This window comes from Mixophyes fleayi, chromosome 3 (genome assembly GCF_038048845.1).
Source record: "Mixophyes fleayi isolate aMixFle1 chromosome 3, aMixFle1.hap1, whole genome shotgun sequence".
Lineage (NCBI taxonomy): Eukaryota > Metazoa > Chordata > Amphibia > Anura > Limnodynastidae > Mixophyes > Mixophyes fleayi.
Window position 1 is genome coordinate 11,362,423 of NC_134404.1, and position 72,089 is coordinate 11,434,511.

The following is a 72,089-nucleotide window of genomic DNA, read 5'->3' on the forward strand; positions in this document are numbered from 1 at the left end:
TCCTCAGACAAAGAAGGACATGAATGGCTTGCCAGTTTGGAATCCTCAAAGGTAGAGTCTACAGGCACTAGCACAGATGCAGTGCCATTAGAATTCTTATGACCATGAGTCAAAAGATCCATAATGATGCCAGGCAGAAGACAGGAGTGAAGTCAAAGCAAGGAGTACACAGAAGAACCAACAGCAGTTAAGAAAACAGATGAGCTGGCCCAGTTTGCAGGGAGAGACAGTCTTATAAACGCAAGCCACATGTGAATGGGATCCAAAGGTAATGAGCTAAACTCCTGTAGGAAGGAGAATAGTCCAGGTGCAACAGCAGCCCTTTTGGTGGTACAATAGTACTGTAGGCTAGATACATGTAATGAAAGAGTCTAGACATAATCCCTTGCAGGCAAGAGCTGCAGAAGGCAATGCAGCTTCCCCACAGAAGATGCTACAGTGCAGCCAGAGGCTAACAATGCGTAGTCAGTCAGACAATCAAGTGATAAGGCGTAGTTTGCAAGACAGTTATACATTTGTTCAAAGATATGGTTGACTCTGTGGCTTTTGTGCATTCTTTCATGGAAGGAGATATAATGAGAGGCCTTTTTCCTTAAGAACAGGGTAGTTCATTCAAACAGGTCAGGATGATTTTTAGCGATGATGTTAAGAAATATACATACCAGTTGATAATTTGGCCAAGATATATTGACAATATCTTGATTTTTGGTAGGGCGATAAAAAATGATATGAGGAATTTATTAGTATTCTAAAAAAAATAACTTAAGACTGACCTACGAAATGAACTAAGAAAGTATAGATTTCCTGGATATAACCATAAAAAAATATGATGGTGGAAAGACTCAGACAGACCTGTTTAAGTAAAGGACAGCAACAAATAGTGTGCTACAAGTTACTAATGTCCATTTTACAAAAGTTATCAAGAATATCCTAAAGTGGGGAGTTTTTGAGAATCAGGCTCAACTGTTCTGACTGTTTGAAAGAGGGGATAGCTAAAGGTCGATTAAGAGAGCATTGAATCAAGTCAAAACAAAGGATTGAAATGACCTAATACGCTCAAATAGCAACTTACCAAATATCAACAAAATTAGATATATATGTGATTTCTGTCATGAGGGGAGAGATATAAAATTAATTCTACAGAAACACTGGCCTATCTTACTATCAGATGAAGGACTGGCCAAAAGTTTGGGGCGATAAGTCATTTTTCAGCTGGAGATAAACATAAAAATTCCCTCAAAAACTCACCCATAAATTCCCCCCCAAATATTCACCCATGGGTCAAATTAAAATTAAAAAACAAGTCAACAACAAGTATAATGAGTTTAAATTACCAATAGTATATTATACCAAACTGATAGATAAATATACTGCAGCATATAACTTAGTATTAAATTATAATACTTTATCATACTTTTAACTTCTACAATGGTATTAGTTTATCTGAATACACATGATTTTGAGCACAGACAATTTTTAATCACATCAATATTACCACTCAAAAAATATGATGATTTTAGGGGATACTTATCATTTAACAATAAGTAGGATTGAGGTATATAAATGTCACATCACAAATCATGTTTTGTGATGCAACAATCATATTTTTGGACACATATTCATTCACTATATAAATATATATATATATATATGTTTATATATCTTATAAATTACAGAAATTATCACAATAAGATGATACTTTGTTAATAAATTTATTTTTTTTGTTTTTGATCTTCTATATTTACTATTATTATTATTTTTCACTATAATTATATTGTATACAAATTTGAAGATAAATTATTTGGCATTTACACTAATAACACTTAGATTGTAATATAGATACATGTATGGTATACAGCCATGGCCAAAAGTTTTGAGAATGACACAAGTATTGGTTGTAAAAAAGTTTGCTGCTTCAGTGTTTTTAGACCTTTTTGTCAAATGTTGCTATGGTATACTGAAGTAAAATTGCAAGCATTTCATATCAAAGACTTTTATTGACGATTATATTAATTTTATGCAAAGAGTCAATATTTGCAGTGTTGACCCTTCTTTTTGAAGACCTCTGTAATTCGCCCTGGCATGCTGTCAATCAGCTTCTGGGCCACATACTGATGGCCGCCCATTCTTATCTAATCAATGCTTGGAGTTTGTCAGAATCTGTGGGTTTTTGTTTGTCTACTCACCTTTTGGGGATTGAACACAAGTTCTAAATGGGATTAAAATCTGGGGAGTTTCCCTGGCCATGGACTCAAAATTTTGATGTTTTGATCCCCGAGCCACTTAGTTATCACTTTTGCCTTATGGCAAGGTGCTCCATCATGCTGGAAAAGGCATTGATAGTCACAAAACTGTTCTTGGATGGTTGGGAGAAGTTTTGGTACCATTCTTTATTCATGGCTGTTTTCTTAGGCAAAATTTTGCTACTACAATAAAGATTTCAAGCGGTTTTCCACTATGGTAAATATATAAGAATTAATACATTTTGCACATATAACAGAAATATGCAAAAACGCCATTGTTAATAATTTAATTAGGTATATCACACTTTCCTAATAACTTGACCACAGGCATACATTTGTGTGCATATGAAAATGAAACAATTATAGAGCTTTATGTCTCTCACTTCTCTGAGTTAATAACAAACCTCTATCAAGGCAACGAGTGATACTTTCCTTATTTTGTTATATATACAGACAAAAAGATAGAGGTTTAAGGCGACTAACATTCAATTTTGTTTCCTCAAGCTGTGAATAATAAATCACATTTTAATTTCTAATGAGCTAATGGGAGCACTTCTTATATATGTGTGAACAAGATATATGAATTAGAGATATGAGATATGTCCTTTTCAAATAATAGATAACTGGGAAATTATACAAAGAACTCTTGTATTTTTGGATAGAATTATAGTTCAACTGTTTCAAATTCGGCATAATTTGTAATGATTATCTATTACCAACAGGAGAGATTGAATTACATTTTCTTAGTAAAATCACTATATATAAATTAAAGACATGATATGTATTAATAAGGAGTATCAGTGGAGTAATAACAAACTGGGAAGTTACATAAAAACTCCTGTATTAATAGGTTGCGGTATAATTTAAACTTATTCAAATAGTTAAATTTGTAATAACTATATCTTATCAACAGGAGCTTTCAAATGAAACATTTTCTACTACAAACTCCAGTATTACTGGAGTAATAATATATATATATATATATATATATATATATATATATATATATACTATATATTATACTCCATAACGGTCTTCATTAATAAAAATGGAAATTCTATAAAACTCAAGGGAAAAGTAAAATTGAATAAAAACAAAAGACCAAAAAATTTGTAGTATATACAACTTTTTTGAGAATCAATAGGATCATTATATTTCACACACCTACAATTAAAACATGTGAACCTGAATATTCTGCACTATTGAAGGAACGTATAGAAAGAAAGATAGACCTTAGCCTGTCAGACAACATATGTCGGCCCCACCCAAAGTTCTTGACCTCTTTTAACTAGTTGAGCACAAAACTTTTCTTTCTTTTCACACAAATTCTCATCTTTATTTTAAATATTTTGCTGTCATAGATCTAAGAAAAGTAGAGACATATATATATATATATATATATATATATATATATATATATATATATATGTATATATATTTTTAATAAAGGTTCATTAATACAATTGTGTTTTTAAATATTTAGTGGACTGGAGTGCCTTCTTCTATTCAACTCCATTCCAATCACCACAGTTTTAACCCCTATGCCGTTGAGCCTATTTTTGGACTTTTTGGGTTGGTCACATTCCAACATCATTAGCAGTAATTTATAAATAAAATACCATTAGTTTGCTTATATCGCCTGTCTTTTTTATTAAAATTGCAAGAAAGTGAATAAAAAAGCAAATGTGTATATTTTTTCAATAAATATCACCAATAAATACTTTGTGGTTCTTGTTTTGACATTATTCAAACTTTCCAACACAGCAAAAAGCAGGATTGTACACATAGGTTTCCATAATAAAATCTGCACTTAAAAATTATAAAGCATTTTTATTTTAGTTTTTGCTAGTATGCACTGTCTGGAATGAAATGCATAAAATGTGTAGGAACAATAAGGGGTTTCCCACCAAGGCATACCATTTGTGGCAAGTGCTATGTTGGACGTACTACACGCCCTCTTAAAGTACGCATGTCCAAGCATTTATATAACATAAAGAAATGTGTTCTAACTCTCCCAGGATCGAAACACTTTGAAGAGATTCACATGCTCAGAAAAATGTCTTATATATTTTTTAGGGAAACCAAAGATCAAATCTACGTGAAAAGATAAGGACATCACTACCATATTGCCAAAAGCAGAGACAAGTTGGATCTACAAATTAAATACCCTCACTCCAAATGGGCTAAATGCTGGGTTTCAACTACACTGGTTTTTATGATTAGCTTGGAAACTTTGAGCAATGTTTCTGCGTATTATGTATTTTATTAATTGATATCATTATGATAAGTATATATAGTGCTACTGTGAAAATAAGATATTAGTCTATTATTGAACTTCTTTATTACTGTATTAAGTAAAGTTCAAATAAAGGATCTGTGATTCATATTAGATTGAGATTGGGATTATCCCACTGATATTTAATCAGAGATGTATTTGCTCACACCAACGGTGTATTTTCTATTTTAATATACAAAACAATTTCTGACAAAAAAGATATAATGGTCTGGAGGGATCTTGCTTTCTATAAAGTAGGTTATACTGGGAGAGTGATTTCCCCAATGGGATAAGAACCAACATTTGAATGTAGGATTCATATTAGTGAAACCTCATTGAGTTTAGATATGTGATTGGGACCTGTAAAGTCATACTTTATAGGACAATTTGTTTTATTCCCTGTATAATTTCCATAATATTTTGAAAAAGCTAATATGTAAATTGAAAGATCAACCATCACAATCTATTCAATACTATTATACTTATAATTTCATAGAATATATGTTTCTCCCTTTCTGACTAGTTTATAATTTTTAGACAACTTGCAAGTTCATGCCCTATATGTGTAGAAGGGTTGGATATAATAATAATTTTCCACTACTCTTTGGAGTGGATTTGTTTCACATACAGTACAGAGGTCCATTTTTGGCTCACTCTGATGGAACAGTATGGATTATGTGATCAGGATCCTGTGTCTCAGTATATTTATTAAAGTTTAAGATTATGGGCCTGATTCATTAAGGAATGAGAATGTTTTCTCCTGGACAAAACCATGTTACGATGCAAGGGTGCAAATTAGTTTATTTTTTTGCACATAAGATAAATACTGGTTGTTTTTTCATGAAGCACACAAATACTTGATAGCTTTATTTGTACACTGAAGTTGATCTAGAACATGCTTTAACTCAACTAAAAATCTGCCATCACATTTTAAATTTACATCTCCCTCCAATACAACATGGCTTTGCCAAGGTGCAAAGTTACTCTTTTTTTTTTTTTGCCTTACTTTCCTTAATGAATCAGGGCCAACATGTTTACATGTTCATTGATCTAAAAGAGGACAATATGTGAATGTATAAAAAGGATTACAGTAAGAAATCGATATTCTAAAAATATGTGTTATAATTCAACATTTATCAATCTATACCAATTAAGGATGATATGACAAAACGGGGTCCCACTGGAGTGAGGACTTTTTATTCATCACAGTCTAGGTATATACACCAGAGCATCAGTGTATTATGTGTATTGTTATATCTTTATAATTATTATTATCTTTGACTTATAAGGTGCCACAAAGGGTCCGAAGCGCCGTACATTACATATACAGAAAACAGAGCCAAGACACAACATGATACAAAAATGTATACAAACACAGGTGATACGGTAAAGCAAATCAGATTATATCTGGGACAGATAGTGAAAGGGATGGTAGAAATCAGCGAGAAGAAGGCCAAAGCTTAAGAAGACAGGGAAAACAGGGCTAGCGAAGCAGCCAAGAGGTACAGACAGTGAAGGAAACAGTAGAAGGAGCACACAAGGAAAGAGGGCCCTGCTCATGAGAGCTTACATCCTAAAGGGAAGGGGGAGACACAAATAGGGTGGTACTAACTGGGGGAGAGAGCCAGGACAAGGAAGTTAGGAAGAGGACTGATAGACTTGAATAAAGAAATGAGTCTTAAGGGCACGCTTGAAGCCTTTGAGAGTAGATGCTAACCTGATGGAACGTGGAAGATCGTTCCACAGCAGGGGAGCAGCCCGGGCAAAGTCCTGAAGACGCGAGTGAGAGGAGGTGATCAGTGAAGTAGTGAGGCGGCGATCACAGGCAGAGCGGAGGGGGCGGTAGGTAGAGTGTAGGTAGAGAGGAGATTGGAGATGTAGGGAGGGGACGATTGACTAAGAGCTTTAAAGGTGAGGGTGAGGAGTTTAAATTTAATTATGTAGGGTATGGGGAGCCAATGTAGTGACTGTTGGAGGTAGACTGCAGATACAGAGTGGCAGGAGAGAAAAATGAGGCAGGCAGCAGCATTGAGGATAGACTTAACAGGGTCAAGGCGAGAATCAGGTAGGCCAGAGAGAAGGAGGTTACAGTAGTCAAGGCGAGAGATAACAAGCGAGTGAACAAGGGTTTTCGTGGCTTCCGTGGTGAGAAAGGGACGTATCTTAGATATATTCCGAAGGTGGAAGTAGCAAGATTTTGAGAGGGACAGAATGTGAGACTTGAATGAGAGGGAGTAATCAAGGATGACCCCAAGGCATCGGACTTGGGGGAAAGAAACGAGGGTAGTGTTATTAACAGAAATAGAGATGGGGGAGGTGGGATAGTCCTGGCAGGGGGAAGACTATAAGCTCGGTCTTGGAAATATTGAGTTTAAGGAAGCATTGGGACATCCAAGATGGCTGAGAGACAGGAGGAGACATGAGACAGAAGGGAAGGGGAGAGGCCAGGGGATGAAAGATACATTTGGGTATCATCAGCATAGAGGTGGTACTGGAGGCCAAAGGAGCAGATGAGGACACCAAGGGAGGAGGTGCAGAGGGAGAAAAGCAAGGGGCCAAGAACGGAGCCTTGAGGAACGCCAACAGGTAGGGGAAGTGGAGCTGATGTAGAATCATGAGTAGAGACTGAGAAGGAGCGGTTCGTGAAGTAAGAGGAAAACCAGGAGAGGACAGTATTACATAGGCCTATAGATTTGAGAGTTTGCAAAAGGAGGCAGCAGAGAGGTCAAGAAGGATAAGAAGGGAGTAGTGTCTATTGGATTTAGCGAAGAGAAGGTCATTATTGACCAAGGTAAGGGCGGTTTCAGTGGAGTGGAGGGGGCGAAAACCAGATTGGAGCGGGTCAAGGAGTGAGTGAGAGGAGAGAAAGGAAGTGAGACGGTTGTAGACAACTATATATCATCTTGTTATTAGGTACATTTTATCCCTGGTATTACCTGCAATATTGTATGTATTAGAAATATAAAGACTGCAACCATATTGTGCGGAAAAAAACAGGACAGCAGAAGCCATTTTGCTTGTGTTAGCTAAGGTAATGACAATTTGCATCAAACGTCCATTGTTTTGAGGTGTGGCATAGAGGTGTGCCACCTTCAACTCATTTCTTTGCCCACCAGCAACTCCTCCCCCTTCATCTATCACAGCCCATGATCTTGCTATCTATTTCAAAGACAAAATTGACATTTGACATTTGACAATATATTCCTCATGCCGAATTCCACTCACTTCACTCATTCGACTCATCTTACCTACACTCCCCAATCCACCTTTAATTAATTTTCTCCAGTAACTGAAGATGAAGTCTCTGCACTCATCTTATCATCTCACCCAACAACCTGCCCTCTTGACCCTATTCCCTCCCAACATCTCTGCTCCCTCTCCTCCACTGCATGCCCACCTCTAACTCACCTCTTTAACCTGTCTCTCTCCACTGGCACATTTCCATCCTTCTTTAAACATGCGTCCATCTCACCTATTCTAAAGAAACCATCTCTTGATCCAGCCTCTCTCTCTCCAACTACCGCCCTATTTCTCTCCTCCCCTTTCCCTCAAAACTACTTGAGCGATTAGTGTACAAACTTTCTCTCCTCTTATTCAATTCTCAATTCACTGCAATCAGGCTTCCGCAACCAACATTCCACTGAAACTGCTCTGACAAAAGTGATTGATGATCTACTTACTGCAAAGTCTAATTGTCATTTCTCCATTCTCATTCCCCTAGACCTTTCTGCAGCATTTGATACTGTTGATCACTCTCTACTAATACACACCCTTCACTCCATTGGCCTTCGTGACACAGTTCTTTCCTAGTTCATTTCCTACCTATAGAACCGCTCCTTTTGTGTTTCTGATACATCCTCCCCTCCACTCTCAGTATCTGTTGGTGTCCCGCAAGGCTCTTTTCGTTGCCCTTTACTTTTTTCATTGTACACCACCTCTCTTGGGACACTAATTCGCTCATTCAGCCTCCAAAAACCACCTTTATGCTGATGACAACCAAATTTATATCTCTTCCCCTGACCTCCCTCCTATCTCATGTAACCAACTGCCTTTCTGCTATCTCCACATGGATGTCCCAATGCTACCTAAAGCTCAATATGTCCAAAACAGAATTTATTATCTTCACTCCTGCCAGAGTCACCATCTGCACTCAAATCTCCCTCACTGTCAATAACACCATAATTTCCTCAGTCTCCCAAGCCCGCTGCCTTGGTGTCACACTTGACTCCGCCCTCTGCTTTTTTCCTCACATCCAGACTTTCTCCCAGTCCTGTTGACTCCTCCTTAAAAACATTGCAAGAATACGCACTTTTCTTACTCAAAATGTTACCAAAACTCTTATCCATTCTTTCATCATCTCCTATCTTGACTATTGCAACCTCCTGCTATCTGGCATTCCTGACACCCATATATTCACACTTCAGTCCATCCTAAATGCTGCTGCAAGACTGATCTTCCTCTATCCCTGCTCCACATCTGCTGTACCACTTTGCAAATCCCTACACTGGCTCCCTGTATTATTCATAATCAAATTCAAATTACTCACCCTTACCTACATAGCCCTCAACAACACTACCCCTACATACATCTCAAATATCACTTCAAAATACTCTCTCTCCCTCTTAGAACTACCTCTGACCTGCACCTTGTCTCATCACTGGTATCCACCTCTCACTCCAGCCTACAAGACTTCACTTGTGCTGCTTCCCACTTATGTAGTTCCTTACCACACTCAATCAGACTTTCCCACAGCCTTCAAATCTTTAGACGCTCTTTGAAAACCCATCTTTTTTTTAGAGATGACCTTATCCCAGATAACACTATTTACACTAATTCACCTTCAAAACTGTCCCAATCTCGACTCTGAGCCACATTTGCTCCTTTTGTTTCATCTGTGCCCTCTTCCACTTATAAAGTAAACTATCTCATGATCAAGGTCCTTCACACCTTTTGTTTTTATGTCTGTATTTATTTTGTCTACCTTGTTTGTCTCCGTTTTATGTATGTACTGTTTTCCCTACTGCGGAGCATTATGGCGCCTTACAAATCTATGATAATAATAAAAATAGATCTGGGCTGTTAGCAATCAGAGTTATTACTCTTAATATAGCTATCTGGCAGCCCAAGTTAGTTATCTAGATCAACAGGTAATCTAAGAGGAAATTAGGTTAGAACTTCCAGATTATGTGCAATGGGTCTTCATAGCATTTTACTGGCTGAAATACCTTTGGAAATTTATTGATATGTATTAATATAAATTTTATTGTACCAAATGTATCACAGGCTCAGATCTTGTAACACTGCAGGCACAATGTGTCAAATGTTTTAATATTTCACGCAAGAGGCGGGTGGACAAAGAAAAACCCCTCAAATTCTGACAAACTCCAAGCATTGATTAGGCAAGAATGGTTGGCCATCAGTCAGTATGTGGCCCAGAAATTGATTGACAGCTGCCAGGGCGACTTGCAGAGCTCTTCAAAAAGAAGGGTCATCACTGTAAATATTGACTCTTTGCATAAACTTATTGTAATTGTCATTAAAAGTCTTTGACACTTCTGAAATGCTTGTAATATTACTTCAGTATACCATAGCATCTGATAAAAAGGTCTAAAAACACTGAAGCAGCAAACTTTGCGAAAATCTATATTTGTGTCATTCTCAAAACTTTTGGCCATGACTGTAGGCAACCATATTCCATATAGAAGCACTCCCAAGATATATTATATCCTTTTCTTAGACATTTTGGAAATCTAAGAAATGAGGATACCCCTGAGATTACTAAAGCCAGAATGGGGGAGAATGTGGGCATAACAACCCACCTCCCCATCTGTCTGTACTTCGTAATTGTTTCTGTAGTAGTAGGGTGTTATTGTCTGATGATCACATGTGTTTTGTAGACAAATTAGTTAAAAACATTCTCAGTTTAAGAAGCACATATCAAAGTTGTTAAATACTGTCTGGTCACTAATGAGTGAATACTGTTCTGTTGTGTCTAGTGGTCACTTGGGAAATTTCTATGAATTTTAGGTACAGGGGAGAAACAATTCCCAGCAGAGAAAAAAATAAATGCATGTAACTAAAATAATTCTGACTCTCACAATAATGATTCTCTTAAGAGGATTTTTTCCCTCTGATATCACATATAAAAGTGTTTCACGAATTACAAAGTTGGAGAGAATGGGCCGAGAGAGAACATGCTTAAGGTATTGTCTATTTAAATATACTTTTATAGATATTATTTAATGCATAAACAAACATTTTACAACAACTGTTATGTATTGGCAAAGGATGTAGCACAAGAATATTTATTGGACAGATGAGAAAATGCCAGATACAGTGATACAGGTACAGCTTGTGCTGTTTATGGTTAGATAGTTGTTATTAGCCAGCATATAAAACAGACATAAGGTTAAATTGAAACTTTCTTCATAATATTTTCATAATCCGTATGTTTTGAATTTCATGTAATGCGTAAGGAACCCTGTGAGATATTACAGATTAAGGTTCTGTACACATGGCTACTGTGCTAAGTACCTATTATCAATATACAGAGCAGACAACATTGAATTTGACATAAAGTAAGTGAGATACCTCTGAGGAAGTGTGTAGAGGTCCAATCACTTACATTGTTTTTGGACTATCAGTGTTATAGTGCATTAAAGAGCAGGATTTAAGAACGCATTCTCATTTCATTGAATTTTTATTTCAATAATTCAAATTTCATGTCACTAGTTGTGACACAGAAAACAAACTTTGTAAAATGAAGCAGGTGGCAGGTAAAGCAGAATCTGATTGGTAATTTTGGACATCCACCTTATTTACAAAGTTTGATTTCTGTGTCACAACCAGTGAATACTGAATGGCACTAAGTAGCAGCTACCAATAAATAAATAAATATATATATATATATATATATATATATATATATATATATATATATATATATATATATATTAAATTAAATGCTGTGCACTGATTTCATAAATAGGACATTACCAAGGACAGTTGGTTGTAGTTTTTCAGGTAGTTATGTGTTGTGATATAAGTTTCTGCTTTGTTTGTTTTATTCAAACTTTTATTTGAGACTTTTTATGAGGTCCGATAGTTTGAAATAGATTTTGACTACAATAGCTCCCCACCCTACATTGCTAACCTTATCTCAATATATACCCCTGCTTGACCCCTCTGCCTCTGACCTGTGCACCTCCTCCCCACTTATCACATCCATCTCCAGAGCTGCTCCCACCACTAGAACTCTATCCCACGCTCTACAAGACTGTCTCCAAATATTAAATCCTTCTAACAATCCTTCAAAACCCATCTCTTCTTGCTCACATACCATCCCCCTTTCATAGACCCCCCACTTTGCCACCTGTTCCCCCTCTCGCACATCTGCACTGTCAATTCCTTCTGTCACTCCACTTCCTCTAGAACAGGGGTAGGCAACCTGCGGCTCTCCAGATGTTGTGAAACTACAAGTCCCAGCATGCTTTGCCAGTAGATAACCAGCAGATAGGTGGAAAGGCATGCTGGGATTTGTAGTTTCACAACACCTGGAGAGCCGCAGGTTGCCTACCCCTGCTCTAGAATGTAAGCGCTCACAGACATGGTCCTCTCTACCCTTTGTTTCCTGTCTGTCAGTCCTGTTTGTGTGTCCTTGTTACATTGTACAATGCATATATAGTATGCTGTATTGTGATTTTTACAATGTTAGTTATGTGTATTGTTGTATTTGTTTTATTCTAATTTGTGTCTAGGTATTATTTATTTTATGTATGTATGTATATTTTTTTATTTTGTATTATTATACCCTTACTGTAAGATGCTGAGGAATCTGTGTCACCTTATAAATAAACGATGATAAACTGCATATCAGGGTCTTGCTGCTTATCAATCCAGTAGCACAAACTAAACCATTGTATAATCCGACAGTTGTTCTGATATATCACTTGTTCTTCCTGACTATATACCAGCCAGCAGTTTAGTCCAATCTTAGGTACTTAGTAGCCTTATTAAGGATGGATGATTACAAAAACTAAGCCACTTTCTTAATTTTTAAGATACCATGGGGGGTATTCAATTGTTAGTGGTAATGCTGAAAAACGAGCGCTCAAAAAATATTACCGTTTATACGGTAATATTGCGCTCGAAAAGCGTTAATACGGTAGTTTACTCTGGGAATTTCAGCTCGCCGCTCAGGGAGCGGCGAGCTGAAATTCCGCGAGTAATTACCGTATTAAAGGTAAGATTTTTTGAGCGCTCGTTTGTTAGCGTTACCGCTAACAATTGAATACCCCGCCATGAGTTAATTTGACAATCACTGTGATTGGCATTCCTTTTGTGGTTGGGGGGATTATTTCTCACTGGGAAAGATTTTAATTTATTTTCTGTTTATTATAGATCTGCAAATATTACAATTTTTGTAACCTGTAACAATCTACACATAACATGACCACTGTGCCTTGATGTAGTTCAGGAATCACATGAAACTACAGGTTTTATTGACCTCTCAATGGGAAGCTTTCTCCGTCCTCATTCTTCGAACAGTATCCATAATCAAACTCTAATTTTCTCTGTTTCTAGATAAATAGCCCATATGTACTTTTTTTGACATATATTTGCAGTCTGTTTTGGCTGCTGCAAAATCCCAACATTCATAGGAACTCAAAATTTGCAGGATCATTTTACTCCTCTTTAGACAAGCTTCAGATTCATTTGTTTTGGGGAAGTAACGCAGCTAAGCACCATCACATAGAGCATTGCTCGTGCTCATGCTTGTCATGTTTTATGGGTTGCTGAATAGAACATTTTATTATAAACATGGATAAATTTGATTGTGGGACCACTGCTATTCATCACTGTTATAAATTTTGTAACTCTGTTTCCCCTACTCTCCATCCTGGCGGGTCCCCCCAATAATTGTAACACTCCACAAGCAGGAGATCCTCTCTCCAGTATAGGGAATGTGCTTTTCAAATTCCTGGCAGATGTGTTATATACCTTTCCTTGTAAGCTTCTCATTGGGAGAGATATCATGGAATCATTCATTTTGGTATTGTAGGAACAATTTGTGCTATAAGCAAGTGGTTTCCTCTTTGTAGAATGATCAGACTCCTGAATCATTTTGAATTGCTAACACAATTGTAAGTGTGTATATGTGCAGAGACAACGAAGGTGTTTTGTGACATGCACAGGACTGAACACATTGCTTTTGCAGTCAAGTAATGAGACAGGTGACCCAATTTAGTCCACTCCTAGTATTTCCTCCCTAGTCTAGAAGTGAGCTAAGAGGTGTGGAGGGGCAGACAAATTCAAAGAGGACACTGTGCAGGTTTAAATGTCCCCTCAAAAGTCCAGTCTGATACCACTTTATAACCACCTATTTGTTTATATAAACTTTCTGTTTTACTGCTAAAATTCTGATTAGTGTAGCCTCATTTATTAAACTATATTAAACGAATTAGGAATGAGAGGAGGTATTGTGGCTGCTTTATTATTTTATTTTATGTGTTTTAAACTTTCATTTACATTGGGCAAAGAGGGCAGAGAAATGCTCTTCTCCAAAGGGCATCTAGAAAGCACAATATGTATCTGATTACCAGTCTTGGATGTGAGATCAGTGCAGGCAGCAGAAATCTGCACAGTCCCTTCCAAATTGTCCACAAGCCTTGAGAGAAGCCTTGGTACTTGCAGGTGCCCGATGCTTGCAAAAAACTGTACTTCAAACATAAAATATCTATGGTAAATAATACAATCAATGAATTTAATAAGTCAATCGGTAAATTCTATAAATCACCAGTTTCTGAGTAATAGAAAAGCAGAGCTGTGAACTTTTATCACTATTATTAATGGGGTACAATGATATCACGTCCTGTGTTCCCAACCAAAGATCATCTCAAATATAATAAAGAAATTAATAACTGTTATGGTATCTTTAATGTAGGTTATATAAATGTTGACCATCAGTTGTCTCAAGCTATTAAATACTTCTGCTTTGCAACCATTGGTCTTCATGGGGGTTCTTCAAATGATTATGTATTTTGGGGAAAAAATATTGCAATTCTAGGCATTCAATTTATATGAATGTGTTGCTACTATCCCTTACTTCTTTTATAATTTGTATATACCGTATGTATAATATTATGTATAATATAATATGAAAAATGCACCCAGGAATAGGATCAGAATTTAGGTTTGTGTAAGTTATATTATCATATAGAATCCAAAACTTTCCAATGATAATGTTCAGTATCTGTAATGATGATGTTTCCTCCTTTGTCTGTGAGACAGATGTAAATGTTATTACCAGAGGTTGGATACCATTGGTCTCATTACAATGTTTATCAAGCTCTAGTCAGGGGAGCTCTGCAGCAGAAGAAGAGGGCTGAGCAGGGTAGGAACTAACACTTGATCGGCTCACACCATAGAATGACTTCTGCCAGGAACACCTAGCTGCTGCTGAGCGTCCAATCACAATGTGATAAATTCCGTCATAGCAGTGTTGGAATAATACAAATTGTCATTTTTCCAAGGAAATTGATACAAACAATTCTGTTGACTGGTAAAAGCTTTGCATAAATGTATTCTTGAGGATGGGGAAACATTTAATCAATTACTCAATAAACTAATTTCAGCATTGGTCAAATTAAAACTAAATTTAAAAAATAACAATAGCCTGTTTTACAAACAGACTTAACCTATAAAATGTAATCTTTTTGAATTGATGTTTGGCACAGATGTATTTTTCAATAATTTATTTGTGATTTCCTTCATATTTCTGTATCTTTCTCCTCAGGATTATCTTCTATTTCACCTGTCTTCTGATAAAATTGGGAGTTTAAGTTTACCTTGAAATATTTCTCTATGTTTCTGAAATTTCACCACATTTCCAAATAAAAAGAGTTGATTAGCTGAAAGTCCTGTTTTCTGAAAAGACATATTTTGAAATTTTAGGAAATGTAGAATAGCCAAAAGAGTACTTTCTCCTAGCATGATATTTATAATTTCCAACCAGGTTCATATTTGGAGTTTATATGTGATACCCCAACCAAACCCTGGGTACCTTCTGGGGTGTATATATATATATGGAAACATAAAGAAATATATGTGTATACACATAGTTATATTTATCTCGCTGCATAGTTGCTGTAATTACCTGTATCATCTTCTGTAATCGCTTATGGAAACTGACTGTGTGTAGGGGTGCCTTTGCCGTTGCCTTCATACACTATTAAGTAACTTGTGTTGCTTTAAAATATACCTCTGATCCCTGCTGAAAGGTGCCCTTATAAGGAGCTTCAGTGGAAGACATCCAGAGAGGTCTGTAAAAACAATATCCTCATAGATTTCAGCCCTTCTTTACACACACAGCTGACAGCTTTAGTGTAACACTGATTCACTTACTCAGAAATGGGCAGATTAATCCCAATGACAAGGATTAGTAGGGGCATACAGTAGTAAGGGCATACATTGCCTGCATATAGTTACAATTGTCCCCAGTAGCCATGAAAGACTTCAATACAGTGAAACCTGTTCATCTGTAACTTATACTCAGCAATTATTTTACTGCAGAAAAAAACCATCTATTTATATGGACTGTGAATGGAGACATAAAGAGCAAGATATTCCATGATATTAACAACAGATTTGCATAAAGCAACGTCAGTGAATTTAATCAGTCAGAGACTTGTCCCTAAATAACTAATTCCAATCTTTTCAGGACAAGAGAAATCCAGGCATACAAATAAAACTGTTAACCGCTATATATAATTCATGCTAAATAAGGACTAAACTGTTCAAATCCTCTATGTAGTCAAATTAAAACTGTCAGAATTTAGGAATTACAGATATTGTAGCAGAATCCCCATGGTCACCTGTAGTAAAGTGATCCCTTCTCCAAGCCTATAAATAATAAATTGCATGATTCTCACTGACTTAAATATAGAAAGCTACCTCAGGAAACAGAGAAAGCTTTACAATATTAGAAACACCTAGTCTGTGTGATGGATATATCAGGAGCCAGTTCTAAAGTGTAGAGAAATTAAACTTACCTCAAAGTGCTTAGTTTAACTTACCCGCCATCAGCCACAATGCTAGGTAACTTGAAAATTAGGGAAACTCGTCACATGCACCACATCTACAGCAAAGTACTGAACTATATAAAGGGAAGTAATTGTCTAGGGGGTTAGTTAGCACTGGGGTCATGAGTTTGATTCCCAACCATGGCCTTATCTGTGTGGAGTTTGTATATTCTCCCCGTGTTTGCGTGGGTTTCCTCCGGGTGCCCCTGTTTCCTCTCACACTCCAAAAACATACTGGTTGGTTAATTTGCTTTTAAATTGCTATTAGTCTCTCTCGGTCTGTGTGTGTGTAATTTAGGGGATTTAGATAGTAAGCTCCAATGTGGCAGGGACCGATGTGAATGAGTTCTCTGTAAAGCGCTGTGGAATTAGTGTAGCTATATAAATAGATAATGATGATGATATTTACTGCACAATAATTTGCATATAAACGTGGTCTTTTGGTTGTCTTAACAAATCTGTATGTGTACCGTGTTGGGTTATTAAATCTGAATGTTATTGATGTGTACAGATAACTGTGATAACTGCATCTGTTATTGTTATGCAATTATCTATACAAGGGTTAACAATTTATTGTGACAGAATTGTCCAAGGACGCAGAATTGTCCGGAGTTCCAGTAGAATAAAAATGTTTCTTGTATTGTGAACATGAATTTTTGTCAATTGTGGATGGTTTGAAAATCACATTATCCTGTTAAAAAATTGTTACTGTATCTGTGAATTCTCCAAACTTATATTAGGGGCCCTCCTCCTGAATAAAGTGAAGCTATCTTGGAAGATATTGTTGTCATCTTTATTTTGTGGATAACTCTCCTTACCTCTCTGGTATTAAGGGAATCCAAAAAATTGAACCCAGGAAGAGAATCACCTTGGCCTGGTAAGGTGCAAATTCACCTTCGTACACCGGACAGCATCTCACAGGGTTTTACATATATTTGATATATATGAGAGTATATTCATGACTAATATTTCCCCTCATATCCATTAATGGTGAATAATGAGTATTAGCGAAAAATTTCCTGCTTGGGCCAAGCTCCATAATTGTGATGGGAAAATTAATATGATAAACTTACTATGTTGTACACTGTAATTTCATCATCTGCTTTCTATCCTTCTGTTATTTTACTTTACATCACATTTTTCTAAAGAGTTTACGAGTTTCAATTCAATTTTACAAGTTTGTTTCAAAAACAAGCAATCCAATAATTAGAATTTGTTTTAATAACTCATAATCATAGTAGTTTTACAAGCGTTAGAGGTAAAAACAATACTTAAGTCCATTGGATGTATTTCTTTGCCTTTTGCTACATATTAATGGTAAACTATAATAAATTAAATAAAGAATTATAAATATCACCATAAATGAATGAACTTCTATGATAAGCTTATTTATGTAATAAAACAGCTTTGGGCAATGTGATGTCATTAAACATTCTTAAAAGTTACACAAGTAGTGTTGTTGGTCTTACTAAGATTTGTGCTTCTAATAGTGATTTGTAAGATGGAATTTGGGAACCAGACCTCCTGGACAGAATTCATTCTGATTGGATTTCCTCAGAACTTGAAGTATTGTATTTTACTCTTTGCTTTTTTATTACTAATGTATACACTGATCATTGTGGGGAACAGTTTTCTGATATGTACTATTATAATCAGTCCTCAGCTGCACACACCTATGTACTATTTTCTCTGCAATTTATCCTTCCTCGATTTGTTCTACTCGTCAGTCTTTCTCCCAAAAGCGCTACTGGATGTATTTTCTAAGAGAAGGAGAATTTCCGTCACTGGGTGTCTGGCACAGATGATCACTTGTCTGTTTTTAGGAGTTACTGAGTGTCTACTACTGGCAGTAATGGCATATGATCGTTATATTGCAATACGCTTCCCTTTGCATTATACCACATATATGAATTGGAAGACATGTAAAATCATTACAGTCATTATGTGGTCTGGAAGCTTAATTTTATCAACTATTCCCACCTTCAAGCCTCTTGTGTTCTGTAGAAAAAACATATTGGACCATTTTTCTTGTGAAATATTGGGTGTTCTAGAGCTAGCGTGTGGTGACCTCACCTTTTATAAAAGAACTTTAAACATTGGAAGTTTATTTACACTATTAGCACCACTTATTTTTATTGTGGTGTCTTATATTTGTATTATTTTATCAATATTAAAAATCCACTCAGTAGATGGAAGATCTAAAGCATTTTCAACATGTGCTTCCCACCTGACTGTGGTGTTTATGTTTTATGGGACAACTATGACCACATATACGGGACAAACAAAGCGCTTTTTATCCAGCATGAAGTATATTTCTCTTTTTTATGGTGTTATGACACCTGTGCTAAATCCTTTCATATACAGCTTGAGAAATAATGAGGTCAAAGAAGCATTTCAGAAAATATTAACCAAGTATTCTGGATCATGAAGATATATATATAATTATTTCACCAACAGGAGAAATAAAACAATATGAACCATAAATACGTCTGTCATAAAAAATTGTAACAGCCTCAATCCATTTTTTCGCTGACAATAAAGTGCTTGGGAGAACAAATACATTGTCAACTCAAGACAAGAATGGTAATCTAATAAGGTTGGTAATTGTGACAATAGCAATCATGATAGATTGATAGGCATCAGCACCTACACACAGCGCTGGTATATTTAGAGCTCTGCAACTTTAGCTTATGGATCAATAATCCTATTAGCTGTGACCAAAGCACAGAAAAGTAGATTCCATTCATAGGGAAACAGGTGGCAAGAAGAGTTTTAGGAATAGTAGGGTTTTTGGTATTAATTGATAAGACACAGACATACAGGGATAATTTCAGGTGAACAGTATTTACTCAGGTTTTATAGGAGGACTTCATTTGTAATGAGGATATAGATTCCAATGCATCTAGTTCGATGAACCTGCAGACTCCAAGACAAGTGTTTAACATCCTCAAGCTAAACTGTCAGCACTCAGTACTCAAATTTTTCAAGTAGACAAATTTGATTCATATTTTGCAATGGCTAAAGAGTTATTATTATTTAACTTGTTTGGATAGAATTAAGGGTATGTGTCAGCAATCATATTTGTTTAGCTATGTATCCAATAATGAAGAATATCATCAGGAGCAGCAGCTATTTATATAATTCCTCAGCACTGTACAGAGAACTCACTCACATCAGTCCCTGCCCCATTGAGGCTTACAGTCTAAATTCCCTAACACACACACACAGACAGAAAGAGAGAGAGACTCGGGTCAATTTGATAGCAGCCAATTAAGCTACCAGTATGTTTTTGAAGTGTGGGAGGAAACTGAAGCACCCGGAGGAAACCCACGTAAACACGGGGAGAACATACAAACTCCACACAGGCCAGAGGTCGGGAATCAAACTCATGACTCCAGTGCTGTGCGGCAGAAGAGCTAACCAATGTGCCACTGTGCTGCCCACAAAGTATACAATCATTGTCGTCAACATCGTCATCATTGTTTCTTTTTAAAGCACCATAGATTCCTTTACACTAGATAGTTATCTTACAGATATGACATACAGGTTACAATACATAATATGACAGATATAGATAATAACAGTGACATTAATTAAATTAAGCATAACTACATCTCTCAATGAATGGTCTTCAGCTAGCATTAACAGCATGAGGTAGCAGAACATTCAGCTTCAGACATGACAACAAGGTCATACGAGGGAGACGGACATGAAACATTCTACTTGAGTGCATTCTACTTATTCTGTACTTCTCCTGTTGCTGGTGCCATGGCCTCTTGTATTGTTGCAAGGGTTTGACACATGATCATATACTCAGGCTGCTCCTGAGCACACATTTGTACATACATAGACAACTATATCCTATCTGGTGTTAATTTATAAGAAAACATTAAGAGATCATCATCATCATTTATTTATATAGCGCCACTAATTCTGCAGCGCTGTACAGAGAACTCACTCACATTAGTCAATGCCCCATTCAAACTTACAGTCTAAATTCCCTAACATGCACACCCGGACTAGGGTCAATGCGATAGCAGCCAATTAACCTACTAGTATGTTTTAGGTTCTGGACTGTGGAGGAAACCGGAGCACATGGAGGAAACCCACGCAAACACGGAAAGAACATACAAACTCCATGGGGTAAATGTATCATACCCCAGTTTTTCAACTCGTGAGGGTTCATCACAGAGCTCATTCCTCTGACCGGTGAATGATTCTTTTCTGTGGCGGAAAAGGATGGTTCCCTAAGACTCTGAATCGACTATTGGGGGCTAAACGAAATCACTTTCAACAATCAGTTCTGTCAAAGTCGAATAATTGGATGAAAGAAAGTATAACTCAATCACTTGACAACATAATCTGATTTTTGCCCTGGAGTGAAATTTCCCTGAAATTGCTGCATCCTTGCATTTCAATAACAACCCGAAAGATGCAGATGATTTCTGAACTACAGTTTGAGCTACAAGCAGCATCATTCCCAATAGAGCAGATCAAACTGGGACATGTCAAGCTTTGGCCCTAGCCACGCCTTTCAACAAGAATGATAATACCTTGTTGGGTAACTGCAAGGAGTTTTTGGCAATGTTGCAACTGATCTTGAACTTTACACACGACTGCCCTGGATAGAGCAATGTGCTTGCACAATTTCCCAGTATGCCACTGAAATCTGGACTCTGTCAGCAAGAACCAGATGAAACAACCAATTACTACTCATCTCCTTTCTGAGGGGATTGATGGACTCCATTAAAGACAAAGCTAATTTGCAGGGACCCATCACAATTTGCATTCAGTTTAATAATCGCATTCAGGATGATCAGCTTCAGTGGAAAGAAACAGTACTTACCATGGTTTTGTCCAGGAGACTTAAATAAGAAACTTCTTAATTTAAGTTCCTTAATGAATCAGGCCCCAAATGTATATATATTGCTCGCTGGAAACAGCTTGCAGTCACTCTGACCACAGTCTTCAGGACTGAAGGACTGTATAGCTGAATCCAGCAGAGCGCAGCACCGCGCAGCGTATGTATCATCTGTACTTATTTTTTTAACTGTTATTCTTATTGATTTTGCTAAATAAATTGCTTATGCTTTGGAACCACACAAATCGCAGAGACAATGGTTATTGTAATGATGAAATAACTTTAACAATTTGGGGGCTCATCAGTGGAGGTTATGCTACCGGACGATTTGCAAAGCCCCCGGATTTCGGTTCCTCAACAAAGGGTGGACACGCGTAATATATGGGTAAGAACACAATGTGTTCAAAACCTGTTTATCATTCTGTGTTGTGAAACCGAATGTCCGTTTTTGCATAATCTAAGGAGCGATAACTTGAATCTAGGGAAAAGAAAGAAAACTGTTTCTTTGTATTGTCAGTTTGCGTTTTAAATGTGTTGCATTGCATAGCGTATGTGTATTTCCTGCATTGCGGATGTGTACTTCCGGTATTGTTGCCACGTGTTTAAACAGTCGCTTTGATAGTCTGTTATATATGTATAGTATAATCACTTGTTAAAGCCTCTGAAAAGATATTACTATTGTTTGGGAAATTGATTTTCTGTGCAGAAAACAAAGGTGCTTATTGTGGGATTATAAACAGAAAAGTTGATTTACTGTTGAAAAGAGAACAGAGTATTGAGCTAGTATACGGTGATTAGAGGTAGTATACGGTGACAATAGGTAGTATACAGTGTGAATAGGAAGTATGCGGTGACAATAGGTAGTATACGGTGTGAATAGTTAGTATACAGTGAATAGGTAGTATAAGGTGAATGGAAGTAGTACACAGTGAATTGAAGTAGTATATGGTGAGTTGAAGTAGTATACGGTGTGAATAGTTAGTATACAAGGTACAAGGTGGAAACAGTTTTCTTAGCAAACGTTATAAATGGTTGATGAGGTGCTGGCTAACAAAGGGCCGATTGGTTCGGCAAGGTTTCTTATGTTTAAGAAATATGGTGCATACGCAACGGCATATTTCGACAAATGGGTCAAAATGACCCAAGATTGTGTGAGAACTTTTCCAAAGATCAGTATTTTTGATTCAGAGGTGTTGAATAATGTTACAGATAAAGTATGGTTGATTAAATCAACAGAAACGAGAATTAAACATGATGACTGTTTAAAATTGTGGCAACGAGAAGGGAACACGTGGCAAGGCAGCGTGTGCACAGCGGAAGTAGGTATGGCACAAAGTGCGCACACAGCGGAAGTAAGCATTGCAAAACGTGGAGAGCTGAGTGCAAGCGCGCCCCGCCGCCAAATGCAGTTGGGGTAGTAAGTACAGCCGATACCAAAAATGTTGAAAATGTAACTAGTAATTTTTATGCTGTAATGAGCCATATTAAAGGTAACGTTTCAGAAGAAAATGAATCCACAATAGCAGTTCCCAATGGGAAGGTGGACAAAGATGGTGTAGTTCCCATAAAACATGTAGCAATGCATTGTCCATAGACTACATCTGAGCTACGTTCAATTATGTCTGATTTCCCAGATCCTAGAAAAGATTTGTCCAAATGTCAGAAATTTGTTAGAGATTTAGGTAATGCACATGAGCCAACTATTAGAGATTGGCGAGTGGTGTTGAGGGCCTGTCTTTCTCTCAATACTGATATACAAAAGTTTGTTGAGGATTGTATGTTGGAGGAAGAGAAGTCCTTAACAGATGATGATAATCAGGAAAATATTAAACGCAAAGACTATTTTTCTAGAGCTCTGATAGCGATGGCTAAATACACTGGGTTATCAGACATAAAGGATGAAGTGCACTACAAGGAGTTAGCTGTTTCAGTCTTAATGGATGGCCTCAGGGAAAATTTGAAAATCAGGGTGCAAACTTCATTACCAAACTGGAGAGGGATCACAGTAGATGCTCTCAGGGAGTCAGCTATAGAACATGATAGAAATATAAATAAACAGAAAGAGGCACTAACTGATAGGTTAATGATGGTAAGTATCCAAACACTAGAGGGACTGCAAACACAACCACAGTATAATAACACCTTGTATAAGGAAAGGAAACAACATGAGTTGAGGAAGTGTTTTAGATGCACTAAAACAGGACACCTAGCAAAGAACTGTACAGAAAGGACTAGAGTGGAAGCAATGAAACTTGGGCCACCTAAGGGGGAATCACATAGATACCCACAGAGAAGGCGCACACAAGTCTCAGAGGTTTCTCAACAGCTGCCCGCACACCTCATAGCAGCAAATGCTTTGCAGGAGAACAATAGCCAACTCATACCTGTAATCCTACAACCATGCAGGGTAAATATTAATCTATGGTAAGTGTCATTGTTCAGGGTTAGAGAGAAATTAACCTAAATGTTTATGTTCTTTTTGCTGTTTGTATCATTTTATCTTGTATTTACTCTCCTGTCGCTGGTCGATGGTAAGGAATGAAAATGTTTATTTTTCTTTGTTATTTGAGACTGACTGTGTTTTGTTCCCCTTTTTCTGTAGATAAGGACAACAAAATATACATACTTAGTGATTAAAGGGATTGCTGGAGGAGTACAAAGCTTCCCTTGAAAGATAAATGTTAATTTATTTGGTTGAGATTTATTATTTAATATGAAGTGTGCACATACTTCGCTCTAATGTTGTTTTATGTATTTCAGGAGGACACACATGAGAGATATAGAGTATGGGTCACAATGGGTTAACTTTGCATTTCTTCATTAAAGTTACGAGTCTATCGCAAAGGTATATAGGTAGTGTGATCATTTTATACCGAGTTCCATACGAGCTAACGATGGACGATACTGGATTGGATCGGTGACAGCTCCCAATTAAACTTGAGAAGAATGGGGAGGGGTCATAGTTTAGTGAATAGCTAAGAGAATTAGTGGAAAAGTAGAACGAATTTCCCATAGTGTCCAATCCAGCTGTCATTTTGCTGTAAAATCTCATTCTTTGCTTCTTTGCTTCTCTGCTTTTCTGTTTGTCTGCAAATCCCTTTTGCTGTTATTATTTGTTGCTCTCCTATTTCTCAGTCTTTACATCTCTGTCAGTATCTCACTCTTTTCTTGTAAAGAGATACAAAAACACGTAGACATGGTCTCAATTATAAGACATTTGTGACATTGGACAGAATCAGAGGTACACAAACTACATTGACATAGTCACGGAAGTAGCTAGGGGTGTGTGCCCCTATATATGCACAAAGGGTGGTAGGAGACAGAGGACTCGCTGGAGGTTAGACATACAGATATGCATCTCTGTGTAGAATATTGGAGTAGGAATTTTGCCACAAGACCTGACATAAGTGAAACCCTAGAAAATTTAAAATTTTCATGTTTTTATATTTTTCACCGTTAGACAGACATGTACTGGATATTGTTATAATTGACTAAAGTGTTATAGAAATGGACCCCTTTGCCCTTCTCATTTAGCCAAGAAGCTGAACGTGTGCGATTGAAAAAGGCATGTAATTTGGTAGAGGGTAAGTAAATTGATATACATTGGTCTTCAGTGTTTTTCTAGTATAGGGGGCGACATTGAGGTGACTGAAGAACTCTTTATAGCAATGGTAGTACATAAGTAGAACTCACATTACATGGAGGACTTGTGACATTGACACAGTTACCAACTGAAGTAGCTGTTAGTTAAGTTCACACTTATACACATGACTGTACATGACTTTCACAACAGGGCGACATAGCTGTCAAATGGACAGCAGGGTTTTATGTGACAACCAACAAATCAATGTTTTGTTATGATTTTCGTTGTATTGTTTTAAATTATACACACACATAAATTAATTAAAATATATGAGATTTGTGTTGCCTGAAGAATAAACAGTCTGGAAGGCGAAGGGATGTAGTCAGGAGTCTGCTGAACCCTGGAGAGATGGACAAGGTAGGCCTGTAGCTCCCAGAGTGTATCCTCAAGGCCTAACGGAGGCAACACATGGTCTGACTCAGCTGGGTAAAAGAAGGTATGTGCAAGCTGGTAAGAGCATATTGGTGTGCATCAGACATTTCTTCTCAAGCTGGTAGGAAGGCAATGTCCTGTCTTATCTGAGTGAGAAAAAATATCAGGAAGACAATACCAATAGAGCCATCCCATAGCCCTCCTACAGGTGGACTTTCTTCAGATAAAACAAATCAACTTCATCCAATTACCACCTTGCAGGATCCTCAAGTATATACTGATGTACCGATGAAATATATCTGGGTAAAGATTTATTGAAATGTTTCTAATGTATTTCTGTGTCATACTCAGGGCTTTTGTTATTCGATGTGGTATCCCTAGAGTTATAAAAGGTGGTATAGGGGTATTCATGTTATTGGTAATAACTGTATAATGTATGAGCAGTGATTGGGAGTTACATACTTTTGATTAGCCACAAACCAGTGGGAAAATAGTAGATGTGGTATCCCAATGGTTATAGAAGGTGATAGGGGTATTCATTTTATTGGTAATAACTTTATAATGTATGAGCAGTGATAGTAAGTTACATACTTTTGATCAGCCACAAACCAGTGGGAAAATAAAGTAACGGTATTAGATAAGAAAAATTCTTCTAGGATTGTGACTCTCTTTTATGGTAACCTGACTGAGATCTACAGACAGTGTGGTCATATACAAAGGGGAACATACATTACAGAACAATGAAATGCACTACTGAGATCCTGCTATAAAATCTTTAAGCTGATAGTTTTGTGTACTATCAAAGGGCGGTGCTGTCAAAGTCGAATAATTGGATGAAAGAAAGTATATTGATTAATATTGTTTTATAGTCCCCTTCTACCTTACCCACAGTGTCCACCGATATTCCCACACAACTTCTAGGGTTCTTTCTGTGGAAAAACACATGCCGGATCTCCAAAACTTTGGAAGAAGCTCAGAAGCAACTGAATATGGGGTACCTAGAGAAACGTGTTTAAGGATAAGAGGAGACGGGAAAGTGCTATCAGTGGACCATAAAATGTAGTTCTCCACATACAGAATCATTCTGAAGATACCTTCATTCAAACTGGTGCCTAAGTGCATCAGTCCATACAGAATCTGAAGAATGTCAGGTAGCATACATGCTATGGCTACAACCTTCCTTTTGGATCCACACAGTTTTCACATCTCCCTTCTGAAACTGATAATGAATTAACTATTTCCAAGGCCCAAATTGCAGATCGAGGATCACAAGAAATACATCATTCAGTTGATCAATGAATCCCACAGATGTGCAATACCTGGTGCACTGCAAGGGCTTCGGTCCTGAGGACTGCTTTTGGATTAAGTCGACTGATGTTCACACACCTGCTCTACTCATCACATTTTTCAGGCTGTTTCCTGCCAAGCCTAAAGGGTCTGGAGTCTGCTCCTAAATGTGGGACCACTGTGAGGTTCTACCACAATTCCAGTGACTTACTGCAACTTACTGCAATCAGCACTGCTAAAGGTCACGTCAGTCGGCACTAAAAGACCTCACCTGTATTCAGTCTTTATAAGGCAGTTGCCTAGGGTGCAATGCTTTCGGGGGGCACCATCAAGGCCTGGTGAAAGGAATTTTTGGTAGCTCTGGCATAATCACTCTCCCTCTTGTTCTTCAAGGTAAGGGTCGAGCAGCCTAATAATGCAGCACCCAGTCTTTAGCACCCCCTCTGCTGGCCATTCACTCACAGTCAGCTATAGAACATCCCTCCACTCCAGACTACAGGACACACTGTGTAGTATACAGAAAGGAACTGATATGTAATCAGCTCCCCTCTGACTAATGATAGATCAGCAACTAGTAAGTGTGGATAGAGGAAGTAATTAAAGTAATTAATGGTAGGTTAATGTTGAGGGGGTTAGGCAAGATAATTGGGAGTTAATTATGACAGTGAGGGGGTTACTGATCTTAATGGGGTACTTTTATCAGGCTGTGGTAGCTAATGATTAAGGGGTTTAATTAAAATGAATGGTCTTAATATTGATGTTGGGGTTAATTAATTATGGGGCTGCCAGAGTTTATAATATATGGTTATAAAGGAGTTCATGATGTTGAAGGGGTTTTAATAATTATATTAAAGGATTTATTCACTATAAGGAGGAGTTAATTAATTATGAGATTAATTAATTTGTAATGATGGGGGTTAATTGATAATGGGCAGGTTGATGTTTTTTTAAGAGATTATTATGATAATGATGAGGTATTTAATGATTTTGGTTAATGATTTTTTTAAGGGGGTCAATTGATCAATGATGAGGGCTTATTAATGAGCATGGATTTGGGTTTGGATTTACCAGTTATGGGCTGTTGCTCATGTGCCAGAGCTGTGTCTTTGTTCCCTAGGCTAAACTTTTCCAGCCAGCCCCTGCATGTAATGTGTGGAGAGGAGTGCGGTGGTACTGGTGCAACGTGTGGGGAGAGAGGTAGGTGTAAGGCAGCGCAATTTGGTTGTTGTACTTTTATGATTAACTAACAGCAATACTTGTGATCCCATCTGTGTTTTACAGATTTTTATCTTCTCGTTGCCTTATACATTTTATTATGATTTGTAGTTCTTGTTCGCTTGGCTAACATATGCTATTGTATCTCTTGCATATTTATATTATAAGGGAAGTTAATATAATCTCCACAGGTTATTCTTAAATGTCGCTAGGTGAGGTTTTATTAAATTAGACAAAGGAGAGAAAGATACGTCTGGGTTAAATGGTTAGCATATGCATGTATATTGCTATGAAGTTTATCATGTTCAAACAGCAATGTCATTGTTCCATGAATTACATAGATTAGACTCATGGGCACCCTCTCCACAGAGAATCAACGATCCACAAACCAACCTGAGGGAGAGCACCTACAGAATAGGCCTTATCACCTGTCCACCTAGCATAGCCTGACTACCACCACCAGTCCACTCAATACTTTAGCCCCACCACTGTGGGAATATTGAGGTGAATATAACCTGTGATTGGAATTTGGAAATGTGTGTGTGGATTGGTGACCAGCAACTGCGTTTCCATCCCAGTTATGGACTGTGATCCTGATTCCATAGAAATCCGTAGCTTTATGACTTTGCATATCTGCCAAAAGCAGAAGGGCATTGTGTTGGAGCTACCTTACAGTAGAGACTAACATCTAGACCGAATGGCCAGGATTCTTGGAAGACTCATCTGAGACCCTGCGACTGCATGCTTATCTCTGTGAGGCTTTTAGAATCCATCTGGTGAACTGTATATCCGCATAACCTGTTACTAAAATAAAGTTGTGTTGCAAAAATCTGCCTAATTGATTTCTCAGAACCCACTACAGTCCTCACAGTAGGGCTGTTGCCAGCACTTAGTGCCAAGTTTTTTTTTGTTTTTTTTTGCTTTGTTTTAAATCAGAGATTTTGGACTTCCCCCGCCCCCCTCAAGAAATCCTGTGTTTGTCCCTGGGACAGCATTCTGCATCAGATATCAGTGCATCAGGACTGCAGCCTTACCTGCCATACAGGAGGAGGTGAAAGTTTTTATTTTTATTTTACAAAAGTCAAGTATGTGATGGTAGTGGGTATTGGGAGGGAGCAGTAGGTTGAAGTTTTGCCTAGAAAGCCGAGAATCCTTGCATCGGCCTTGATAAGGCTCTCACTTATACAAATCTTTGCACTTCTGTGCTATATATCTATTTTTAAATTCCACAAATATAGGTGTTTGACATAACAAAATGGCATAAAAAGGGCCTCTATTACCCCATCAGAAATACTTGTTTTATGTATGTACTGACTGAAGAGAGCAAATGTCATTGTCAGTTTGGCACTTTAAATTTATCCTTTTCTTCTACTATTTTGCCCGCTCTTTTGCTAAACAAAACTATATCCTCTCTGTCCAATAAACCCAGACGCCACTTTTTATTTTTCACTGTGTCCTCTCCCACCTACTCCCCCTTCATCCATCACTGATTGACTATGTCTACAATTATATCTGCTATCGCCAGACACACCACTCTCGTCACCTGTCTTCTCTATGACTTACTTTGTCACCCTTGACTCTTACCCTCCAGTAACTGTGTCTGAGATCCTCACTCTTCTCTCCTCCTCTTCTTCCACAACTTGTCCTCTTGGCCCTGTCACCTCCAAGCTCCTCCACTCTCTCTCTTTCAATGCTTGTCGTCACCTTGTTCATCTCTTTAACCTCTCTCTATCCACTGTTATCTTCTCCTTGACCTTCAAGCATGCTCTCATCTCCCCTATTCACAAGAAACCATCTCTTGACATATCCTCTATCTCCAACTATCGCCCCATATCTCGGCTTGCCTTTGCTTCTAAAATTCTCAAACAGCTTGTCTTCAATCGTCTGACTGACATTCTCTCCTCCCACTCTCTTCTAGACCCTCTCCAGTCTGGCTTCCATCCCCTTCACTCAACTGAAACTGCTCTCACTAAAGTAACTAATAACTTACTCTCAGCTAAGTCCAAAGATCACATCCCCCTTCTTGTACTCCTCGACCTCTCTGCTGCTTTTTACACCATCGATGATTCTCTTCTCATTGCCACCCTTCACTCCCTAGGTCTTCGCAAAACAGCTAAATCCTGGATTGCCTACTAGCTCTCTGGCCACTCTTTGAGTTTCTCCGCTTCTGACTTCACCCCCAGTCTTCCTCTTTCTATTGGAGTACTCTAAGGCTCTGTCCTTGGCCCTCTGCTCTTCTCACTCTACACCACCTCTCTCTGTGAATTTATTCAATCATTTGGCCTCCAATATCACCTCCATGCTGATGACATGCAAATCTTTCTCTCCTCCCTTGACCTAGCTCCTAACTTCCTATCCGAAGTATCTAGCTGTCTCTCAACTGTAACTACCTGGATGTCACAGTGCTTTCTCAAATTCAATATCTCCAAATCTGAGCTCATCAACTTTACTCCCGTCAATGTTGCTGTCCCCCCCAATATTTCTGTCTTGGTTCACAACAAACTCTGTCTCCTGTCACCCAAGCCTGCTGCCTTGGAGTCACCCTAGACCCTTCCCTCAGCTTTATCCCTCATATCCAGACCCTCACCAAATCCTGCCACTTTTTCCTCCGTAACTTCATGAAAATCCATCCCTTCCTCTCTCAGGAAGCAACCAAAATCCTGGTCCATTAACTCATCATTTCTTGTCTTGCTATTGCAACCTCTTTTTCACTGGCCTTCCTGCCTCACACTTTGCTGACCTTTAATCCATACAGAATGCTGCGTCTTGGCTCATCTTCCTCTCCTGTCTTTTCTCTTCTGCTACTTCACTGCATAAATCCCTTCATTGGCTTCCCGCCCATTTCAGAATTCAGTTCAAACTCCTTACTCTAACTTACAAAGGCCTTATTAACACTTCTCCCTCCTACATCTCTGACCTTGTCTCGAGGTACATACCTACCCGAACACTCCACTCTGCCTCTGACCTCCATCTCAATTCAACTCTCACTACCTCCTCCAATGCCCACCTGTCGTACTGCCCCCATTCATTGGAACTCCCTACCCCCCTCACTCGTCACTTGCCCAATCTTCAGTCCTGCAAACACTCACTCAAAACTCACCTTTAAAGCTCGCCTATCCTACTAACTCCTGACCATCTTATCCATCACCTCCTCTTCCTTCACCTGCCATCTCCATTTTCCTGGTCTTCCTGTCTCTCAACACCTGTCCCTCTAAAATGTAAGCTCTCACGAGCAGGGTCCTCTTTACTTATTGTTTCATGTGTGGCTACTGCCTGACTCCCTTGTACGTCCTGTCATGTATTTTACTACCCTCCATCATCATCATCACCATTTATTTATATAGCGCCACTAATTCTGCAGCACTGTACAGAGAACTCACATCAGTCCATGCCCCATTGGGGCTTACAGTCTAAATTATCTAACACACATACACACAGACTAGGGTCAATTTGTTAGCAGCCAGTTAACCTACCAGTATGTTTTTGGAGTGTGGGAGTAAGCTCACGTAAACATGGGGAGAACAGACAAACTCCACACAGATAAGGCCCTGGTAGTGAATTGAACTCATGACCACAGTAAGGCAGAAGTGCTAACCACTTAGCCATCGTGCTCCATGTGAGTCCCCATAGCATTACTCACACTCATCTGTGTTACTTATGTGTATTACCTATCTATTTGTTGCTTGATTCTGTATCCGGCGCTACGGAATCTGTGGCACCTTATAAATAAATAATAATAATAATAATAATAATAATAATAATAATAATTGTGATGAAACAAGGTATTAAAATCACCTTAAACAGTCTGCACCTCGTTTCTCACAAAACTGTGGACTATAAAAAATATACTTTTTCTAGCTCTCTTGTTCCCCATGTTCAACAGAGATATTGGCCTATAAAGAGCTGCGAGTCAGAGCAGCCATTGTTTGACAGCCTGGTAATCTGTTATACAAACTGGCAGCTAGAGAGATAAGATTGTGAAGAGTGCAAGTCTAGGAATGCTGCATGTGTGAGCTGTAACCCTCCATGAACACCACAAACCTTTACACTACAGAATTAGTCTCTTGTTTAAGCTGCTATATTGCCTTCATTCAAGCTGTCATACATTAAGAGGATTAGAGCATTTTTTAGAAACAGTGTTTGAAGGACACTAATCATACAGTCTGCAATCAGTCAGTAGTGGGATTTATACTAAAGTATATTCTTCAGAGTTATTTCAACTGGACATTCCTGGATCCTTTGTTAAACCAATAAGGATTTAATCCAGAGTTTGCACCTTCGGATCACTACAAAATTGGAGTGAGTTTTTTAATAGAAATAGTGCTGTTTTGCTATACAAGTTGGATTGTTATATGTTATCATAATGATGGTTTATTACATTTTATACTAATTTAATAAAATTGTTTTTATTACATTGTGGTTGGTCGGTGTTTAGTAAAGACAAGAATATAAGCACCCTCATTTCCTTTAAAGTTTTGCCTTTCTGTTATTGGATTGGTACACACTAATCTGAAAGAGGGCAGCTATTTTTCTGTCTATTTTGCCATTTCATTGCTTCCATTATCCTTATTATAGATAATAAAAGTTTTGTTATTCACCCCTTGGCCTATAGAAAAATTGTAAGGGATCATTCATAATATCCTCTTTTTATGATTATTAATATTTATATCACCTGTTAAAGCACCCAATAATTCCCCTAGATACAGGTCTAGGGGTGTTACCTTTCTTTTTTTTTAATTGTCCAAATCCTGAGTCTCGTGTGGAAATGGGATTTAACCCATGAGGTGCTTTTTCAACAAGATGTTGCCTTTACTTCATAAGTACTTCCTGTGGGCAGGTAATGAACCACACAATAACAAACTCCATAGCAACTGGTCAGGGAACTAAAATGTAATGGCCCCTTGATGGCCTAATGAGGGGCATGAATTCCTCACATACTATTTACTACACTCTTAGATCTGTGTTATGTACTATGTTCACCTAATGCTCGGTTTTTCATATTTCATTTACCTATACATTTTCCAAACAGGTCCCAACATTCCAGTATCCATACAAAAATCCAGTAACAACACAACCCTTCTCCTACTATGTTCGATTGGGGAAGGTTCAGAAAGTTGCTGTTCCGGGGCCTCAAATTTCTCTTGGCGACCCTGGGTCTGATCATACCCAAAACCGGTGAGGCCATCATACAAGTTCTCCAGGGACAATATGTGAAGGTTTGTGAATTATTATTACCATTTATTTATATAGCGCTACTAATTCTGCAGCGCTGTACAGAGAACTCACTCACATCAGTCCCTGCCCCATTGGGGCTTACAGCCTAAATTCCCTAACACACACACAGATAGACACAGACAGACAGACTAGGGTCAAGTTGATAGCAGCCAATTAAACTACCAGTATGTTTTTGGAGTGTGGGAGGAAACCGGAGCACCCGGAGGAAACCCACGCAAACACAGGGAGAAGATACAAACTCCTCAGAGATAAGGCCATGGTCGGGAATTGAACTCATGACCCCAGTGCTGTAAGGCAGAAGTGCTAACCACTGAGCCACCATGCTGCCCCATAAATAAAATACACAGTCTGTTTTTAGTGTTTTTGCCACAAAGTTGTATAATAAAAATTCCTTTAAAGTATAAACCATTGAGGGGTGTCATGAGCAATGCTTATCATCATTAATCCTATGTATTTTATAATACACAATTAAATGTATTTGGTTCTGAGCCAGAAACATTGGGAGTACTTTAACACAGTATGGGAAGACTTCACTTTTTCTTCAACCTGAACAGACACTATGCCTGGACTGTAATTCAATCCCTCTCTTTTTTGGGAGTCATGCAATTGACCATGAGAGCTCTATGGGGTGCTACAAGTCAAGCAGCATCTTCTCATATTGTTTATCATCAAAACCAAATATAATTCAAATTTTTGATTTCTTAAAGTCTTTAATTCTTTGACTGGTGATCGTATCTGCGTAATTGCGCATGTCCGTGTGGGAATTCCTCTGTGTCCCTGTCAGAATCTGTAATTTAAAAGTCTAATCCATGGCAAGACAGACATTATTCTATGTAGTTTGTAACCTTGGTGGGCTGTAGACAGATTATAATTTTCATAATAGTCCAACCTAGAATATGTCTGCTGGACGTTTGTATAAAAACCAAATAAAATTTAGTAGTAGGCTGAAACAAACTCCATGGATCATATAAGGATAAATAAGATAGACAAAGATCTAGAGCCTCTGGGTCTAATCCAAAGTGAGAAATATTCCAGTTTACATAGCATATCTTTGTATTTGTGTACACTGCTGGCAGCCCATGTTAATTAGCTAGGTCAACAGGTAATCTGAGAAGTAATAAGGTTAGAACTTCTAAATGATATGCAATGTGCTTCCACAAAAATATATTGGGTGAAATAGCATTGGGAAATGTATCAATATAAATGTTATTGTATCAAAATTTATCACAGATTCAGATGGCGTAACACTGCTGATACAATGTGTCAAAAGTGTTATTGTTTCATGTAAGCGTACAGTGTTATTCCCTGCTGCAATGTTTAGTGTATCCAGCCAGAATAGCTTATTGAGTTAAGCCATTCTATTGTATAATCAAGGTAACAGGGACAGTATGTCTAGCAGCTAAAGTGTCCCTGCTGTAAGGGGGAGATTTGAGACATTTGACCCTACTTCCTGTGAATACAGGGAAGAATATAGGGAGAGGAGAATTCTAGCTTGGAGGATCCTGGTGTACAAGACATCAGTGAAAAGGACTCTGGGCCAGGCATCGAGGTGCTGCTGGAGGAAACCCTACCAGGACAGGGTCGGTATGAGCCAGTAACCCAGGCTGCGGGACACCATCACTGTTTTGCTAATCGGTAGTGGTAATATTGCGCGAGGATAAGACTTTGAAAGAGACCGAGATTATTACTTTGGAGTGCTGACTGCAAGAGGCCAGGGCCATCTTTTCCATTGGGCACAATGGGCAGGTGCCCGGGGGCCCCACGGGCAAGGGGGCCCCATAGGCAGGGCTCTTAATTAGAATAAATAATCCTGCAAAAGAGAAAACCTGCAAAAAAAACCTTCAAGGGTCACTGAGCAAGTACATCTATCTATCTCTAGCTCTATATATCTATATCTATATCTCTATACATCTATCTATATATATATTTGTATATATATATATATATATATATAGGGGCCCCGGTGCACTGCTTTGCCCGGGGGCCCATAATGTTGTTAAGATGGCCCTGCAAGAGGCTGCTGAGGGATGATCCGGATGACCGAATCTTGTTGATGGGTCTCGGTCTCACACGGATGGGAAATATGTGACAGGTTATGCAGTCTTGGATAAGACTACAGGGCTTCAGAGTCTTGTTAAATTACCTGGTCACCTGTCAGCACAAAGGGCAGAATTGTCACACAACAGTATCTTGTGTGTGCACAAGTGAACCTCAGAGCTCCAGCTCTCAAGCCGGTTCTACAGCCTGTGCCCCCTGCAGAAAAACCATGGGCTGCCCAACAGATAGATTTTATAGGACCACTACCACCTGGCAGTCGCAATTGTCGATATGCCTTGGTAGTAGTGGATATATTTTCAAAATAGGTTGAGGCCATTCCAACTGTAAATGACTCTGCTTCTACCACAGCAAGGGTCTTATGAGAACAGATTCTGTCACGTTGGGGAATTTCCAGGATCATTGAATCTGATCAGGGAAGAACACACTTTACTAGCAAGGTCATGAAAGCGCTTTGTGAACTCATGTACCTTATCATCCCCAGTCAGCAGGAATAGTAAAACGAATGAATCGAACAATTAAATCTCGTTTGACCAAGACATTGTTAGAGAAGGGCTCCTCTTGGGTGACAGCTCTGCCTGCAATACTGATGGGTATTCGGGCAACTGAAGCAACTACAACAAGGAACACTCCATTTAAGCTAATGACTGGTCGCAAAATGCCACTTTGTTTCCCAAATGAACCCCAGTTGTCAAACCCCATCAAAGAAGTGATTGCCAGAGATGTGTTCTTACAACAGGTGCAAAATAACCTGAAAGAACTTCTCTCATGCGCAGCCATCCGGCTGAACAAACCCTATCTACAGGGGGAGACTCCCATGCCTCCTGAAAAGCAGGTTTCTGGGATGCAAACTGGGAGGGACCATATCAGGTCCTTGAAATCCTGGGTGATACAATGCTAAAAGTACAAAGGCCATTGACTACAAAGAAAGACTCACGAGAAGACGTAAATTTCTCTGGGTCCACGTTGATCAAGTGAAAACCACGAAAGCCTCTATAACTCAATAGAGTGCTCCTGTGCTCATTGAGATAGGTAGATTGAGAAATCATGCCCCTTCCAAATAATATAAAAAAAAAAAAAGATGGTTTTAACTGATCATTGAGAACGAAAATGTAAGTAAAGGAAAATCCTAGAGCCCCACCCTGATTACATCTTGTACCGTATATAAAACTGACTGTGCTCAAAGAGGGACACTCCTCGAGGAGCATATTGTACTCTTTCTCCCACTCTAGGTGTTGATGTAGCAGCAAAAATGGGAAGAACACCAGTGACCGCATAGAAGCGACTAGGTGCCCATCCAGATACTCCTGAGAGTGAGATTTCAGAAAATTCCACTTGGTTTGGTTTAGAACTCAAAAGATTGGCTGCGCGACTTCGGGAAGGAAGGGCCTATGGTGTGCGCACATGCACACGTGAACAGAGAACGTGCCGATCTTGGCGCATGCATAGATGCTCCTACTGCACATGCGCCATCACAACAAGGAACCCCACTGTGTGTGCCGACTCAAGTCGGCACACACACAGTAGGGGAGGACGCCATGAGTGATGGCATCACCCCTGGCCCACACACAAGGTCCACGTGTGCATGGTGAATTACCACACATACGTTGCCGCTGGGGAGGGTGGGAGTTTCCGGGTCTGGGCTATAAAAGTCAGACCCGGAACTCTCCCTGGCCCACTTCTGCCTGCCTGCCACTGGGCAACGAGCGCTACACTACACTACAGAAAACACACTACACTACAGGAAAGGGTTAATAGGGACACACTACACTACATATGAAATTTCTATAGGGATACACTACAGAAAATATATATATATTTATATATATTACACTACTCTACAGATAATATATATTACACTACACTACAGCAAAGGATAGAAATACACTATACTACAGAAAACCTACACTATGCTAAAAAAAAGGATTCTACACTACAGGATCATTCCCTACATTACAGATAAAGAATTGGATCCAGCATATAAGTATTTATTAAAGTCATTTTATCGCTTACAAATAAAACATTGTCCAATGTGATTCTTGTGGTTCCAAATCACAAAAATATTTAATTACAAAATATAGCAGGATTTACAGCAACCCATTATTGCACATTAAAGATGATATAATAAAGCAGAAAAGTATAAAAGCACCGAATACATTACATCTTCCATATAGGGTTCATCCAGGTTCAATGAATGCAGCCATGCTCTCACGTTGCCAGGATCAAAGAGAGCTAGAACAAAGGCCAGCATGCTTGTATATAGTGTACAGATAACACTTTGTGAGGTCTTCATTGGTCCAGGGTTAATTATATTCCAGTTCCTTGCAAGTTATAGGTCAGCTCATTTGATCCTTACAAAAGGTGAGGGGAAACTTCCCCCACCACATTGTTCACATGTTTTGACTCTGAATGACCAGTTCAAACTGACCCACACAAAAATACTTTTGAGTATTAATCTCTAATTGCTTGTATCTTGCGATCGCTAGATGCGATCACTACCGCGTCCACACCGAGTTAATGCTGATGAAAATAAGCTTTAATTAGAACCAAACTCTTTACCTTTTAAAACACCTGAACCATAAATAGCTTTACTACTGTATTATATATGCATAAATTAACAATATAACACATTTTACTAATAAATAAATGTGGATTGGAACCTTAGTAGATATGAACTATATATAAGTGAATGTGTAAGTGTATGCATGCGTTATTTAGTGTGCGATTGCATCAGGACACGTGGAGTACTGAATGTAATTGCACAGTAAAACAATATTAATCAATATACTTTCTTTCATCCAATTATACGACTTTGACAACTCCACCCTTTGATAGGACACAAAACTATCACCTTAAAGATTTTATTGCAGGATATCAGTAGTACGTTTCATTGTTCAGTAATGTATGTCACCCTTTATGCATGACCAAACTGTCTGTAGATCTCAGTCAGGTTACCATAAAAGAGAGTCATATTCCTAGAAACAATTTTCTTTTTGTATGGTTCATATACCTTTGGAGCTCGGAGATAACCTTTTGCATGCCCTTCACCCACACATGTAATACATCATCTGGAAGGATATAGGGTACGATAGACCATGTATCTACAATATAGAATACGCTAATACCGTTCTTCATGCTTAACATGTTCATCTCTTCGAAGCATGTCTTTTAGCTTAGACAACATTTAAATAATAACATATACATATACACAATGTATTGCGCTCAATTACCCAAATTGCAAGTAGACACTAATCAGTTACTAATCAATAATGGATGTCAATACACGCAAGCCGATCCTATTAATAAATAATTGTTAAAAATAGCAGAGGATAATGGTATTGAGAAAGAATTACAATGCAACAGCGAGATAAAACAATATAAAAATAATATAAAAACAGTCCCAGCAATAAAACAAAAAATCAATAAAAAGTCAATATTTGGAGCGCACTCCAACCTCCACGCTGCCCGTCTCATCATTCACATACCTTATGGGCTCCATCGGTAATCCACCGTCCGTCTAACATTTGGACCGCGGTCCCCGGATCCCGACACCTCCGGTCAGTCACCCTATTACACTCACCCTGTGGCTTGGACTTTTGCGAGTTACCGCTATTTATGCCTATTTCTCCATCAGCAGTTTTTTCTATTACTGGCCTTTTTTTTTCCCTGTGGTTCTTGGATAACAAGTTTAGCAATCTAATCATTTGGGACTTCCAACATAGGGTTCATATTGGAATCCCTTTTGGACTTAATATTGACTTTTTATTGATTTTTTGTTTTATTGCTGGGACTGTTTTTATATTATTTTTATATTGTTTTATCTCGCTGTTGCATTGTAATTCTCAATCCACTTCATTGTATGACCATTTGCCGATTAAACCTAGGTCATCACTATTTAGAATTGGTCCTATATACCTCATCATATTCCATTTGGTTTGGTCTTATATTTTAGTGGACACTCAGCTCCAAATCCATACATCTATCAGTCACACATTTGACCACATATGGTAATACCATTATCCTCTGCTATTTTTAACAATTATTTATTATTAGGATCGGCTTGCATGTATTCACATCCATTATTGATTAGTAACTGATTAGTGTCTACTTGCAATTTGGGTAATTGAGCGCAATACATTGTGTATATGTATATGTTGTGATTTACAGGAAGGGATTCCTGAGTATTGCTGCTCTTGCCTAATTTGGGGTTGAGCGCGGCCCTTTCGATATTAACATTTAAATAATACATGTTCATCAATAACATCATCCTATGTCTATCAACAATGTAATTTATGATCTCCTTCAACTTGTGTTAGTAAATACACTCCAATATTATCAATGGGTTTTTCATCAACACTTGTGGGGCGGGTTATTGTCTGTTCGTTCTTCCCAGTCTCCCAATACTCAAGTTTCTTTGTACGTGTAACAGTGATCAGCTTGCCAAATATTGTGAGACTCCAAACTAAGGGACCTAGCCTTCTTACCTTTCCCCTAGTGGCCTCCCACCCCATTGTTTGGTCTACAACCTTACCCACTCAAGAATGATAATCATTCTCAAGAATGCCTGCTCAAGTCTGAATATTACTGGACTGGCATTGCTGCATGTACCTCTCTTCAACTATGGGGTCAAGGTACTTACAGGCGCAATACTCCTCAGACAATAGCCCCTCACACTGTCTCCAAGCTCCAAGGTTACCAATTTTTCCTTTACCCCAGAATTGAATAGAGTAATGGGCTGGACCGACTGTGCTAACAACTTCTCCTTCATCCCCAACTCCTCAATATCACTACCTGAACCAGCCCCTGTCACCTTTTCACAATTGACTGTCCTGAAAAGAGAATGAGATGAGAGAAACACAGAACAGAAAAAAACAGGAAAAACTACTACTTCATGCTGGACAACTGTCTTTGCAACGTCTTTGGCTTAGGTGTTGTTAACTGAAATCGGGTCGCCCATAACAGATTCACAAGTGTAATTGGAACCTTCTCCAGCTGTTGCCTCCTCTGAAGTGTATGGAATGGGTACCGCTGTCTCTCTGCTTCCCCTAAAGACGTGATGCTGGTCGTCAACATTTGGTACCTGTCTGTCAAACAACCTGAGCATAGGAAATTACAGTTCCATAACTTACTCTCCCAGTCCAACATCATAACAGTAAGTGTAACACCTCAGGAGATAGTATTTCGAACATTTTCGGTTGCTTTCTCACTATTTGCTTTCCCTCTCAAGGTCTAGAACAGTCTCTCCATTACAAACTCATTACAAGAAAAAGTCAAAAACATTTCAAAAGATGACAGGTTAAGAGGCAGTTTAGGAATGATTTTGATAGTTGGGATGACTAGTGGCCAAAGATATTAACCACTTTAATCAAGATTATTACAGTTATTACCAATAACATGAATACCCCTATCACTTTTTATAACTCTAGGGATACCACATCAAATAACAAAAGCCCTGAGTATGACACAGCAATAAATTAGAAACATTTCAATACACCTTTACCCAGATATATTTCATCAGTACACCAGTACATATTTGAGGATCCTGCAAGGTGGTAATTGGATGACGTGGATTTGCTTTACCTGGAGAAAGTCCATTTGTAGGAGGAGTATGGGATGGCTCTATTGGTTTTGTCTTCCTGACATTTTCTCTTAATCCGGTAAGACAGGGCATTGCCTTTCTACCAGCTTGAGAAGAAATGTCTGACACCAATATGCTCTTACTAGCTTGCCCATACCTTCTTTACCCAGCTGAATCAGACCATGTACCGCCTCCGCTAGGCCTGGAAGATACACTCTGGGAGCTATAGGCCTTCCTTGTCCATCTCTCCAGGGTCCAGCAGACTCCTGACCACATCCCTTCACCTTCCAGACAGTTTATTCTTCAGGCAACACAAATCTTATATATTAACTAATTTGGGTGTGTGTGTGTGTGTGTGTACACAATTTAAAACAATTCAAAGAAAAACAAAACAAAACATAGATTTGTCAGCTGTCATGTAAAACTCTCCTGTTTATTTGACAGCTATGTCCGTCTTAGTGTGACAGCCATGTACAGTCATGTGTGTAAGTGTGGACTTAACTAACAGCTATTTCAGTTGGTAACTGTGTAGCAAGAACTCCATGTAATGTGAGTTCTACTTATGTACTGCCATTGCTATAAAAGCTCTTTAGTCGCCTCAACATCGCCCCCTATACTAGAAAAGTACTGAAGACCAATATATATCAATTGATTTTCCCTCTGCCAACTCACATGCCATTTTCAATCCCACACGTTCAGCTTCTTGGCTAAATGAGAAGGGCAAAGGGGTCCATTTCTATAACACTTTCGTCAATTATAACAATATCCAGTACACGTGTGTCTAACGGTGAAAAAATATAAAACATGAAAATTTAACATTTTCTAGGATTTCATATTATGTCAGGTCTTGTGGGAAAAATCCTACTCCAATGTTCTACACAGAGATGTATAACTGTATGTTTAACCTCCAGTGAGTCTCTTGTCTCCTTCCACCCTTTGTGCATATAGAGGCACATTTTACACAGGAGACAAAAAGGCAGATACCACATGCAGTCTATAATACATGAATCATATTTCCACAACAAAACCTCTCTGCTTAAAATCAGCAGCTTCTATACACATAAAAAAAAACCTAGCTACTTCCGTGACTATGTCAATGTAATGTGTGTACCCCTGACTCTGTCTGATGTCACAAATGTCTTAGCCCCATGAATGAGACCATGTCTACGTGTTTTTGTATCTCTTTACAAGAAAAGAGTGAGATACTAACAGAGATGTAAAGAATGACAACTAGGAGAGCAACGAATAATAAAACAACAAAAGGTTTTGCAGACAAACAGAAAAGTAGAAAGGCAAAGAAGCAAAGTATGAGATTTTACAGAAAAAGGACCTCTGGATTGGACATTATGGGAAAATTATTCTACTTTTCCACTAATCCCCTTAGCTATTCACTAAACTATGACCCCTCCCCATTCTTCTTACGTTTAACTGGGGGTTACGTCACCCATTCAATCCAGTGTCGTCCATCGTTAGCTCGTATGGAACTCGGTATCTCATGATCATGCTAACTATATACTTTTGAGATAGACTCATGACTATAATGGAGAAGTGCAAAGTTAACCCTTAGTTACGCATTCTTTGTATCTCGCATGTGTTTCTTCCTGAAATACACAAAAACAACATTAGAGCAAAGTATGTACATCCTTCATTTTAAATAATGAATCTCAACCAAATAAATTTTCATGAGCCACTGCAATTAGAAGAATGTTTCAAATGACCCATTGTTAATTTGTCTTTCAAGGGAAGCTTTGTACTCCTCCAGCAGTCCCCTTAATTACTAAGTATATATATATTTCTTTGTTTGTCCTTATCTACAAACAAAACAAAACAAAATAAAGTTAGTTTTAAATAACACAAAAATACAAACATGATGTTTCTTTTTGCTTTCAATCCTTATCATCGACCAGCAACAGGAAACTAAGCACAAGACAACATAAAACAAACAAACAAACAAACATCAAAGCCGAAATACACAAAACAAACTATAAAAAAAGAAATAAAAAAAAATCCTTAGTTTGCTTTCATTTTCTTGGTGACGAGAAAAAATTCCCTAGCAACGGTTTTCTACAATCCTTCTATGTTCTAAGGCTATATACCTTCATTGCAGTCAGGGTCAATTAACTAAGACCATTTGTCTGGGCACAATAAATATAATCTAAGCCATTGCATAGACACAACAAAATTATTTTGCTACACTTCTTTTCCCTGGCTATACTTTATGCATGGAATAAAAACAAAAGTTTCTTCTATGTGTTGCTTTAATTTACATTATTTTTTTATGTAAGTGTTTTTAATTCATTTTACATCCATTAATAAATAGTAATGCTCTATAAGGAGCCTATTCTCTCTTTTTTGCATAAATTGATATATGCACTGCAAGAGTGAGTTGGCGTTTCCATTTAAGTGGATCACAAAGTAATATATATATTCAAAGCGTGAAGACATTATGTGTGTTTAAGAACAAAAGGGTATTTGTGGCATGGATATACATACACAGTGTGTACACAATATCACTGTTACCGATCCCGGTATCGATTATTCCCTTGGTGGATATTTCACTTTGTAACATTTTGTCCATTTTGTTTTGATTTCTTTGATTGCTTTTTGGGTGAAATGCTGAAGATTTCTCCCATGACCTTCTGAACATACAGAGACATTGCAGCAAGATCTTTGAAAGAACTTATGGAATTCTGTTGAAGGACTTATACATTGACTTATTTATGTTTTTATGTATTTTTACTTTAGCATATGTTGTCTGGATTGTGTTTGGTGGGGCATCTAGTATGACGACAACCATAACTTGATCAAATGTGATATTGTTCAAAGTTTATTAATTTACTCTATGTGAATAGTGCATAGGAATCTACCATCCCTTATCTGTATATATAGATTATGTGGGCAAGTTGGATCCCATTTGGTATGATAGGGCTGCTACAGTCTTAGATTAGAGCGCTCTTGAAAGTGTTATGATTTCCATTGTGAAATGTTGTCTGGTCACTAATGATTGAATGTTGTTCTGTTGTGTCTGGGGGTCACCAGGGAATTTATGTACAATGGGGAAATAATTCATAACAGCCAATTAAATAAATGAATGTGACTAAAATAAGTCTTACTGTCACAATAATTAATCCCTTAAGAGCAATTTTCTCTCTCTAATATCACTTATAAAAGTCTATCAGAAATGGAAAAGGTGGAAAGAATAGACTGAAGAGAGAGAATATGCTTAAGGTATTGTTTATATTAATATATATAATTCTTCAGTGCATAAACATACACAAATACTTTGTTTAGGATATTTATAGGACATTTACATAGAAGAAAGTACCAGATCCAGGGATGCAGTAAACGGTTTATATTGTGCTTGTATCAGTCAGCTGATATATTATATGGCTTGTGTATAAAACAGCGATTAGGTTTAAAGTGATCTGCGGAAAAATGACACATAATGCCTATAGAACCCTGTGTGATGTTAAAGATTCAGGCTCTGTACACATAGGTCTGAAAAGTACACATGTAAAAAGTTGAAGACAAAATTCTCTTTTAACCGGTGGCAGTCATTTCTGTGGCACTCACAATGGTGTCAGAGTTCAGAACGACAAAATAATAATAATTACTATAAAAATGACAAGGTAAAAATAGCAACTTACAATGTAACACACAACCAGGATTTCCGGCTGCTTTAATCACCTCCACATTGAAAAAGCAACTTTAAAACTTTACAGTGAGAAATGACACTTGTCATGGACCCAGTAAAAACGGCGCTTTTAAAGCGGCAATGTTGGGACCCACCAACTCGATAATGTAATCCAAGTGGTGGGTCCCAACATCGTAGCTTTAAAAGCACCATTTTCACTGGGTCCATGACAAGTGACATCATTTCTGACTAAAGGTTTGGAAAAGTCGCTGTTTCAATCTGGAGGTAAGAAAAGCAGTTGGAAATCCTGGCTGTGTGTTACATGGTAAGTCGCTATTTTTACTTTGTCATTTTTATAGTAATCGTTATTTTTTTGTCGTTCTGAACCCTGCTGACATAGTGAGTGCCGAAAATTAATACCACACCCCTTTTAAGAGTGTTATAAAACCATATTCTCAAAGCTTCCCTGCAGCATAGTGCGCTAAGCACTTAACATCAATGTACATGAACGCTGCTGATAATGTTGAATTTGATGCAAAGGAAGCATCCTCTTTTTAAGTGTATGTACAGGTCCATTCAATTATATTGTTTTTGTTCTATCAATGTTAAAGAGCATTTAGCTCTAAGAATGTGATTTGAATGCTGAATTCATCATTTGTGTGTACGAGCCTTTAGATATCATATAGTTTCCACAAATGTGATGTAACAAGTGCTGTACTATACTCTACTGCAGAGATTTTTGCGGATAGGTAAATTCACACTGCAAATTAACACCAGGGGGTAAATGTATTAATGTCCGGATTCTTCAACTCCGACGTGTTCAGCGTCTTCGGCGATTAAATTTAAAGCGGCGCTGCATTGTAAAGGGAAGTTTCCCTTTACAATACATTTACCCCCAGTACATTGCTTATAAGCTCTTCTCCTTTCCCCTGTATTCATGTATATATTTCTGTTTGGATCTAACTAAAATATAATTAATTCAATAACTTTGTGTCAATCTCAGAAAAGAACTAAAAGAGGAACAATTTTATCAGCAATTGATTATGGTATGTACCTGTTATAACACAGAAAAAAAATGATTAAATTGTGTATTGAAACAAAACACTTCCATTTTAGAAGAAAACTGCAGAATTTGCTTTGCAAAGTTAGATGCGATTGTTACATAACATGAACACTCAAGGTTTTATAACTGAAACAATAAATATACTTATTCTAAAATGAAAATATAAATTGTGCTGCAAAAAGCATTTAAAACTAAAATAGACTACAAATGATCACAATGAATGCAGCACTAATGTATATAATAGACTTTATGGGGCTGATTCATTTTACAGAAAATCTCTGCTGCATTTTTCTTGCGGATCACAGAGCTGCGAGCAAAAATCAGCAGAGAAATTGCCGTAGTAACGGTAATAATGCGCAGCCACACTGTTCTAAAGAACAACAATTGAATCTATCGCTATACGACATGATAACTATTTGTTACTGAAATTCTGATTTTTGCTCAGTCTCACCCTAATGGTAGTGTCAACTGGCGCATTTCACACTAATGTTTTTCTTCCTTAAACTAAACTCATGAGTAATTTTTATAGTGTTTTTTGCAGCTGGCAAAGTGCAGAGGTTTTGTAGCTCACAGTTTATTATGATCTTTTAAAACCCTGTGTTAACAGTTTCTGATCAACTATAAAGGGTTTCAATTGGGTTTTAAAATGTTCTGATTGGATCCTGGATATCACATGATGAGGAGTAATTAGCAAGTGCATACTATTAAATTGGATTCCATACGGACCCATTTATCTTAGGTTAAAAATGTGCACATTGGGAAACATGTCAAGCGGGTTTTAAACAGATTTAAAAAATCTTTATTTCAAACCATAATAACATTTGTGTTCACTCACATTCAGTTCTTTTAGTTTTGCAGATAAACACACTTTTAACAACAATTGTACTTTGTAGAGAAGCGTCTGTGGAATCTGTGCAGGATCCAGGTGGGCAACCAACAGTGTTTTATTGATCATATCCTGGGACGAGAAGAGTATAGGAAGCTGCTTCTAGGTAAATATAAGCAGCCGTAGAATGTTCTGTTTATTACGTGCAATGTTGTCTTTAGGGATTTTTGTGAGTTGCAATTCCATAAAGCAACATATAAGAGACATCCAAAAACAGTTTTATACACTCCAAGGTTTGCCCAATATAAAAGATGTCTGGTCAATAAATCTGCTCAACCTCAGATCCTTGTCAAATACTTTGTCTACCTTTTTTTTCACTTGCAAAATACCAGCTTTCATAGGACCTCAAGATACAGAGAACGGTATTAAAGACTAACTCTACTTTCAGCTAACATTTAGTTTTGGATGGAATTAGGTAAGATAAAATGAGAAAACTGACCTACCTCTAATTCTCCCTACATCCATATAGCGGGTTTCCTAATAGCTGTAATGCTCCAAGCAAGAGATACTCTCTCCTACTTGTAGTAGGTTTTTTTCAAATTCCTAGCAGCATTTTAAATTCCCCTCCACTATGAGCTTCCATATTAGAGGTGGATGAAAAATCTGTACTAAAAATAAGTGGTTCACAGTTGTATAATGAACAAACTACAATGCTATATGGAGTCACTTTGAATTGCTCATCATCATCATTATCGACATTTATTTATATAGCGCCAGCAGATTCCGTAGCACTGTACAATTTGGAACAAACAATAATAAAACATACATATAGAGTGGTAAGAGGCCCCTGCTCGCAAGCTTACAATCTATGGGACAATGGTTTGATACACAAAGAAAAGTACTACATCATATTGAATAGTTGTCCAGCTAGAATTGCTAACACAAAGGTAAATGTAAATGTGCTTAGACAGCGTAGGATCACTCTATAAGTAGTGCAAAATGACATTTCTGCACCCATCTACTTGGATGCACGCATCACAGTGCACACCTACTTTCCACTCTCAGGAGTTGTCTCTGCAATCTAGTAGCACATCTATGCATGTGGAGAGGTGCAGAAATCTGAAGAGTCGTTCTGTGAAAAAGTGTAAATGTCACATTATAAAGTCGGCCTCATATCACTTTAGAAGCATCACTTTCATTACATCCAACTTTTTTTCTGTTAAAATTCTAATTGGTGTAGAATCATTTATACCTTGATGGAGAAGAGACATTGGGCTGTATTGACTACTTAATGCATTTTCTATGTTTAAAGCATTGTTTTGCATTGGGTTAAGAATATCTAGAAACGCATTTTGCCACCGAAGTGCAACTAGAAGGCACAAGATATATCCCAATAATACTATAGCATGGAAACCAATCTCTCTCAGCTCAGAGCTAGTGCAAATATCACATCCTTTCATGTAGTTGAAAAGGCAATCTGCACAGCAAGGAATGTCCCTAAAAATTTATTTACTTACAACTTCATATAAATGATCAGATTGTCCAATTCTTGAAGAAACCAAAAAAATCATCAGCTTTATATCCTTCTAATTATATTTCACATTCATAACATTTTTCTAATTGTTTTTCACTTTTCATGACCTTGTATCTGCAACATAATGTATATTGAATGTAACATTGAAGCATTAATTCCCTTTCCTCTATTAATTCTGGGCTGCACGGTGGCTAAGTGATCTTGAGTTCAATTCCCGACCAGGGCCTTATTTGTGTTGAGTTTGTATGCTCTCCCTGTGTTTGCGTGGGTTTCCTCCGGTGCTCCGGTTTCCTCCCACACTCCAAAAACATACTAGTAGGTTAATTGGCTGCTATCAATATTGGCCCTAATCTCTGCCTCTCTGTGTGTGTATGTTAGGGAATTTAGACTGTAAGCTCCAATGGGGCAGGGACTGATGTTAGTGCGTTCTCTGTATAGCACTACGGAATCAGTGGCGCTATATAAATACATTTTGATGATGGTGATGATGATGATAAATCAGATGCAATTATTTTTTCCAAACTTAATACATTTTCAAGACAAGCTCCCAATAATCTGAATTTATTTTAATAAAACATTCTTATAATTCATTTTCGTTGTCTAAGTGAGATAAACACATATTTAATCCTGCCCGTAAGTTTAATGTAACCATTCTTACGCCTTTACTTTCCAGTCCCTATTAATGGCAAGCTACAATAAATGTAAAATAAATAATTACATATACTGGATGCATAGAAATAAACATATTGCAGTAATAATAAGATTAATTAGCTATTAAAAATAGCTTTGGCCACTAAACGCTAGTAAAACTAACACAACCATTGGTGTTATTACAGGGATTAAAGTTTATAATACTGACATGGAATTTGGGAACCAAACTTTCGTGACAGAATTCATCCTGATTGGATTTTCCCAGAACACGAAGATTTGTATTTTACTTTTTGTCTTTTTCTTACTCATTTATACTTTGACCGTTTTAGGGAATAGTTTTCTGATAAGTGCTGTTATCACCAGTCCTCAGATGCACACACCTATGTACTATTTTCTGTGCAATTTATCCTTCGTTGATTTGTTCTACTCTTCGAACTCTCTACCAAAAATATTACTGGATTTATTTTCTAAAACAAGGAGAGTTTCCATCATTGGGTGTCTGACACAAACGATCACTGGTCTATTTCTAGCAGTTACTGAGTGTCTACTACTGGCAGTAATGGCATATGATCGTTATATTGCAATATGCTTCCCTTTACATTATACCATAATTATGAATTGGAAGACATGTAAGATCCTTACAGTCATTATGTGGTCAGGAAGTTTCATTATAGCAACTGTTCCCACTATCTCAAAGCCTCTTGTGTTCTGTAGAGAAAACACATTGGACCATTTTTTCTGTGACATCTTAGCACTTCTAGATCTAGTATGTGGTGACATCAACATTTATAAAATAATTATATATGTTGGAAGTTTATTGATACTATTAACACCATTTATTTTAATTGTGGTGTCTTATATTTGTATCATTTCATCAGTATTAAAAATCCACTCAGCAGGTGGAAGATCTAGAGCTTTTTCAACATGTGCTTCTCACCTGATTGTGGTGTGTATGTTTTATGGGACCATTATGACCACGTATATGGGACAAACACAACATTTTTCATCCAACTTAAAGTATATTGCTCTAATTTATACAGTTATTACACCTGTGTTAAATCCTTTGATATACAGCTTGAGAAATAATGATGTAAAAAAAGCATTTAACATAAAATTGACTAAGTCTTCTGCTTCATGGACATTATAATTAATTCCCCAGCAGCTCCTGTGTTTACCTCAAATGTATTTGTTATGCTTAACTTGTTTTTGATTTGTACTTGTGTGTGATTTCTATGCTGACTGTCCTGTGGCACCTTACAAATAAAGATGATGATGATGAAAAATTTACATCTGTCATAAAAAATCTTCAAGACATTTTATTGCTGAAATGAAAATGTTTACACGCTGCTCCTCACCTATGATACTCCTTGAACCACCCTGCCAGATTCTCCCCAACCTACAATCCTTCAAATACTCCCTTCAAACTCACTTCTTCAAATTTGTCTATACCAATATCCACTCCCTCGGCTTCCTCTGTTCACCACATCCACTAGTGTCCTACTTGGATCTACTGTCTCACTTTACCCACTCCCGCTAGAATGTAACCTCTCCTGGGCAGGGACCTCTCTATCCAATGTCTCATGTCTGTCCACCTTGATCAACTATGGAGTCATGTCTTATGTTGAATTGTCTACTCACAGGCCTGGAAATTGTACCAGTATCTGTGCTAGCTGTAGTTGCTAGCTCATGACTATACGGTTCATGTATGTGTTATTGTGCTTCATTGTATTCATCTATCTGTTATTATGCTTATTATATTCATGTTTTCATATCTGTAATATGTATGATATATCTTTAAGATGATTGTCTGTTGCTATGGATTCTGTGGTGCCATATAATAAATTGATGATGATGATGATGATATTAAAAAAGGAGCTGGCAATACACTAAACAATTTTAGCATTATCTGTTGTCAGGAATGTTGTCAGGAGTTAGGACCATGGACAATTTATTTTTCAAGGTATAGTAGTTAGTTTAAAAAAGTTTAGTTTAACATAGCTTACACTTATAACACTTAAGTTTCAACAATAAAAAAGTAAGCTAATTGCTCTTTTTAAAGAGTAACAGTAGAAATCAATATAAGTAGCCAAAAAACTGAAAACATTTTTTTTCTTGCTTTCTCTCATTCTGTGGAGGATCAAGAACCTGAAGATGCGTCCTGAAAGAGGTCAATCACCTCTACATCTGTGGGACCTGTACAATCACCAGCTGTGCATCTCCTGGAGATAATAGAAGAAGGCTTCACTGCAGGGAGAAGGAAGACGGAGCTGCTGATTTCCCCAGAGAAAACTTACTAGAGAACACATTAGGGAATGTTGGCACATCATTCGTGGCCATTCTCATTTAGACTGTACACCCAGCCCCAGAGCCTGAAATCACATCTGGACCAGGTGAGCTTGAGCCAGAGGCTTTGGTAACATAGAGAAAGGTGCAGAAATATAACTCAAACATTGGCCATGGAGGTATATGTTTAATAAAACTTCATAATTTATTTTGTATATTAACTTAAAAAACTATGAAAATCTGTTTCAAAGAGTCCACTTGCCTTTTTCAATTAATTATAAATATATAGTAGACCATTGCAGAGTATATATTGTTCTTAGTAAAGATGGCCAATTAATTTTGTTGGCTTTAAAAATATTTGTTACATTGTGCAATCTGTGTTTGCCACAGTGCTGGCAGCTCCCTGGAAATGACCATTTGGCTGGAATAGCTATGAGAGACACAACACATTTGGCCAAGGCGCTTTATTCCGAGAGGACTGATAGTGAGGTACAAGCTGAAGTCAAAGGATTGTAGAAAGTAGAAGAGTGATGGATGAAGCCAAAGGAGAAGGTACAATAGTGGGAGATGAAACTGAGGTAGAAGGGTTGGAGAAGGTAGAATCATGATGTACAGTCAAACAAAGCATGTCTTCTTCAAAGCAAAAGCAGAGAAAAACAAAACAAAAGTTTTCTTCTGCAAAGGTTTGGTAAAATTTTGGGACTTTATAAAGGCTACAAACAGGCAAGATAAATTGTTCTGATTGACTTTTCACTAAAGGGCTGATTGCAGAGTAAAGAAATCTATACAGTTGTTCAGATGAGGTGATTAGCTAGATTGCTGATCTTACAGAGTGCTGATTACAGGAACTGAGAAATGGAGTTTATAGCTGTCAATGTGGAATGCTTTCTGACAACTGTCATTTTGCTCTAGTGCTGGGAATCCTCAAAGTCAAGAGAGGCTAGAAATTGCATTTCTACTGGACTGATTGAAGACTGGAGTGCTACCTAAGGACTGACAAGATCAACAAGAATATTGAATATTTGCCTGGGTGTAGATTCTGTTTCCAATTCCACAATATGAGAAAACTACTCTTAGCTGGGAAGGTTGTTACCCTCTGTGGGATTCAACTCACTCGGGCAGATCAGGATATGTCCAAAGTATAGGTCTATTGACAGTACAAGCACAAGTCACAGTTTACAGGCACACGGTAAATGGTATTGTACACCAGCAGCCTCCTTCAGTCAACCCCCCAATGTATAAACCTCCGTAGCTTCTCTGGAGTCCTCAGAATCTTATCCTCCTGCAAAATTACCTCTATTGTTAGCTAGACAGTTCTAGGTCACCCAGTCTGAGATACTGGCTCACACAGACCCTGTCCTGATAGGGCTTCCTCCAGTAGCACTGCTATTCCTGACCCAGAGTCCTTTGTGCTGTTGTTACATACACCAGGATCCTCCAATATAGAATGAATCTATTGACATACTGTGCTCCTTACATTCCTGCCTGTCTGCTCAGGGAGAAGCGTCAAGATGTCCCATTCCTTCCTATTTCAGAAGGGGTAAAGCAGTGGACACTTAAATTATTTAACTGTTAGGCATACCATCCCTGTTACCTTGATTATACAATGCAATGGTTTGACTGAATTAGTTATTTGACTGAATACACTTAACAAAGGGTAACAATTTAACATCAGGGAATAACATGACACTTCACGCTTACCTGAAACATGAAGACATTTGACACATTGTATTTGCAGCATTATACAATCTAAGTGTGTGATACATTTTGATACAATCACATTTGTATTAGAGATGTGTGCTGACCCTCATGTTTCAAAATGGTGTTGGTTTTTAACCAACTTCTTGTTTCGGCTTGGCTAGCGGTTTTGTCGAATGAACACAAAAGTTTTTGGTTTTGATTTTAGATCTGAATTAAATAAAAAATTGTTAAAAAAATTAAAATAATGTAATTTTTGAGCTGTTATATATATCCTATATTACTATTTATAGCATTAACAATCATTGTCAGTCATTTCCAGTCTATTTTCTATTGATCCCTTCACAACGGTCCCAAATTTCACCAATTTTAACCAAAGTCTGCAGCAATCTGGCTGGCTAAAATTAGTTACATTGCAGTGACACAAATATATCACACAAATAGATGACACTTTTATAAAAGATACAAGCCCTAGAGTCGGTGACACAATGGATGATCTGGCAACCTTGCAAAAAGGAACTTTAGAGTTCATAAGTACCTTCATTAAAAGGGGCTTACTTTTATGAAACCTCTCTACTCTCTGATCTACTTCATAATAAAGAAAGAACATAACAGAGCATCCATCCCAGACACTTATGCTACATAAAAGGGCAGTATTCATTGGATGGACAGTGGTAGAATTAATACAGTTAATTAATACAGCAAATACAGACATTGATAAAAGTAAATAGACGAAGGTGGCCTGCATTTATTACGTAAAAAATCAAGTATATACAAATGATGCATAACAAAGAGGGTCATGTTGAATAAGCAATTGGTAAGTTACCCTACCAGAATTCCAACATATGTTGGCTTTGAGATACAATGTAGATATAAGCTCCCGGGCACCATATCATATCCGACTCATGTTCGATGTTATCTCGGACTCTGGTGTAGAGAACATATCAAAATCATTCAACGCATTTTTACTTATCCGTTTCAAGTATTTGTCAAGTCATTAATGCAATGTTTTGTTATTACATGTTATAACAAACTATGTGACTAATCAGCAATCCTTTTCTTTACAAACCCCCGTTGATATTCTCTTAGTAACATGGAAACTAGTAACCAAAATCCTTTATGAAAATAAGGGAAATGAAAACAGGGCTTGGTCTCAAAAAGTACTGAACTATATGTTCTTATTTGTATTCCTTCATATCATCAAAGTGATATACAAAAAGGCTTTTAGCGCTCATATCAGGGTAACTATCATTAAGTGTATATATAGTGAGTGTGCACGGCAAGGGATATAAAATTGGCAAAAAACAGTAAAACTCAGTCTGAAAATGGCAATACAGAGTCATTCAAAAACATACAGTAATCATGCATGAACATGTGTTTGTGATCTAATAGTAAATAGTTCTTAATCAAGCATTGGCAGGTCCATAAAATCAATGTTCCGAAAGTGCCAATCTTATCAATTATATCTCGTTAGTAATTTGTGCACGTGGCTTTGTTCAACATTGATTCTCCATTTGTATTGAATTCAGTTTCGCAATTGATTGTCCAGTAAGTAAATATACGACTAATACAATATGGTATCAAAATACTATAGCATTGCATTTAGTACATACATCTAAGCAGTAAACTGCATTTTGAGTAATTGAGTGTTCTATGCAATGTTTATGTCTATTGGCTAGTATTGACATTACTTAATGACTATCCCTTTATCAGAAATCTTCTCCTCCCGAAATTACCATTACATTCAGTTTTGCAACGCAATACAATGTTCGTCAGAATAGGTAAACACTTATTGATAAAAACAATAGTATACACATTTAAATAAAAGTTATGACTAGTTCTCTCCATCCATGCGGCTGTATGCTAGTGCTGTTGACAGGTTTAATTTGTAAATGTCAGGCCGCTGGGTATTTTGATAGCTCAACGCATTTCCTTTCTTTTTTAAGTGCAAAGGATATATGACTTGTTGGCAGGACCGGTGCTAGGGTCCACGGCGCCCTAGGCATTTTTAAAAAAGCCTCACCACCGTCGCCTCGCTGCTCCGTCTCCTCCCCTCCACTCACTGACACTAGTAAGTGGAGGGGAGGAGAGGGAGCAGAGAGGCGGTGGTGGTGACAAAATAGCCTCTTCCCCTTCCCCGTGCATCTGATGCTGTGCGGCGGCCGTGACAGGTATGGTCAGCGGTCGCCGCACAGTTTTAAAGTCTTTTAGTATTCTGTGGCGCCCTCCAGAGCCCGGCGCCCTAGGCAAGTGCCTAACCTTGCCTAATGGGAGCGCCGGGCCTGCTTGTTGGTGTTCACGTTCTTTTATAAGTGTGTAAATGTAAGGCTCCATCCTATACCTCAGATTTTGTCAATTAGCAGTAGTTAGATATTCCTTGTTTTTCTCCAATACAATTCTGTTCATGTCCCGAGTGAACTTGCAAAGCGTTGATGTGCATTTACATTTAACCATACACTGAACTTATCTGGCAATCCATCACTCCATAAAATGGAATGGCTGCATAGCATTAACTCATTAAAAACATAAACTATATATATATATATATATATATATATATATATATATATATATATATATATATGTATATATACATATATATATATATATATATATATATACACACATACACGCACACACACAATACTATAAGAGGTGAACACATAATACAGACAAACACACCTTAAAAAATATACAGCTGAGACTGTTTTCAAGCTTGTCCATTAGATGTAACAAATGTATATCCTTTATTCCTTAAACCATTCTCAAATGATTTAAATCAAAACTTTTATAACTTATTTTGCATTGATTTTGTTTGCATTAATGGAATGAAATTTCAATCAGGATCCAAATTAAAATGTGATGCTCTAAATAATAAAGTCACAATTAAAAGACAAAGAGGGAAACCTTTATTTTATCTAATGCTGGATAGATAAACTAAGTTACTTACCGTATATACTCGAGTATAAGCCGAGTTTTTCAACAATTTTTTTTTGTTGAAAAAGCCCCCCCTCGGCTTATACTCGAGTGATGCTCCAGGACCACAATGAAAATCACCCACTCCTTGAAAAAGTATTGATTGCTGTTACAGATAGATGATAGAAGTACAGCTATGTGTAAGTGTGATTTATTACCTCCTAATAAACCGCCTTGCAGCACTTCCCTATGTAGCCCTTTTTACTGTATATCCCCGCGTTTTCACATACCGCGCATGCGCGGCCAGCAGCGCTCATCGGAAACAGGCAGCAGAGAGGTCACACAGCGCCCGGCGTCCAACCACGCAGCCTGACCGGAACACCAGCGCCCACCCGACCCCAGCATCAGCAGTCGTCCACAGGCAGACCGGTTCCTACCACACACAGCCTCTACGGACAACAGTCGGGACCCGACACAGCATCCAAGGCATCCTGCATGATGGTAGCTTAAGCGCATTTACTACCATCTAAAGGTAATTGCACAATATCACCACACCTGCAAGACTGGAAGTCACTACCTTTTGAACATTATTCCACTTTGAACACTATTCCACTGTGCACCTATAACGCCTACCTTGCAGACACTAGTACTGTAGATCCATCTGTTTATCGGCACATCCAATTACTATTTCAGTAGCAGTATTACTTGTTTGTTTTCACATACTGTTTGCTTGTTTTCACATACTGTTTTACTGTAAACCACTGCATTTATCCAGTGTATTATCCATTTCCTTGCCCATCACCTTAACCCCCAATACCGCTGCTTGTAATGAATGTGCTTCCACTGTAGTGGAAGCATTGGGTCTCAGCTGAATACTTTACTTTTATACAAAGTAAAAAAATTTACCAGTAGCTGCTGCAATTCCCACCCTAGGCTTATACTCGAGTCAATAAGTTTTACCGTTTTTTTGTGGTAAAATTAGGTGCCTCGGCTTATATTCGGGTCGACTTATACTCGAGTATATACGGTAAGTAATCAGTTACTTAGTAATCAGAGCCCACGACTGCTTGTTAATACTTTGTCTTATGAAGCATTAAGAGTCCTAAGATGAATGCGGATTATATATCCATCGGGTGCTATTAATGTTAAATATTAAGCATGACCTCTCTGTTAGTTTAATATTCTATTTCACATAATCCTGATTCGGAAACTAGAAGGATTACAAGACACTGTGACAAAAAGTTTGTTTGTTAGGGTTAAAAGTTAACCTATTAGTAAATAAAATCCACTTGCCTGATAAATAAATGTAAATTAGGGATTCTATTGATTTTATGGTAGTTAGTAACTAAAGATATCCATTTGTACAGCTAACCAAAGTACTTAAACTCCACCTGTGTGGTAAATAAGTGAAAATTTATGATTCTCTTAATTTGTGATATCATCAAAGTGAAGCTTGATTACCAGTTCATAGGGATTCCTTATTCTTTGCACACCACCTTTAATTACTAATAGAAAAGTTTTAATATGTCCATTTTCAGCCATGTATGGATAGATAATATTATTCCAAGCACCAGTAAAATAAACAAATGAAACAATATTATTTCTACAATACTTTACATGGATAAAAAACACCATATGATTATCAGATATGTACAACATTCTTGACTTACCATGGCACAGATCCCACCTCTTTTTTTTATTAAGAAGTCAAGTGTCATTCTATTTTGTAAAGCTGCCTTTCTAATTTGTGATATCTCTTCATTTAGTTTCTTGAATGAATCCATAGCTTCATTAATTATCTTATTTAAGATTGCAGAATATTTTTGAAATCTATCAGAGAGTATTCCTATACCTACTTGTGGAAACAAAGAGTACAACATTTCTTCATATTTGTTAGGACTATGGCTATTAGATAAGCTTTTAGAACTGGGCTAATAGAGGTGTTCACCTTTAGCAGCCTTCTGTCCCATAAAACTGATATTGTTCAGAGGAACTTGGATGCTCCCAGGACTTAAACTATAAAGTAGTAGAAGCTCACAAGTGTAACCATAGCGCAGGGTGGAGGAAACCAGAATATTGGAGGCAGATACCGGAAACAGGTCAGAGGTTGTGGTTAGTAGCGAACAGTAGGTAGGTTGCAGACTGGTGATCCTGAAAACAGTCAGAGGTCAGGGGTAATAAACTTTCAAGCAGGGTCAAAGTCAAAGCCAAAGGTCCCAACAGGAATCGGGTCAGAACCAGAGTATCTACAGGATAACAAAAAGCAAAGCTGGTAAGCAATAGTGCAGTAAACAGATGTTATAACCGGCAGGGAGGCTAACCCCTCCTTGTCTTAAATAGAAATATGGCCCAATCCGAGTGTCAGGGCACCAGCCCTGTAATCAGCCACAGGATGCTGAATAATTAATGTGGCATGCCCCTTTGAGGCTAATGAATAAATAGCTTAATACCCCTGCACATACGCCCGGCTGCCCTCTAATGCCGGCACGCGGCGCTTCTACACAGACCGCCCCTGCCGTTGCCTAGGAAACGTTGAGAAAGTGACATCCCTGTTGACATAGCGACGGCGGATGCGACCCTAAAATAAACTATGAGCCCCGTTGGCTTGGGGAACCGCCACGGCTCATAACAGTACCCCCATTTGAGGAGGGGTCAAGAAACCCCATCATATTTGTTTCCTAGCAAAGTGTTTGAAGAAATCTCTGATGAATTGGTTAGCATGTAAGCGCCTCCGCGGCACCCAGAAACGGGCCTCCGAATCATAGCCCTTCCAATCTACAAGAAAATTAATTTGCCTCTCTTGGAGTCAAGAATCTTCTCCATGATCAACTCCTTAAGACCGTCTATGTTGACAGGGCGACGTCTCTGTGGTTGATGGAATCTTAACTTGCTCGAGGAGACAGCTGGCTTCAGGAGGGAGCAATGGAATTTATTTGGGATCATTTGAGACTGTTTCGGAAAACGAGGAAGCCTTAGCCTCAAGGCAAGGGGATTGGCCTTTTTAATGATACTAAAAGGTCCAATGAACCTAGGCCCAAGTTTCTTACAGGGCTCCCTGAGCTTGATGTTCCAAGTGGAGAGCCAACTTCATCACCTACTTTAATGGAATAAGCACTGCAGTGATGATCCAAAAAGTACTTGGACTGGAAGGAGGCCTGGAGCAAAGTGGAATGGAGCCTCTTCCAGATGACTCTAAGACAAATTTGAAATTTGGAGATGTACAAGCCGGATAAATTGTTCCAGGAACTTTCCGTCTGCCTGTTTGACTGTGGGTGGTACGCAGATGATAAGATGATCTTCATCCCCAGCAGACTGCAGAAAGATCTCCAAAACTGAGCAACAAATTGGGAGCCATGGTCAGAGACGATATCTTCAGGAAGGCCGCGGAGATGAAAAATATGTTGAATAATGAATGAAGTCAGAGCAGCTTAGTCAAAGGAACAAAGTGGCCCATCTTACTGAAGCAATCCATAAGCACCCAGAGGGTGTTGTGGCCGGGTGACCATGGCAGGTCTACAATGAAGTCCATCAAGAGATGTGTCCAAGGTTTAACTGAAATAGGCAAAGGCATCAACTTGCCCAAAGGGCCATTCCTGGAGGAGTTGTCTATGACATATTCTTCACAAGAAAGCACATACTCCCTGAAATCGGAATATAAGGGGAGCCACCAGACCCAGTGTGAGAGAATCTCTATGGCCTTAGAGACTCCTGTATGTCCGGCAAGATTGTTTTCATGAGATTCAGCGAAATATGCTTTCCTAAGATGGACAGGAACAATCAATCTGTCCGTAAGGGTTTCTGGAGGAGCAATTCTTTGGTGGAGAGTAACCCCCAGATCTTGAGTCAATCGAGGGTGAATTAAGAAAGATGGAATAGTGGGCAGAGGATCAGCAGGTGGAGAGTGGCAGGAAAGAAAGCTTTGGGAAAGTGCATCTGCTTTAATATTCTTGTAAATGGGTCTGTAGGTTATAATAAACCTAAAGCGGGTAAAAAAACAGTGCCCAACATGCTTGTCTGGAGTTCAGGCGTTTAGTGGATTTAATTAAAAAGCAGGTTTCTGTGATCAGTAATAACTGAGATACCATGAATAGCTCCCTCCAACCAGTGTCACCTCTCTTCAAATGCCCATTTTATGGCTAAAGGTTCCCAATTTCCCACAATATGTTAGTCTCAGCAGATGATAATTTTAATGAACAGTAAGCACACTTTTGAGACAAAACACCTGCGTCTGAGACATCTACTTCCACCACAAAACTCAATACTGGTTTAGGGTGTTTCAGGATGGGAGCAGAGCAAAGGCTGATTTCAAGGCCTCGAAAGAAGCTATAGCGTCAGGAGTTCAGTTGAATATTTTGCAAAGCCCAAGAATCTTTGGATGGCCTAAAGGTTGGTTGGGCAGACCCACTCTAAGATAGCTTGGACTTTTTTAGGGTTGATTGAGAATCCATCGGAAGAGATCACTTACCCTAGGAAAGAGACCTTCTGAACCTCAAATTCGTACTTTTCCATCTTAGTGAAGAGTTGATGCTTTCAGAGTTTTAAGAGGACCTGTTTGACCTGAAGACGGTGCCGGGACAGAGACTGGGAGTAAATCAGGATGTCATCCAGGTATACAGCTACAAAATGGCAGAAGAATTATTGGAGAACATCATTGATCGAGCCCTAGAAGATCGCGGGTGCATTACATAAGCCGAACGGCATAATCAAGTACTCATAATGGCCTGACTGGGCGTTAAATCCGGTTTCCCTCTCTGATGCATACCAGGTTGTATGCCGAGCATGGGTCAATCTTGGTAAACAATGTTGGGCCTCTGAGCTGGTCAAACAGAAGTGATATGAGTGGAAGCGGGTAGTTGTTTTTAATGGTGATTTTATTTAACCCACAAAAATCTATGCAGAGTCGTAGAGTTCTGTCCTGCTTGGAAACAAAGAAGAATCTGGCTCCTACAGGGGACTTGGTGGAAGTGACGTCCCGGTCGTCATAGTGACGGGCAGGACTTCGCCCTGAAATAAACAACGATCTGCCGCAGCTTGGGGAAACTCTGTGGCTCGTAACAATATTTTTCTTTTGCAAGCTATACCTCGTTTGGTTAAAACATGTTCATGGGTATTTCTAGGAATAACTTCAAGTGTTTTGCTTATCACTGTTCCTGATATTACTATTTGCACCAGGTGTTAGCCATCGATAGGCTCTCCTACCACACACAAAATATAATCATCTAGGAAGTATATATGACATATGACATACCCCATCCTATTGCTATCCCTGCACCCACCAATCTATCTAGGTCTGGATATTATGTAAAATTACATTTATTATTGGAAGGCTGGTCAGTATTATTCCACCTACAGGTCATGTTATAATCAAATGAAAGTAGGTCATTATTTTTCTCAGATGTCCCAAACCAAATGTTAGCTTGTGCGCAATTGGAATGACCTACTTTTTTGTCTTTTAATCTGACATTTTTCAATGTATGTGTATATATCTTCCCCACTGGACTTTTGTAATGCATAAGATAGAGTAGTGATCCTGAAATGGATTATACCATTGTTTACCATAATTTTTTCTAGCGCTACAGGAATACCATATAATGGAATATCCCTTTCTGCAGAGGTAGATGAGTACACACCCAACAGTCAGTTTGATTAGTCACATTTGCAGTAGCTGAATGAAGCTGGTGTATAGTGTTCTCAGTCCATGTTGAAGAAGCAATTGCCATTGTTATAATCAGAATAGCAAATTTCATCTTCACGTGTATAGAGTACTCTTTTCCGTCTTAGGTGGTGACACATAAACTAGGGCATTATTATGGCCTCCTTGCTAAAGGGTAGTGTGGTCACTGGGGATTGGGGTTTAATCAGACTTGTCAGCACCTCCCTTTTGTTATTTTATTATTTTTTTGCAATGCGATGCCTGGATCCAAGTGTCTTCATCTTCTACCTTTTTGGCTATAGGTGTAGTCAGTAGTACCTACATGGTCCTTCCCACCTCGGGTTGAGGGCTCCTTTCCTCAGGAACTTTTTAATGAGGACCAAATCTCTGAGCTGTAAGGTAAAACACTGCACATCTAGTTTGTTGGGGAGGGGGTCAGCAACCTGGTCTTCCAAACAGGATTTCATAGGGTGATTACTTATCTGCACCTCTAGGCGTTGTTCTGATAGAGAAAAGCACCAAGTGTAAGGCATCAAGTTAAGGCAAGCCTGTTTGCTTCTGGACTTTTCCAAGTTTGTTTTTTATAATTCCATTGTATCTCTCAACCTTATCACTACTTTGTGGATTGTAGGGGGTATGAAGTTGTTGTTTTATACCTAAAGCTTGACACATAATTTGTGTGAGCTCAGCAGTAAAAGTTGTCTCTCTATCAGAGAAAAGTACCAAAAGGATGTCCATATCTGCAAACAAATTCAGTTAATAATTTCTCTGCAGCTACCTGCACAGTGGCCTTTACACAGAGCCATGCTCTAACGCATCCATAAATCAACACATTAAGTCAACCTGCAATACATTGAAGTGACATCATGTTCTTGGTAGATGACCAGATGCTGACTCTGCAGCAGGTTTGCCTAGGTTGTTCTGCAAGCATGTGTGGTATGAACTGCAAAAAGTGTGGGCAATGGATGAAAATCCAGAAACAAACTAATATTTGCTCATTGTACTAATCTAATTCCTTCCTTACCACTATAAGAAACATCATGACCTGGTATGGCTTCAGCAGTGATTTCAGACACACTGCCCATCTCACCAGAAAAAACAGAATTCAGAATCAATTTTAGCACATCCGTTAGCTACCCAGTGTTCCTTTTGCTGTTTTATTAATAGGGTCATCAAAATTCATATTTAAAAAGAAACATTATCTATTACGTACTCTACAAAAATTTTTAACACTGAGAACACCTCATTGGACATGTTTCCTAAACTGTAACAGTGGAATCAGAGAAATATCTGATCATTTTCACGAGGACCCATTGATTGGTTGGACATGTCCCTTGAGCATATCTACCTTGTCTCACAATTCCCTGTAATTCTAAAGCATATACAATGTTAAATATAAATACTTCCATTAATCTAACATCTTGTAGTCCAGACTATGAAAATATCTCTTTTAACTCATTAAGTATAATCACATATGTATGTATAATAACAGAAATATCATCGTAGAAATTTAACAGTGTCTTGTTCAGATGAACCACAATGCAACTTTCATATAAAATATCAGTAGCAATAATAATCAAATCAACTTTTGTCTTTCAAGGGAAACCAAAAAAAACCAAAAACACATTGAAGGTATGTTAGCTCTAATGTATCCCCAGAGTCTAAAAAAAAAAAGACACTCACCATGTGATTCTTTGACCACTAGTGAGGCAGAATTCCCTCCCCCCCAACAAAAAAGCCTGACATACCGTGTATCAGCATTAGGGGTATATGCCAAGACAGTTTGTGGTTAACAAACATCATTTTCCCAGTTAGCAATTTCATTTTTCCTTCTAAAATATGACCAATTATCATTGCAGTGTGGAGAATTTTTTTTAAATATAATAAGCAAGCAGGAAAGTTTGGGAATACACCATCAAACAATTTTAATTTTCTCTAATTTAATAAGAACTTCTGAAGTAACAACTTACTGGTGTAAAGAGAGGATGGTGTTTAAAACTCTCAATATGTTCTATAACTAACTACATAAAGTCTTGCTGGGTGGGATTTCTTTGCTCTATTTTCTGTATTACAACCTGATATTGCAAAGCTCTTTTCTTCTTTAACTTCCCTGCTGGGCTAGGTGTGCCCCTTCCTTTTATCTCTCTGACAGTGTGCTGTGCTGCTGGTGGAGCAATATTTATTTTACATTTCTGAACACTTTTTAAAGAAAATCAACTCTACAAGAATAGTCTCTTATTTTTAGAATGCAAAAATGTAATATCGTGGTACAGTCCTACCACCTTTCAAACCACCTACACAAATTTACAATCTGTGAAACTCTCGGCTCCTTCAGAGGGAGGGGGCTGTGGGTGGAGCTGAAAAACTTTCTTACCGTCACTAACTCTGTCTCTGTGACTGTTCTCTTTCTGTGGGTTTTCAGAAGAGTTGAACAGGTACTGTAAGATTTATCATTTAGAAACCTAATTTACAATCAGGATAGGGTTGGTCATGGGGCAGGAAGGCATATGTCCCCCAGGCCGAACACCCAAAAGTCCATTTTGTGCCCCCTGGTGGTCCAGTGGGAATGCGGTGCAGGCAGTCTATGCAGTCCATGCATAGGCGGCCGCATTGCATACTATTCATTGTGGTCACATCATTCATTCATAGAATATTGTACTACAGCTTGAAGAATATTCTATTAATGAATGATGCGGTCAGAATGAATAGTATGCAATGCAGTTGCAGTCCATGCATAGACTGCCTGCATTGCTGCAATGACAGTGCTACAGGGCTCCTCCCCTAGACTACGAGAGCCCTGTAGCATCAAATTACCCTCCTCCTCACCGACTGTTGGGTGTAATGTCATCATCACATCCCGACGCTGTCAGCGAGGAGCTGTGCTGGGACAAACTGCTAAGACAGAAGAAGAAAGGAACATAGGAAGGTAAGTAAGTTAGAATTGTGTTTAGAGGGGCACAGTAATGAGGGGGACAATATAAAGATGGACACAAATGGAGGGGCAATGTATTGGTGGCACAGTAATCAGGGGGACGATGTAATGAGAAGCACAGTAATGAGGGGGACAATGTAATGAGGGACACAGTAATAAGGCGGATAATTCATCATCATCATCATCCTCATCATCAACATTTATTTATATAGTGCCAGCAAATTCCGTAGCACTTTACAATTGGGACAACTGAATGAGGAACACAGTAATGAGGGGTACAATGTAATGAGGGGAACAGTAATGAGGGGGGAAATGTAATGAGGCGCACAGTAATAAGGGGGACAATTGAATGAGGAGCACAGTAATGAGGGGGACAATGTAACAAAGAGCATAGTAATTAGGGGGACAATGTAATAAGGGGGACAATGTAATGAGAAGTACAGTAATGAGGGGGACAGTGTGATGAAGGGGACAGTGTGATGAAGGGGGCAACAATGTGATGAAGAGTGATCAGTGTGATTATTGGACAGACATATCTGTTATTTGTCACTCTTATTGTTGTGATTTTATATATATATATATATATATATATATATATATATATATATATACACTATTTCTCTCTCTGGAGTAGCAGCTACATCGCTATAGATTTTGGTGGAGGACTTGTTACCTTAATAAACATACTACATCATTACTTTTATGTTTTTCTTTCCCTTTGGGGAGTATTTCCATTTAGAATCCTAAATATAAGAGAACACCACCGGAGCTTGTTTGGAGCACTCACCTGAATAAAGTCTGTATTAATGTGATTTGAGATTTATACCTTTATATAAAGCACAGATATTTTGCACATACCACTATCCTATGTAGCTTGTAAACTTGTTGGATAGATAGATCATTATTTTGAAGTGTGATAATTATCTAAGTGTGATATTAACCAGTTATCCACAGAAAACTGATATAATAAAAATGCTGCTACATATTGTCAATAAAATGATGAACCCACCACAAAACATGACAGTAATATTATACTGATTACACCTGGTACTGATTGTATATACAAAAAATACTGTATTTAGCTACTTAGCAGGCTAGGTTCTCTGGTAGGAAATGTGTATATGGACTACTATGGGAAAATAAAGTCATGTGTCAATTCTCAGTGATCCTTTGTTTCACTTAGTTGTGCCGAAAAAAACGCCTAAAGACTGCTGGAAGGGTTCACCAAGGATGTCATAGTGGAAGTCCTGAGAGATGATTATTTGAATCCGCTAATCTGCAAGTCTTGTTGCTTATTATATTATAATTTCTCAGTGTTATAAAAAGTGGCTGCAGTTCAACTTCAGATTCAGGATGTTTCTGCATCACTCATGACGGGTCTGTAAAATGCATCCAGATAGCAGCCAATGGCAGTTTGCCCACTCTTCAAACCGTAAAATAAAAATGCTCATTTTGTGATTGGCCGTCTCATATTTTCCTATCAGACCTTCAGGATGGTGTGAATGCAGCATTGGAAGAACAGGAGATAAACATGATAGAGAGTGAGTGAGGATGACCCTCACAGACCCAACATAAAATAACACTGTGAGGATACCACCCTTAGCTGGGATGGAAGTTACCCTCTGTGGGATTCAACTCACTTGGGTAGACCAGAATATATAGAATATAAGACTTTATTACGACAGCACAACACCACAAGACTTTCACAAGTTGCAGGGTAAATAGTAGCATGTATCCTCCAGCAGCCTCTTGCAGTCAGTACTCCAAAGTAATAATCTCAGTCTCTTTCAGAGTTTTATCCTCCCGCAATATTACCACTACCGATTAACAAAACAGTTATGGTGTCTTCCAGCCTGGGTTACTGGCTCACACCGACCCTGTCCTGGTAGGGTTCCCTCCAGCGGCACCATGATGCCTGGCCCAGAGTCCTTTTCGCTGATCACTTGTACATCAGGATCCTCCAAGAACGAATAGCTCCCCTGGCATTCTCCTCTCCCTATATTCTTCCCTGTATACACAGGAAGTATGTTCAAATGTCTCAAACCTCCCCCTTACAGCAGGGACACTTTAGCTGCTAGACATACTGTCCCTGTTACCTTGATTATACAATAGAATGGCTTAACTCAATTATCTATTTTGGCTGGATACTATTAAAGTAATTCTATTGTTTTAAAATAAGCATTGCCCAATCAATTGTATGTGTATCCAAAGCACATGGTGGTTTATTTTAGCAGATGTAAATAGTCAACAATTCAATACATTATTATATTATGATACAGTACAGTACAGCACAGCCAATACCAAAAGATAAGTACATACCAATGCAATCGCTTGCGCACGCTGCGCACCCACCGGACCCGATGGACAATATTCTGTATAGAATATTGTGTCAGAGTTGACTGAGGCCCCAGTGAGATGCAACTAATATATATACAGTCAGTGTTTCATTGTGAACAATAGAGATGACATAGATTGTTTCTATAGGTCCAGACGTTGGGTGGATCCAGGCCAGACAGGTAATAGGTTGATTCAATCTAAGGAATCCAAAGGTGGGGGTCTTCTGTCCAGGGGGTCTGCTCCTTTTCATAGCCAGTATCATACAAAGGTTTACTCTCTAATATCAATAACTAAAGTATGCAATGTGCGATCCCTTCGCCGACTGCACCGGACAGCTGCTGATGATTAGGGCTTCAATATGATATCAGGCATGACACCTTTCCTATTACCTAAACCTTTAATAACACTACAATGTACATATAATCAACATATATATATATATATATATATAGATATATATATATATATATCTATATATATATAGATATATATATATATAGACTAATAATAAACCGAATACTATCTGCTCCTGAATTACAGTGTAACAGAACCAATATGAAATTATATAAATAACTAACTGTTGTAATGCGAGTGTGTGCGTGCGTATTTTACCGTGCGAACGCACCACGTCACGTAACACGTGGCGTACGCTTCGCAATACGCACGGCAAACCAATATTAAACCAATATACTTTCGTTCATCCAATTATACGACTTCAACAGTCCACCCTTTGATAGTACAATAAACTATCACCTTAAAGATGTTATATGCAGGATCTCAGTACCATGTTTCATTGTTATGTAATACAAATCCCCCTTGGTGTATGTCCACGCTGTTTGTAGATCTAAACAAGTTATCATAAGAGAGAATCTTAATCCTCTAAACGACTTCTTCTTTTACTATAAACCGTACACTTCTGGAGCTTGGAGATAACTTTTTGTATGCCCTTCAAGGGTGCAATAAAACACTTAATACATTATTTGGAAAGGTACATGGTACAGTAGAACGTGTATCAGCTATACAGAATTCTCTACTACAGTTCTTCAAGTTTAACAGGTTCTTCTGTCCAACGCATGTCTTTAAGCTCAGAATACATTTAAACACTTCATGTTCATCAATAGCATCATCCTATGTCTATCAATAATGTCATATGCCATCTCCTTCTGCTTGCGTTAATATACACACATCTAATAATGTCACCAGTTCTTTTCATCAACACTTGTGGGCGGGCTATTGTCTGTTCGTTCTTCCCAGTCTTCCAATACCCAGATTTAACAGTGATCGGCTTGTAAAGCATTGGGAGACTTCAGACTAAGGGACCTAGGTGTCCTACTTTTTCCCCTAGTGACCTCCCACTCATAGTTCGGGTACCTCAAGAATATTTAGTGGAAAGAGAACTAATCCTACTTGATATAATCACTGAGGCACGCGTGAGCACGCCCAGCACTTTGTTTGGTCTAAAACCTTACCCTCCCAAGAATGATAATCATTCTCAAGGATGCCTGCTCGAGTCCAGATATTACTGGACTGGCATTGCTGGGTGTATCTCTTTTTTAACTATGGGGTCGCCGTACTTACGGACGTAATGCTACTCAGACAATAGCCCCTCGCACTTTCTCCAAGCTCCAAGGTTTCTAAATTTTCCTTTACCCCTGAATTGAATAGAGTAATTGACTGGACTGATTATGCTACTAACTTCTTCCTCCCCAATACCTCCTTATCACTACCTGAACCAGTCTCTGTCACCTGCTAATAATCAAAAGAATTAACCGTCCTGAGAAGAGAGTGAAATGAGAGAACACAAAAGAGGAAAAACTACAACTTCATGCTGGACAACAGTCTTAGCCTTTGGCTCAGGTGCTACTAACTGCATTCGAGGCCTTCCAGTACAGACTCATGAGTGCCCTTGGACCCTTCTCTGAGTGTTGGCCCCTCTGCAGTGGGTGGTATGGGCACCAGTGTGTCTCTGCTACCCTTAAAGCCGTGAGGCTGGTAGCCTACACCTGGTACCTGTCTGGCAAATAACCTAAGCTTAAGAAATTTCTGCTCCACAACTTACTCTCCTGATCCAACATCCTGACAGTTAGTGTGACCTTTCAGGAAACAGTGTTTTGGACGTTCTCAGTTGCTGTCTCACTATTTACCTTCTCTCAAGGTCTAACCTAGCCTCCCAGTTACAATCTCATCTCACGAGGGGTCAAGAACATTTCAAAAAACTGACAGGTTAGGAGTCTGCCCAGGGGTGATCTCTTGGTAAGGAAAAGGACTAGTGGCACTTCAATCAAGTTCCAACTCTTATTCTATTCAATTCATTCTACCGAGTACCACTACTTTATGTTCACACTGGTTTATAGCTAATTGAAAGTATGTGATTTGTTACCACTACTCATACATTATACATCTAATATCAATCTCTTCACCTTCCAGACAGTTTATCCCTCGGGTAACACAAATCTTCCTATATTAACCAATATGTGTATGCGTGCATGTGTGTGTGTGTTCACCTTTTTAAAACTAAAACAATACAACGAAAAACAAAACAAAACATAGATTTGTTAGCTGTCACATAAAACCCTGCTGTCTATTTGACAGCTATGTTCTCCCTGGTGTGACAGCCCTGTATGGTTGTGCGTGTGGACCTTACTAGCAGCTACTTCAGTTGGTAACTGTGTCACTGTATAAAGTCCTCTATGTAGTGTCCTAATCATGTGCTGGTATTGCTATAAAACAATTTCTCAGTCACCTCAACATCGCCCTCTAGACTAGAAAAATGCTAAAGACCAATGTATATCAATCGATTTTCCCTCTGCCAACTCACATGTCATTCTCAGTACCTCATATTCAGCTACTCGACTAAGTGGGAAAGGCAAAGAGGTCACTTTCTATAACACTTTCTTCAAATATAACAGTATCCAGTACATGCCTGTCTAACAGTGAAAATTATAAAACATGAAAATTCTACATTTTCTAGGGTTTCACATTATGTCGTATCTTGTGGTAAAAATCCTACTCCAATGTTCTACACAGAGATGCATATCTGTATGCCTATCCTCTAGCAATCGCCTGTCTCCACCCTTTGTGCATCCATAAATAGGCACATTTTTGTACAGGAGGCATGAACTAAAACAAAAAAAACAAAACAGATATGCAATCTATAAAACATGAATCGTATTTCCACAACAGAACCTTCTGCTTAAAAAAAATCAGCAGTTTCTATACACATGAAAACAGTGTCGGACTGGGGCATGAAGGGCCCATTGGGGGAATGCAGTGGTAGGGGCCCACTACATTGGGGTGTGGCCAACTGTAAGAGTGGGTGTGGCCAGTCAAGGGGGTGTGGTCAGCCCATGGAGGGCAACTTATATCACTACAGTGTGGTCCTTAAAGAACAAAGTGGACATTGGAAATTAGGCAAGTTTCAAATGTATCATGTAAAAAAAACTATAGATAAAATATGTATCAATCAATAAAAAATATTCTGGAAAGCTGTGTTATTCGTTGTGTTGTGTGACTGTCAGTGTGGAGGGAGCTGAGTAACGCTGAATTAGTAATAGTAAAGGAGTATTTTTGGGAAGGGAGGGAATTTAGCAAGACAGGTATAAAAAAACATTTAATTTAACTTGCTATAGGGTGTTGAAATCTACAACGTAAAGAACAAGGACACCTGGTAAATATATATATATATATAGTTGGTAAATAAGTCTTTATTTTTACTTGTGATCCATCTTATAAGGCTTTAGTGCGTTTAAGCTACACAAGTAAAAATTGCTTTTAAACAAAAAGCTTCCATTCCCTACATTTCATAGATTTTTTCTTTTATGCTGCAGTATTATTTTGAAGGACAAGTTTCATTATAAGGTGCCATTTAGATGGGGTCTGCAGTATGTGTATTGATTCCATTCCCCCGTTTCCCTCAGGGTTTCTCTAACAGGCTGGCTGGCTTGGAAGGGCACTAACTTACCTGTGTGGAAAGCTCCGGCATCCTACTCCTCTGGGCGGCCGTGATACCAGGAAGACGGCACACTCCTCCTCCCCTGCTGAAGTGAAAAACTCACTACCGCGCAGGTGCCGAGAGCCCAGACACGGCTCTCTACACCTGCGCGGTAGTGTGTTTGTGACGGAAGTGGTCTCACCGCAGCCGATATCTGTGTTCCCCATAAGCTCCGCCCTAACAGTGTAGGGGCGAAGCTTCAACCCCGCCGGGCCTACCGGTGGATAGCCCGGCTGCCCGGCAGGCCAGTCCGAGGCTGCATGAAAACAAAATCCCTGACTGTTTCTGTACTTATGTCAATCTAGTGTGTGTATCTCTGAATTTGTCTTATGTAAAAATATAAAATATGTTTTAGCCCCATTGTTGAGACTGTCTGATTTTTTTTTTTCTACCAGAGCAGAGAGAGAGAGAGAGAGAGAGGTAGAGAGAGAGAGATGTAGAGAGAGATAGAGGTAGAGAGAGAGAGAGAGGGAGAGAGAGATAGAGAGAGAGAGGTAGAGAGAGAGAGAGAGAGGTAGAGAGAGAGAGACTAGCGTTTGTGTAAAGAATGAGAAATAGGAAAGCAATGAATGATGGGAATACAAAGGTTTGAATACAAACATACATGTAGAAAGGGAGATTTTTACAACAAAATGACAGCTGGATTGGACTCTGACTCTATGGGGAAATGGCTGTATTCATTCCACTGTTCCCCTTAGCTATTTGCTAACTATGACCCCTCCCCATACTTGACTAGGGGGTCTTAACAGTGCAATCCAGTGTCGTCCGTCATTTGTTCATTAAGAACTCGGTATCTCATTGACTACATACCTTTTCAACGGACTTTTCTAACTTATGATAGAGAAATGAAAAATTTACTCTTAGTGACTCATGTTTTCTCTGAAATACTTAAAACTATGTTTTGGAGCAAAGTATGTACATACTTCATTGTTGGATAATGATTCTCGGCCAAACAAATTATCATGAGTCACTGCAGCCTAAAACAAAAGAGTGTTCCAATTGTCTATTGTTAATTAGTCTTTCAAGAGTAATTCTTCTATTTCTCTATCTCACCCCTTTTAAACACTTGTCTATACTTCTTTTGTGTCCCCTCTATCTGTGAAAAGAAAAACAAGATAGTTATCTTAAAACAGCAAACACAACAAACATTTCTATTCTTTGCCGTCGGCTAGCAATTTAGGAAAACAAACATGTGACAACATAAAACGAACAAACAAAATCAACAAAGATTACTTTTAAAAAAAAATAAGTTTCTTTCTACATTTTGCACCTTAATGCTCACCACAGATTAACTCTAGAGTCGGCTATATTTCTCCCCCAGGAATTGGCTGCTATGAGGTGCACAGGAAACTGTTGAGAAGTCTCCGAGACTTGTGTGCGCCATCTCTGTGGGTGTCTATGTGATTCCCCCTTAGATGGGCCAAGTCTCTTTGCTTCCACTCTTGTCATTGTACAGTCCTGTGCTTGGTGTCCCATTTTAGTGCATCTAAAACACTTTCTCAACTCATGTTGTTTCTCTTCTTTTTTACAATCTCTTGCGAAATGGCCTTCTTCGTTACACTTAAAACACCTGATTTTTCTATGTTTCTTATTATGTGGGTTGTATGCTGGTGGTCGTGTATGCAATCCCTCTAGTGCTGGGATACTTACCATCATTACCCTATCACTTAGTGCTTTTTCCTCTTTACATATATTTTTATCATGTCCTATAGCTGACTCCCTGAGAA

The 72,089-nt window shown here is 38.3% G+C and overlaps 2 protein-coding genes across 2 annotated transcripts; both read left to right on the top strand.

Moving 5' to 3' along the window:
• The first annotated feature begins 18,198 nt into the window (after window positions 1-18,198).
• Window positions 18,199-19,026, top strand: LOC142142560 (olfactory receptor 13C9-like). Its single transcript, XM_075200440.1, has one exon. It carries the CDS (start codon window positions 18,199-18,201, stop codon window positions 19,024-19,026), a length of 828 nt encoding a protein of 275 aa, XP_075056541.1.
• A 29,734-nt stretch (window positions 19,027-48,760) lies between these two features.
• Window positions 48,761-49,699, top strand: LOC142142561 (olfactory receptor 5V1-like). Its single transcript, XM_075200442.1, has one exon. The coding sequence runs from the start codon at window positions 48,761-48,763 to the stop codon at window positions 49,697-49,699; it is 939 nt and encodes a 312-aa protein (XP_075056543.1).
• Window positions 49,700-72,089: the final 22,390 nt, after the last annotated feature.

Coding starts and splice junctions, on each gene's coding strand:
- LOC142142561 (XM_075200442.1), top strand. CDS start 48,761: ATGGAATTTGGGAACCAAACTTTCGTGACAGAATTCATCCTGATTGGA.
- LOC142142560 (XM_075200440.1), top strand. CDS start 18,199: ATGTATACACTGATCATTGTGGGGAACAGTTTTCTGATATGTACTATT.